The following is a 70,729-nucleotide window of genomic DNA, read 5'->3' as shown; positions in this document are numbered from 1 at the left end:
TTATAAAAAAAATTTAACAAAATTAATAAAAGCAATAAAGTGGATGGCCTTGTAAAATGTTACGATTATTAATGATTGGAAAAATATAAGTACACTTAACTCATAATTTATTGTTAAAAAAATATTTGTAACTGCTAATTATAGTTTATAGGAAAAATAATATAAAAAGGAAATTTTATAAACTCATTATATTTAACAAATAAAGAAAACTAACTTTTCAACATTATTTAGTGATTTTACATATTATATAATTGAATTACAGAGATTTAATAATTAGTAAAGGGATAGTGGCAACCACTTTGAAATTATAAACAAAATTGAAACAATATAATTGAATATACAAGAATATTAGAACCATAAACAAAGTAATTATAATAGTTTATAGTTTTTAAACTGAAATTAAAATATAATATACCTAATCGTAAGATTTTATACTAGTAAAAATAGGAATTACCACTACTTTAAAAGTTTAAATACTGACATTAAAAAATGTATATTTTCAAAATTTGATAAATTAATAATTAATGATTAGAACCAAATTTTTAAATTTTATGCAGCGGATTTGAAAGTAATAAAAACACGGAAATTTAATTTCGTAAAATATTGATTTTTTATAAAATGATTGTGACTAACTTTTAATTTCTACCAACGAAATTAATGAATAATAAAATAATAAATATATATATTCTTAAAAATAGTAATAAACGAAATAAAAACTATTTTTTATAAACAGTGAAATGAAAAAGTAAAAAAAATATGAAAAAAATTTAACTAAATTTTGGTTTTTTTTTTTTTTTAGAATAATTAATAAATATATTACGACATTTTAAATTTATACTTTGGAATAAAAATTAAAAATATTGAATATTCAGTTCCTAATAAATTAAAGTTAATAACCTTTTTTTAAAAATTTAAGCTATTAAGTAAATAGTAAAATAATTAAATTCTAAAAATTTAAACAAGCCTTGAAAAGTATTTGTAATTAATCTATATCTTATAAAAATGAAATTAAATAATCATAAAATTTACAAAATAAAAATAAGTTAAAAAAAATTAATAAAAAGGCGCATCGTGTCAGGCAGACTCTTCCTACAGTTTGCGTTAAAACGTGGCACACTTTCGAAGTTCATTATAGATATTACTACCAGTGTGTTAACGAACTTTGCAAAGAACGGTAACTTTTTTTTAATTAAGAATGCTAATAGACTTTTACTTATTTAAATAATTATACGAAAATATGCGAAAAGTAGCAAAAATATAACTTAATCTACTATATATTGAAAAAATAATATTTGGAGTGTTTTTCAAAAAAATAGTATAAAGTAAATTATAACAAGTTCCGAAGTTTATTAGACTTTCTTTTTTTTTTCAATCGTAAAATGTATATGATTTTAACCTCAAAATCAGATTGTACATTAAAAAACAACGATTAATTTATAATAAAGGTTTGGATTTCAGAAAAAACTTGCGGGCAACTCGCAGCGTCTTTCTGTAGGGTTTGTGGCAGGTGAAAAATATGTTCGTGGTTACTCTTTATTTTCTAATTTTATTACGATCAGCTCAATAGAAGCAGATTTTTGAAGAAAAAAAATTTCTTTTTGCAAGAAATCTTAAGTGAGACTATAAATTTCTACTCTTGAGCGGGCTCTTACCAAAAATTATTTAGTTTAGCAGTTTTCAAAAATAATACTTTCATACTGAATAAAATATAATTTTATATTAACGGCAGCAATCTTAAATTTTTATCTGCAAAAAAAATTTATAAATTTAGATTTGTTGTACCCCTTTTTTTCACTAAAAAATTTTACAAGTTTTTACTCAAATTTACCTTTAGGGAAAGTCTTTTAAAAATTTACAACGCTTAAAGTTCTGGGAAACTAATAACTTTTTTTTTGCGTAAAATATCAGACTTGCACAGGTTAAATTATAGCGCAGTCGTTGTAAGAGTTAGTCTACTATAAATTAATAGAATAGTAAAAGAAGTTAATAAAATTTGTTTGAATGCATATACAGTTACCGCTAGGCCAAGATTAAGTGGGAAAAATTAAAGTTAAAAAAAAAAGTATTTGACTTTATCCTTACAATAGCTTAATTTTAATTAGAATACTAAAGTGTAATAGAAATTGAACACGTTGTTAACCTTTTATTCTTAATTTACATTTAGAAAATGCCTTAAAAATTATTAAAAGATTAATATTTTAGAAAAATTAGCACATTTCGCTAACTATTTCTTTGTTTGCCTTCTTTAAAAAGTCAATGAATTAAAATAGTTGAAGTTGATAATTTAATAAAAGAAACTTATGAATATGTTAAGGTGTATATACTTCTGCCTCTGTACCATAAGCATTGTTTAGCCCCTTTGCTGTCTCCTAATATTGCAGTCTCGCGGGTCTGTACGCTTCATTACACTTGTAATCTGTAATACATTCGTAAAATTATGCGAACGTAGTCAGGCAATTTTATCTTTAATTAGAATCAGCCCTGTTTTATGTAGTGCTACAAACAAAAAAATATATGCAGTTGTATTGCGCCGGTTCTCTGAACTGTCTCGAGGGAGAGTAGAAATGATTTTAAAATTATATTTATGCACGTCTACCTTAGTTCTACTGTTGCTATCTTCAGTTTGAAGCAGTATCCCTTAAAATATTGTAATAAATATATTATTATTTTTCTCCTCCACTCAAGTACCTTTTAGTAACTAAATATATTTTAAAGAATTGTAATAACGGGTTAAATGAGTTTATATAAATACCTACACAGCTTTTTGCGGCAAGCAGTATCATAAATAAACTTTACAATATCAGCTTTTATTTAGCCTGCAACCCCATCCCATTATATCCAAAAAACCTAATCAGAAAACTTTATATTCTTTTATTTTGATATTAGAAGACATGTTAGCAATAGTTTATTACTTTTAGCGCTGTATAGAATTTTTGTAGACTATTTATTAAACGCTTTATTTTTTAACCGGAAGTTGGCGTGACAAATCACTTGTGCCTCATTTATAAAGTTTAAGCTTTATATAGGTGTGGTGCAGAAATTGTTATAGGGTAAACACATTGTTTAATATATGATACTAGCTTTATATATAACAACTAATATAATGTTTAAACTCCTTACACTAAGAACAATAAATTGTCTATAAAGAAAAAGGGAAAAATAAAGGTAAGGGCCGAGATAAATTAAATATTTAACTCATTGTTAATTATAATATTTAAAACTGGCCAAAAAAAGGTGGCAACATTGCACAGTATTATGGACTTTCACATTTCACTTCTTCGCAGGCTAACACTATTTGTGATTAGCTGCACAGTTGTTTCTTACGTTTTTTTACAGCGTTACCACTTAAAAAAAATCTTATAACTTTCAGAAGTTTTTTCATAGTAAAAACTTTTCATGTAAGAGTTTAGAATCAGTATTGCGGTAGCAGTACAAAAATATTCAAAATTTCTAAAGATTATTATCTTTATTAAGAAGTGTTATATAGTAAGTTATTAAAGCCTCATAATTAAAACCATAAAAACTTCGTTTTAAATTTTCCTACTTACTATTTATAGTTACCCAAAGGATTATTTTTATCTTTTTGCTTATTATAGCACTGGTTTACTACAGTGTTCTTCATAACCAATTGCTGCTTAATCTCATTTCCTCTAATGATTTGAAGGTGCAGAATCCAGAACTTTCCTTACGACTTATTGCGCCTTCAACGAGAAGAACGAATGCGCTTTAGCTACATTAATAAAGACGTAACAGCAAAATAATAACAATATTACATCTAATAAAATAGTTAAGCTTCATACCGTAATATTATTAGAAATATATATATATTAATATATATTAATAGCTTGATAAAATATTCTATACTCCCCCTCTAGTAAATCTAGGAAATGTTTTGGCCATAGGTACTTGGTGTACCAACTAGGGTTATAGTCAAGTGCCTGCTGCCTAACTGGTGTGTTGTGGTGATACTGGCTCTAGTAGCCAGTTCCGTCGAATTTTATTAAATTTTTCTTGAAAACAACTCGAATTTACGATATGTAGTTGGCTGTTGCGCACTAACTAACCGAGAGGCGTCCTCCACCACCTTCAGAATGCGATTTTGTCATATTTGTAAAAAATATATTTGCTTGAGGAATAGGCCTAGGGGGGGGGAAAAGAGTATAGACCATCAGCGGACGCATAACCGATTTAAATAAGAGCTTTTTTTTTAAACCTAATTTTCTTTTCCTGCATGGTAAGAATATAAAAACGGCTATAGCTTGTTTAAAAAAAGGGGTCCAGCTTGTCTGTCGCCAAGCATACCTTAGTATACTTAACCTTCTTTTTCGAGAAATGACAGTTTAACTTGTGAAAAATTAGGGATCTGGGGGATCAAACCTCTTTCTGGGTATAATTATAAAGCTATTTTTCGACGCGTTAATTGTTAATTTACATGTTGAAAACCGTGCCTCAATGTTTTTAAACACCAGCTTAGCGAATTTTGAACAATAATACAAGACTGTGTTATCAGCGTACTGGGCTGAGTTTATTATTGACGATTGTGGCGTATCGTAGATATAGATAGAAAAAAGTTAACAGGATAGTAGGGAATCTACCAGGGCATCCATCTTTATTTTTCTAATAGCGGACATCGATGAACTTAATAAAGGTTCTGTCCGTTGCACCGCTGCAATTAAGTAAAGAGGGAAGCTGGCTGTAAACATTTTAAAGACTAGACGTATATTACATATTTAGCCTGTAGAACAACGTTTTATTATATTTTTATAAGCAATTGTTAATTTAATTATCTTTTTATTTAATTCGTTTTTACTATGCGGGGTTAGTCTTGTATTATTTTTATTAATGGATCACTCGCTTAAGTGATTCTCACATTTATTGAACTTAGCGCCGAAGTTATTAATGTTAGTTAACTGCATTAATTTTCACACATCTGAAGACACTGAGCTCTCTTAACAACTTTAAGCCATCATACCTTGACCACAAGAATTATTTTAAAGACTCGCTTATTAAGGCTAAGGTTAAAAATAAATATTTTTTATTGATGAATAAGTTTATCCATCTTTTATCATTAGTTTCCTGGATCGCATCGTTAACAAATACAGAATAAAAGTAATAGTAAAGTAAATAAATTCCAGCCACTGTAAATATTAACCTCGCATTTTCCTTAAGCTCTTTGTTTCCTGGGCTAATGAAAGAGTAAACGGGGCCTCACAATCGTTTAATTAAATGTGCAGATTTGTACTGTTTTTTTGTTTGTCCATAAAGCGTTTAATAAAATGCAATATAAAAACCTTTTATCGCTGACGTTTTCGTATCCATTTTTTTTTTGAGATCTCTTCATTTTTTCAGAGTAGCTTTGACAAACTTAAGAAATTAATATAATTGTATAAGACCATAGTTTAGTTGTGATGACTACTGCAACTCTTGTTTTACAAGAGTATGTTATTCCTAGCCTTGGTGGTGCTATATCGGTTTTGGTATTTATTTCTTCTGTTCCGGCCCTTTACAAAGCAAGAAAAAGAAAGGATTTGGGGGAAATTAATCCCATTCCCTTTGTCGGCATCTTGGTAAAATTCTATCGCACTGTTTTTATATTGTGAATATTAGTGAAGTTTTTGTGGTAAGTACTTGTGCTACAAACTCATTATAGTATACCATTTAAGTTATATATATATTTACGTTGAAAAGATTTAGAATTTTAAGTACGGTAGACCACCCATTTTGTTAAAAAAATGTTATTAATAATTTATATATACTTACTGAAATTTACACCTCTTTTTCGATCTTAATTTAGTTTTTTTAATTTTTCATTCTTGAAATTAATAATTCTACAGGGTAACACAGTTTGTCAAGTAATATATGCTATTATCAGTGACAGCAACCCGTATTTATTTTTTCCAAACTTTGTGGGCTTATTAATTTCTTCATGGTTCATCTCTATATAATAATGGCTGGCTTTCTGTTTATATTTTTGTAATATAGGCTAACAATAATAGCGTACGGAATAGTAAAAAGAGAAAAATTAAAATTATTTATGGAAATTTTGCTGGAATTAGAACTTTTGGTTGCTGGTTTGTCCGCCTTCATTGCTTCCAAAATTACTGATTTTTCAGTAAGAAAAACTTTTTACGGGTATGCATATATATTTTTTTAATTTCTTTTTAGGAATAATAAATATTTTATTTGCTTTCCATTCTGGTTACTACTTTATTATAACGTCATGAATTGAATAGCTGGTCTTAAAAATTTTTATGTTCGAAAAAAACTTTGCCTACTTAATTTTTTATCAAAAGTTTTTATTTATAGATTTTAATTAATTTTTAGAATTGTATGCATCGTCATTCTGTGCCTTTTTTATTTTTCTCCTTTGACCACTTTGTATGAAGTAAGTAATGAATTTTTTTTATAAATATGGGTTAAGTGAGCTATATTTCTATATATATATATATAAATTAGGAATTATCGAGATTTATTTCCAAGTTCTAAAACTCTTTTTGTTTTAACTTTTGATATAAATAATTTCTTTGAAATTTATTTAATTAAACAAATTCAGTTTATTTAGTTTAGTTATTTTTAAAAATATTGACTTAATTATTAAATTTTTTATGTTTTTACTTTAAGTAAAAATAATTTAAATTTTAAATTTATATCGAAAAACTATATTCACTTAAATAATAACAACTATTATAAATGAAATTAAAAAATAGAATTTAATATATTGAACTTGTAATTAATAATAAAAAGATTTAAAAATTATATTAAATATTAAATTAAACATTTTTAAACTAATTGAATTTAAACAATTTTTTTAAGTAAACTTAAATATTTAATTAAACAGTAATTTAGAATCATAATAAAACATTTAAAAAATTAAGATAATTATATATATATTCTACTATTAAAAATATTTCCTTCTTTATATTTACTTAAAGATTATTTATTAGTTATATTTTTTAAATTATGTTTACTTCTAATAATTTATTAAGAAAAGATTAAATAATGTTTAAATCTTATATGAATTTAATTGGTAAATAATTTATATAGAATTTTTTTGTTGGTTTAAGAAAATTATTGATTTGCATTTTTTGCTTTTATAAGAAATTTCTTTAAAGACTTTAAATATATTATTCCTTTTATTTTTATTATTAATTTATAAGCATTTTAATAAGATTTTAAAAAATGTCTCGATAATTTTTAGTAACTTGACTACTACATTAGAGTTAAAAAAATGTTTTTCGTAAATTTCAGTATAATTTACTTTAATATTTCAAATTTAAACTTTTTAATTACGAATTAAAAAAAATTAAATTGGTTTTTTTTTAACGATTTTTAGGTTATCAAAAAAAAGGATGCAAGCACCCTTTCCACGCCGCTGACTGTCACATTAACGGTTAACTGTTGTCTTTGGCTCAGCTACGGCTTCTATTTAGCGTATTACATTTTTTTTTTGACCTTAATTGAGTAATTCTTTAGCATAATCGTCTATAAATTAATCCTTTATTAAATTTAAAAAGATGATTTACGGATTTTCTTAAGCGTAATACATATTTTATTTTTGTTTATATTTTTAAAAAAATATTATTAATATTCTAATTATTTTATTATTAAAATTATTTTTTAAAAAATAATAAATTTGTACAAACTAGTTTGGCCGGTTTACTAGTGGTTTGATTAATTAGTTCCATATTAATTCATTTTTTAAAATTTTAAAAAAAATTTAATTGATATTTTTTATTGTATCTAACTTGTACTATCTTTAATTTGTTTATTTCTTATAAATTTATTAATTTCGTTTTTTTTTTAGTTTGGCTGTTATAATTGTAAATTTTTTTATTAGTAAACTAACGTGAACACGTTTTTTAAGTATCGCAATTATTTTATTTTTTTGAATTTTTAAATTAATTTTATTTGTAGTTTTTATTTTTACTTGATTATTTTATATATATATATATTTGTGCAACTTTTTGTTTATTTTTTCTCTCTTATAAAATTTATATTCATTCTAATTTACGATTTAATAATTAAAAAAAATTACTATAAAAAAATTTTTTTAACGCAATTATTTTAATTAAAAAAAAAGAGTCTTAGCTTTGTAGCTGATTTTAATTTCTAATAAAAGTGATCGAGCAATTTACATTCCGAATGTTTTGGGTCTTCTTTTTTGTGTAATTCAAATTATTGCAATTCTGCTTTACAAAAGGTTAAAGACTTTCTTTTTATAATTTTTTTTTCCATAAAATTTCGGTTTTTAATTTTATAATAATTATAAAAAAAATAGAAATTAAATTAATATCAATTAATTATTTTTTTGCTCTGAAAATTTAATACCAATTAATACATATGTAATATTATTGCCTTCATTTATTTTTTATACTATAATATTATAATATTTAAGTAAATTATATATTTTATAAAATGATTTTGCTGTTTATTAAAAGTTTTTTTTAACAAGTTAGAATTTTGTTTAAAAATTTTTTTTTAATTTTATCAAGTTTCAAAATCCATTTTTAATTCTCTAGAAAATTCGTTTTTCATTTTTGAATTATTTCGTTTTAAATTATTTATTATTATAAAAATATAATTATTTATTAAATTAATTATATAATTTTAATTTACTATAAATAATATTATATAAAACTTTTTTTTTCGGCTTAATTATTTATATTATATTTTAAATTTTTATTATAATAAATTCATTATACTTTTAATGGTTTATTACTATTATTTTTTCAAATACAATTTTGGTTTTCTTTGGCTTTTCAATTCCTTATTATAAAACATTATACATTTGTATTTTATGAGTAACTTATTTAGTGTAGGCTTTATAAACGCATTTAATTGTTTTTTGTGCTTTGTGCAATTTGACTAAATGCGCGTCCATTTAAAATTTAGATGTAATGATTGCGTGTACATAGCAGGGACGTTATGTATAAACATGCTTATATGCGCGAGCGCGCTTTTTCAAGAACCACACGAAGTAGATTTACGTTAACTTAGAAATAAATTTGTTATTGAAATTTATTATATTTTAATTTTTTAATTTATTACTAATTGGATTTATGATTATTATAATATTTAACTTTAATTTTAAAAGTAACTTTACTTTATAGAACAGTTTTTTGAGGTGAATCAAAATATTTGGTAAAATAATTTTACTTTTCATATTGATTTTCTAAAAATTCAACTTTTTTAGTTACCCAGCGTTTAAAAATTTTTATCAGCTGAAGTTTTTAAATTTTTTTTTCAATATTTTTTATTATATTTTTTTAATAACTGTTATATATTATTTAAACGGTTTATAAAGATTATTTAATATAAATAAATCTTGATGAAAGTGATTTATAAATTTTTATTTTAAATTTTTTAAATTTATAAGAAAAAATAGACCTTCCAGTATCTTTAAAAAGGAAGTTAGTGGAAAAGATCCCGAAAATATTGATTTAAGGTTTAATTATATTTACATTTGAGGATTTATTTATTTTATTAAATTCTCTTTTTGTTAAATGTTATATCAATTTACTATTTTCGATATTTTTTTAAGATTGTTTATTTGAAATTTTATTTAATTTTTTTTAATTATTTTTTGTAGTCGCTAACTTTTTAACTGCTAAATTTCTAATCATTTTAATTACTATAAAAGATAAACTCATTTTTTTTTAGAACTTTTTGTGAACTAAATAATTTCCACGATCCATAATGTTTTATTGATTTAGCGCAGTCGACTCTAATAAAGCTAAATTAGAACATTCAGGAAATTTGAGTCCTTCAAGTTGAATATTTTACAAGTCAAGAAAAGTTTATAAAGAAATTTAAATTAATTCGATTTTCTGTATGAAAAATCTAAAAAAAAAAGTTTTTTATGTGGATTTAAAATTTTATTACATTAAAATTTTTAAATTATAATTTTTTTTTTTATAAATTTAGTATATAATAATAAAAAATATATAATTTACATAGTTTGGTTTTTTTTTGAACACAAAAAGTTAATTTTATTTTGTAAACTATAAATTTAATATGGAAATTAGCAAGATTTGGAAAAGCTTTACTGTAATCTCGTATTTTATGATTTTGTATTTCATAATTAATTTAAATTTAGTAGTTGAAAAAATTGTTTACTTTTTATTATTATAAAATTACTGAAAATATTTTAATAATTTTTTTTTGGTTTTTATGAAACGATTACATAATTTTACTTTTAAAGAGATTTCGCAGAAATTTAATTTTTCATAAATTTTTTTTTAAATTTTGCTTTTTATTTTTAAAGTATATAACTGTAAAGAAGATTTTATTTAATAAAAATTGGAAAATAACTTTAATAAATGTTTTAAGATTTACATGGAATTATAGGTTTAATAAGGAATTATTTTTTATAAAGTTTTTGTTATACATTAAAAAAAACGTTTAATTATTATAGAAGTTAAATTATTTTGATTATAAATAATTTTTTTATGATAACAGAAATTGATTTTAATTTTATATATAAATTTTAAATGAAAACGTTTTTATAATATAATAAATTTTACTATAAAAATATTACTTGTAATTAATTTAATTAATACGAAATAATTATAAACAGAATAACATTTTAGAAATTTATTTAGAATTTTAGTTTACTTGCTTAAAATCCTTTTTTAAACTTGAAAAAGATTTTTTATAAAAAAGTTTTTTCGATTAAATAAAAAAAAATTGTTTTTTTTCAAAATTTTAGAATATTTAATAAGTATTAAGTCCTAAACAAATCAATAGAATTGTTTTTTATTGTTTAAGAAAATGGTAATAACCTTTACATGAAGATGATTTATAGAAGGTAATACTTTAGCGCTCAAAAGTTTTTTTAATTAAAGAATTGCTTTTGTGAAAGGAAATTATTTACTAGCTAACTTTTAAGATTAATACTGTAAAGTAAAAATGTTAACAGAAAAGTTAGAGTTCTTTATATCTTGTAACTACTATATATATAATTAAATTAAATAACTTTTTAAGTCTGAAATTTTTTAATAAATTAAAAAATTTAATTATAATAACATTTATACTGTTTAAGTTATATTAGATTTAGTTTAGATATTACTGAAACTTTAATAGTTAAAAAGGAATTACAGAAACGAATTTATAATAATTTTTGATTATTCTAGACATTTGAAATATTTTGCTTTTTCAATTATTAATTTATAAAATAAGATTTAGAGTTCTTTACAATTTTACAATCTTTTTTGAGAGAGTAAAAATATGTACAAGAAAGTGTTTTTTATTTTTAAATATTATAAAAAGAAGATAAGGATTCTATTAATCTTAAATTTTGGAAAAAAATGAAGTATAATAAATTTTATTAAATTTGAAATTTTTTTTAATAAATTTATATAATTTACATAATTTTTTTTTATAATGATAATTTTTATATTGTTTATTTATATATTTTAATTTAGTTTTGATTTTCTGAAAAGTTTACTATTTTATAAAGTGAAGTATAAAAAGTATTTATACAAATTTTTGGAAAATTATTTCGTTTTCATTCTCATTAATTCATAACTGGAGTTTTGAGTTGATTATTTAATATATATTTTTTTATCAAGAGTTAAAAAAGTTTTTGTTAAGTAAATAATTTGAAAATAATATAAATTTATATTAATTAAAAAAGTATATAATATTTTTATTTATAATACGAATTTTTTTAATATTTTAAATTCGTTTGCATAAAAGATATTAAGTTAACCTATTTTTTATTACTCTTAAAAAAATTGATATTATAATTTGAAATTGAGAATATATAAAAATAAATGAAAATAGACTGATTGATTAAAATAATATTAACAAGTAGTATTTTAAAATTTCTCTTATTATAATTCTAATAAAATACTTTATAAATCAACTAAATTATAAGAAGTTTATTTTGTTATTATTTATTTAAAAGCTTAAAATTTTATTTATTTGTAAATTAATTTAGTTAAGAGTAATAATTTTTCATTTATTTATTCAATTTAGAATAATATTTTTTTGTTTCGAATTTTTAATTCATGTTTTTTAAATTTTTTTTTTATTTATAATTTTTTATTTTAAGCACAAATTGTTTATTGTTTAAGCTTTAAAGAGTTTTTTCTAGACTTTAAAACTTCTTTTCAGTGCCTTCTTTAAACCATAAATTTCAATTAATTGTAATAGGTATAAAAGATTAACTGAATTTAATAATTTACTTTAAATTATAATTCCGTAGAAATTTAAAAAGTTTGTGGAAAATTTGTTTTAAATATATTTTAATAAAATTATCCTTTTTTTTTAATAATTTAAAAAATATATATATAGTAAAAAAATGTCCTTTTAAATTTTTAATAATAACCATAATTCAAATATTGTTTATTTTTTAATTATTTAGTTTGGAGGTCAACTTTTACTGTTTAGAGAATATGTATAAACTAATTAATTTGTAGTAAAAAGGAATTTCGTTTAAACTTGAAGATTTCAATTCCTATAACAAGTTTTTTAAATTGTTCCAAAATTTAATTATCTTACAGCTTTTTTTCCCCTTAAAAGTTAAGAATAACTCTTGCAAACTATATAATTTGAAATAAATTATTATAAATCGTTAAAAAATTTTAAATTCTTTAGAAATTTTTAATATTAATTCTTTAATTTATATAACTTCCAGCTTTTTTCCTATAAAATTTACATAAAAATTGACTTAGAAGCTGCTTATAAATTTTGTAGTTTTGTTAAGCTTTAGATTGTTAAAACAAAAGTATTTTTTTGAATAGCTAAAAGGCCTTCAAAAATTGTTTTTGTTAAACTTTATTTATTGCTTACCTTATGTTATTTTTTATAAGTTTTTGTTGTTTTTTTTATAAAATCATTTGTATAACTTATTAGGTGGCTTATTAAAAAAAAGAATATTTAAATTAGGGAAGTAGTACTCATATAAAATATCCAGTTGACTATTAATTTATTTTTAAAGAAAATCTGTTATGATTTAAAGTTTCAATTTTTTTAAAAAATCTAAATTAAAATTGAGAACGGATTTTTTTAACTTTGGCTTAAAAAAATTATTGTTATGAATTATAAAAGTAATGCTTGTTTAAAATAGTCGACTTCATAAACGGGTCGGCTAAAAAATTTCAATTATTTATTGTGCGGTTAGAACGGTTGGTATCAAGTTATAAACTGCCGATACCAGGATAAAGGCACGCGTGCTTCCGGAACTAAATAAGATTATTAGGCATATAAGCCCTCTCAAAGGGGCCAGAAGCAGACCTTATTGGCCTGAACCGCGTTCCATCTTTGAACCTTTTCTTCATCACTAAGTCTTAAAATATACCAATTGTGAGGGTACATATATTATTGAAATTTTAAAAATTGAAGAAGTCGTATCATCTATTATTTACAAAAACTAAAAACAATATATTTAAGAAAAGAATCTAAATATCAAGTTTAAATAATTTAATTGACGTTGTAAAAAAAAAATTAGCTTTAATTTAAAAATTTTTTATTCACTGTAAAATTATATATTATATAAGTTTCCGTTAAATTACTCAAATTATTTTATAAAATTTTAATAAAAATGTTTTTTTTCTAGAAAAAAACTAAATTTAAATTTCTTTTAAAATGTTTTTAAGCTTGTTTAAAAAAATCTCCGATAGGGCATTATTTTAATTTTACTATTATAAATGTGTTATAGAAATTCAGAGGACGTACGCTTACTGGAGTGAAATAAAAATTTTGATATCAATATTTTTATTTATTGATAGTAAATTTACTTCAGTGAACCTCACTATGTATTGTAAAGTTTATAAAAAAGTTGTTACTTTAAGTCCTTTAAAAGGTTTAAAAATAATTTCGTTAAAGCATAATTAGATTAATTGCGTTGTAAAAAATTTAGAGGGTATATGCTTTGCGGATTTTATTATATTTATCGTTTCTATTTCTTTTTTTTAGATCGCAAATTCCCTTAAATAAGCATTACTTGTAATTAAAATTTAAATAGTAAAATTTTATGAGCTACATTTGGGTCTTTTCAAAAGGTTAAAAGATTTGATAAAAACCGTAATAAAATCAAAGTTAGTTTTATAACTGCGTAATAAAGATCGAAAGACGTTTGCTTGCTAGAGTGAAATGATAATTTTTAAATTGAATCAATATTCTTATTTTATTTAAAACCGTAAATTACTTTTACTATTACGTTATTGTAAAATTAAACTAACTTTATAAAGGAATGAAAAGTAATTTGGGCACATTTAGTCCTTAATAGGATTAACGAGGGCTTCACTAAAGGCGTTCTTAAACTAATGCAATCCCATAATTTCCGCCTCTTCATTTAGGTCGTATCCATTTTTTTCAAGGTAAAGATTTGCCGCACCGTCAAAGCAGTGTTTTACATGTCCACATAATTCTTTCAAGTCTTCTAATCCTTTTTTAAAAACTTCAACTGCAGGAATATAATCTAAATTATAACAATAAAAGTTATAGAAAAGTTTAGTATATTGAGAGTCGGTTGCCTCGGGTTTGAATGCGTAACTTAATGCGATTTTCAGAGGGATGAGGGACAGTATAACCGCAAAACTCGGTGTCAGGACTGAAAGAAAAATAATTATAACTCATCTAATTTCTTTACTCTTTCTCATTATAGCATAACGTAAAGTAATTACTGAAGATATAAGGTCATATATAACAAAAAGATACTAGTTTTTTCTTTACTTTTTCACTGCAATCCTTAAGGATGCGAAGTCTTAACTTATACTACGTATTTCTTAACGTAAACCATTCTCTTAAGTATGTAAGTCATAGATAACAACTTATACTGCTAATTTCTTTACTTTTTCATTATAATATAACGTAAAGCATTCCCTAAAGTATGATCTTCGCCGTTCAGCACAAAAGTCGCGCATTCAGGACCATCACAGGGGGAAGAAATCTAATTAGTTTTTATATAATTCTTAAAAAACTAAAAAACGTAAAAAATTGTTTTAAAGTAAGTTATAAAGAAAAACCAATAATTACAATTTCAAGCCTGCTCATAATAATATAAAGACGGCGTCCTTTATTTGTTTCGAGATAGTATTGCCTCCGGTTTTATCACGTGCAACTTATCGAAAAGCTACGTGAAAATTTCGTGTGACGGTGCGCTGCGCATGACCTAACCTCACCCTAACTCTAACCTATCTTTTAGGAGGGCTTAACCTGCCTGTGTTTGGTGGCAAACATATATATACATGTAGTTAAGAAAACGGAGCTTTGTGCGTTAGGTCACTTTTATTATTACAAAAAGGGCGCCTGCCGTCAGTGAGTATAACTTCTTTTTTAATTTCTGGTAAAAAAGTCTTCGTATCGGTTAGATCAATTTTTTTAAAAACATGGTATAGTCAATTTAGATGTTGACCTGATTTTAAAATGAATTATAGCTAAAAAAGTTAATTTTTTTACATATATTAAATAAACTAAATATAGGGACAGTTAATATGCTATGGTGCACAGCACTTAATAGGAATTTTAATATATTTGGTTAGAAGCAATTGCGCTTGGCTAAACAGGCGGAAACGATTATATACGCTTCCTTTATAACGTTCATTTCGCAGTTTGGTTAAAAAGTTAATTAAAAAGGAAGTTTAGGAAACAAGTGTTTAATTTTTAGGAAGGGTGTGGTATACCTCTTTGAGCCCTTTGCAGAATTTAAAAGGAAGTATGTTTGTACCTGTCGCAGCAAGAAAAAATTGTTCGAGGCGCTATAATTCTTTATAATTGAAAAGTAAAGCTTTAATTTTCAAATAGTTAACTATTATGTAATGCAGCAACTGATATTTTAAAAGGCTTATAAACAGGTTTGCTTTAGAGCAGTTTGTTTATTTCAGGTTTAAGTTAGGACCGAAGTTATTTATATAACCAGCTGCATTTATGTACACTTTTTCATTTTGAAAGGTGACAGCCAAATTTTTGAAACAAATTCTCAGAACACTTTACAGAAGTCTAGTTTTCATAGTTTTATTATAGCTTAGTGACTGATAAACACTAAAGTAAGTCGAAGAATTTTATTGTGGCAGGGTTCATCTTGATAACTTAGAGTGGATAAAAGCTATATAGTTAGCTAAATTACTAACTATAACCAGCTTATAAGTTGTATTTAGTTTTATAGGATAGTTTACTACACTTTTGCTGCTGTTGGTTACTACTATTAGATACTCCGCAAAACTCGAGTATCATTTATTCGTGTAAAAAGTTTTATAAGATTAGTAAAGGTTTTATGTTAGCTAGAGATTTCGTCAATACATAGCTTAACAAGGTTATTTATAAAAGTTATAGATCTTAAATATTAGTCTTAACTTTCTTTTGGTTATTAAAAAGTTGAAAAAAACATTCTTTTTAATGTAGTTAATATCAACCTTTAAATTTTTTTCTTTATTATTATTTATAAATTTACTGTTTTGGTGACTTTAAGGAATTTTTTTTTTATAAGGTTTTTAAACTAGAGTTTGAATTGAAAACTCATTTACTTCAACATTACAGTTTATAGATTGTACTTTTATACATATGATGGCTATTACATATAATTTTTTTTTTCCAAGTAATTGGTGTTTCAATAACTTTTTTAAAAAGTTTTATAGTTATAGATTTCAATTTTTACCCTTAAATTTTGTTCATAATAAATGGAAAAAAATAAAGAACCCTTAAAAAATTCGAAAGGGAAAACGGATTATGAAGAATGTGAATTTTTATCAGCTACTGTATTCAAGAAAAGACTTGAACTTAATGAATACTGTGCGAGGCAATTCTTTTCGTTTAATCACTTTTTAATGCTCTATAACTTAGTCTTTAGTAAATCTTAGAATTTTTTTTTTTTATATTACCAAATTTTATACAAGACAATGATTGGCATGGTTTAAGGATTGGTTGAAATGTTATGTAATTAATTAAAATGAGTTTAGTAATATTTTTAGTTATTTGGTAGTTAAACATTTCTCATTTATATTGTTAGGCGTTACCTTCGTTTTACACGATTTTGGCCATCTTCACAACTTTATACCGGCCATCACACAGCACCTTCCTCGCTTCTTCCTCCTGAAGAGCGAACGTATTCGCAATCAGTCAGACAAAGGTTAATTAAAAAAAGGGATTATTTTTGGGTATTTTTTAGCTCCTTATTTTTTACTCTGTTTTACAAATTATTATGTATTTTATTATCATTACAAACAGAATTGACACGCACTATGAAGATGACTACTTTAAACTTTTTGATAGTAACAATGAAATAAATTTTGAAGATTGGCATGACCCTGATGCTGTATATTCCTTAAAAAGCGGAAAAAGAATAGATGCTTCTTCTCAAAATCATAATGAAGGTTTTGTACTGTTTTTAATTTGACAACTACGAATTTCAATTCTTAATCTATTTATTATTATATATCCCGTCTACTATTAATAAAGTATTTGTGAATTTAGTTTATATTTCTATAACTGTTATAATTAATGAATTGTAATAATTCCTTTATTCCTTTATACCTCATTTATTAATTGATTAAATTTTTTAAGTTTTTTATTATTTTTAATCAATTTAAAAATATTTTACCTAAGCACTCTTCACTTTTAGGTAATTCTAATTTTGATTTGGAGAACAATTTTTATGAATCCATGTTAAGATTGCACTTTAATGAAGTTATTGAACTTGAAGATGAAATTACTAAGATTGTTGCGGATCTTAAAAAGCAGAACTTCCCCGTATAAATGATATATTATTCTTATTAACTTATTTTATAGTTTAATATTAAGTAATAAAGTTTCATCTGAATTATAAATTCTTTTTTATAATTTTTAAAATTATTTCTTCATTTCAAGTGGTAAGTATACAAAGAGAAATAATAATTTAAGAATTTGTTTAACTTTTTTATAAAATTAGTAACAATATTAGTTTATAATAACTTTTTAAGTAATTTTTTTAAAATATTTTTTCTATATAATAAAATTTAATCAAAATTATAACGTATAATATTAAAGTTAATTTATTATCACCATTATTCTCTATAACATTTTATCTGAATAACAAATTCATTTCATAATTTTTCAATTTATTTTTGTTTAATAATATTATCTAAAATCTTTTTTCCAAATTTTTTATATTTTTTACCGTATGATTATTAATCTTTATATTGAATTAGTAATTGGTACTTTCATTCTTTTTTCTGTAATTTTATTTTTCTATTGAAAAATAAGGAAAAATCATTTTATAATTTTTTAACAATATTTTGATTTCGTAATCAATTCATTTTAATTTTTTTTAATTTATAATTTTTTTTCGGTACAACTATTATAATTCGTAAAGTATATAATCTCAATTTTTTAATTTAATTATAATTAATTTTATTATAAAACTTAATTTTTTTTACAATAAACATATTAAATTTAATTTTTTTTTTAAAATTTCGAAAACTGTAAAACTATTAGTATAAATATTTATAACTTAATTTTTAAAAATATATATTTTTTTTAATACTTTTCCCCCTTTAATCTAATTTATATGTGTTATTTATACAAAAATGTCTATTAACTTATATGAAAAGTTTTCTCTACAAAAATTATAATTAAAAATTTAATAATTTTTATATTTATAAATTAAGAACAAAAAATTATGATTAATATTAAATTTTAACTTCAACAAAAACTTATAGTATGTTATTTCTTTTTTTCTATTTTCTTGAAATTTTTTTTGCTTTCATAATTTATTAATTTTTTTATTATGTATATATAATTAATATATATAAAAACTTTTATTTTATATATTAAAAATTATTATGAACATGAAAATAAAATAAATTAAAAAATGTTTGATAACAAAATTGAGATAATATATTAATATAAATTGTATTTTTTTTTAATGGGCTTTATTATTAATAATGAATTTATAATTTATAATCTTAAAGTTTATATAATTTTTATTAAAATATATAAAAATTTTTATTTTTTATTAGATTACATCTCAAGTGCTTTAGTTGATTTCTCTTTTCGTTTAAGTTTTTTTAAAAAAAAACATCAAAGTTAACAAGAAATTCATGCGCAAATTTTATATTTAAAACTTTTTAATTTGAAGTAAATCTTGTTACTTTTAATTCAAATTACTAAATTCTATTTTTCTTCACATCGCTATACATGTAAAAAAAGGATTATATCTAAATTAAGTTTCGAATTAAGTTAATTTTTATTATCCTTTTTATTATTAAAATTTTTTTGCTATTATTTTTTTCAGAATTTACATTATATATATAAATATATTAGCAGTTGCATTTATATTATTTGATTTACTTTTCTAACTTTTCGTTTTGTATTTGTAATTTTTTTTTCTTTTTAATTGTAACTTTTTTGGTGTTTTTTTCTTAATTAAAAATAACCTTCCAATCAGAATTTATTTAATTTTTCTTTTAACTTTTTCAGTTTATATAAATATTTTTATTTTTTATATATTTTTTTATGATCCTTATACACACTTTTTGCGTTGTTTATAATAATTTATAGTTTAGTAAACTGTAATTGTTTAATATTATAATTTTTGCTATGTTGGTATTTAATTAGATTGAAATTTTTATTTTGATAATAATATTTAATTTATTTAGTTGAATAAAGTTTTAATATTTATTTATTGTACTGTTTTTTTTCCCGCAAAGGTCCTGCAATGATAGTAATTTCTACATATTCAGTAGATTTGTTCAGATTAAGTCTCTTAAAATTTTTTTTTTAACGAAATTATTTCCTGATAAGAAAAAAACTGTGTCAAAAGTGTTGAACTTTTAGCAAAATTCCAATTTATTTTGCTGGTAAAATTGAAATTTATAACAAATTCTTCTATCTTAAGAAAAAAAATTGCAAATTTGCTTGCGCGCTTATATTTATTTCGTATTTCTATTTGATCATCTTTTTTTTTCTCTGAAATAATTTTTTTTATTATGTATATTTACGAGCTAATTAATTTCGATTTAATTTACTTACTATTTTTATTCTGTTAATATTTTTTTTATAATTTTTTATATTTTTTTATAAGCACTCTCCGAAAAGTTAACTTTTTACCTGATTTGCAGTTCTTAAAATTTAGTATTAAAATTCGCGCTCGCATTTTTTTGATTGAGCAGCTTATCATTTTTTTTTATTGTAAAGAATTGATTAGAAAATTTAAAGCAGTATAGGTTTTTTAATTTTTAATAAATCTACTATAGTATAATATATTGTTTTTGTCTTGAGCTTAAAAATTAGTATAACTTTTTGTAATTCTCTTTATTATTTATATTATTTTGTAAAGAATAGAGTTAGTGTAGCATTTTTTAATTTTGATGTGAATATTAAAAAAAATTTATTTATTATTAAATAATATAAAAATAATTATTTTTAATTTTACTTTTTTGATTAAACTATTTTAATTATTTTAATTATTTTTCTTAATTATTATGTTAATTGTTATTTGTATATTAGAGATTTATAATTTTACGATTTTCAGATAATTTATTATAATTATTTAATTTTTTCAAGTTATTGTAATATATATTATTTATTTTATAAAAACAATAATTTTAAATTTTACTTATTTTGTTTACTTTTTTTAATTAGAATATTAATTATTATTTATAATATAAAATTAATTTATTTTAAAATTCGACTTTTTTAAATAAATTATTTTAATTATTTTTTATTTATTTATAACATTTATAATTAATTATTATATAAAATTTATTATAAATTTACCTTTTTAATTGAATTATCATTAAATTATATTTTTTAATATAAAATTAATTATTATTTAAATTAATTTTAACTTTTAAAGAAGCTTGCCGCTGTGGACAGCGAAATTTCAAAAGAAGTTCTTTCTGATTTTTTAGACATTTTTGATTTGTTTTTTGAATCTTCTTCAACGCAGAGCGGCCAACTTTTCTTCTTTTCGTATATTTTGTCCCACGCGTAAGTAATTTTTTTTTTTAAACTTTTATTCTTTCTGTAATTACAATTTGAAATTTTATAAAGTTTATAACAAATTAATAAAAATGTAATATATTTTTTAAAAATTTATAATTCTTATTAACTCTATATTTAATTCATTTATTATTAAAATTATTTTTTACTACTTTTGTTTTTTTTTTATAATTTATATTTTACTTGTTTTTCATTTATAATAAAAAAAACCTTTAAAAAATAAACTAATGTTAAATAAAAATTAAATATTTTTTATTCTACAAATTATTGTTAGTTCTTCTATTTTAGAAAAATTTTAATTTTATTGATTATCCCATTTTTACTTAAATTTTATTTAAAAGATTATTATATTATTTATGATAAAGTGTTCGCGGTTTATTTAATTTCACGGTAAATTTCAATAAAGCATAAAGCATTTATATTTGTTAGTTGACTATTTTTAATCAAAGTATAAGGATAGGAATTTTATAATATTTATTTTGAATTGTAATCAAAGTTAAAAAAAGATTTAATTTAGATTTAAACTTAAATATATTATAAAGTTTACCGAATAAAGTTCAATAAAATTTTTATTATAACTTAAATCTTAATATGATACAAAGTTTAGCTAATTTTATAATATCTTTATAGATAGTAATTAAAGAAATTAAAATTTAATTCTAATTTAAATTTTTATTATCTTTTTTATAAAAGTGATAAAAGCTGAAAAAATTTTATTTCAAATAGCGAATTTTGTATTTCCCTTTTATAAAAGTATTTAGAGATGATTTAAATTTCAATATTAATTTAGATCCAAATATGTTATAGTTTAGCGAACTTTATAGTTTTTTCTATAAAAGTAATTAATTAAATAAAATTTTACTTCCAATACTAATTCGAATTACAAATTATTTTAATTATTTTAAATTTATTATATTCGATTTTTTTAAAATTCATTGAATTTTAATAACATTTTACTTTTCGGCTTTTTGGAGCAATAACATATATTTTAAGTCCGTTATAGCCAAATGTTTTTTCCTTTCTATAAAATATTAATCCTGTATTGTTAGGATTTTTAATAATAAATTATAAAACATTTACTTAATTTTTATAATACTATTTTTGTACACTAATTTTCTTTCATAACAAATTTTAATTAAATTTTAAATTTATTTTCAAAGCGTTAAAAAGGATGTAAAAAGAGCAGTGAAAAGGGCGAGAGACAGATGGAAGAATTTTGGATTCTCAGAAAAAGACGTTAAAGATGCTCTTAAGCGTGGTTTATATTAATGTAAAAATGAAAAAAGATCTATATTTATGGTTAATAATTTAGTAAGAAAATTCAATCTTGTATAAATTTTAAAATTACATAAATTTTGATATTTTAAAAATTTGTCTGAGAAGTTTAATTTTTTTTGTATAGTATTGATTTTACAGGCCGGAAGCCCTCAAGAATAAATATAAATACGATATATAATATAATATTAAGATATATTATAGACTTACGTATTAAAATTATGAGGTTGAAGAACTAAAAGCACTAAAAATTTATATGATAATACTGGGCTCTCTAGGAGTACCAAACAACCTAACGGAAAACAAGAACAAAAAAAAAATAGCCATGCATGCATAACCATATTTATAGATGCCCACGCAGACCTCGATTCCTCTTATTATAAACAGTTAAAATTTAAAAAATAAGTAGTGAAGATATTATAACACATGGCTTTGGCCTCCATGACATTTTATAAAAGAAACTCCTCGATGATAAAAAAATATGCAGATTTATGCCATTTTGAAAAAACTTTCATATGCCATTATGTTTAAGTAAATTTAAATTAATTGGACTTCTCTCATTTATATCCGCGCAGAAATTTTAGCACTACTTTTTATTATTTCTTTATTTTCTAAGTAGTTCGTTAGAGATTTGACTTACATTTTTATTTACGTATATCAGATTTTTTTTTTAATTAGTTTTATTATAGATAAACATAAAGTATAAGAAGACGCTTTATAAATGCGACAAGCTTGCATTTGGCCAAAATTTTGTCAGCAATTTAGACAAGAGCGCAGTCAATTTTTTAAAGAAAATCAGATCCGCCTCATATATATAGTACTAGTAGCCAGCACTATTCAGAACGTTCATTTTAATCACACATTATTAAGGCGGATTGAATGAGTACGATTTCAATACAAGTCCACCGGTTAATTAGTTGATTTGCTTGTAGGTTGGATAACCAAAGTGCTAAACAAATATCACTCATTCTACAGACCTTGCTCCAAACGCTTTCGACCGCACCTAATTGCTACTTTAGAGTAGTGTCTGTAGAACTTAGCACTTTTCGCTAAATTTTTCATTTAAGGTTCAGCATGAACTGTTTGGTCACCTAATCTATATATAAAATCTACAGGCGATGCTAGTATTCAACGTGAGACTTTCACTTCAAATAAATAGTTGTTCTATTTGCGTTTTATTTTTATGTTTAAGCTATAAAATCATCAGAGAATGAACCAAGTTTAGTCAGGGAGTTAGTTATGTAGGTTGGGGACGCCACAAGGTTTGCATCCAAAGATGCAGGGAATTTATAACCTGCCAGAGGACTTTATCTAACTAGGAGTTTTTGCAGTTTTAAATAGTTCTTTCGAAACGCTCGTCACACGACATTGAGATTATCCTAAGTAACGTTCAGTTCACAACTCAGAGCTTTAATTAGGAAGGTACCATAATCACATCGATAAGGTTTGGAAATAATTAAAGTGTATGTGTTTTTTTCGATCAAATTAATGTCTGTTTTTCCATTGAGAGCGACATGACCCGAAAAAGATGAGTTAACTTCAAACGTTATTCCACCTTAGAATGGCAACCTGTTGAGCACCATAGACCGTAGCGTACCCGGCACTCGAGAGGAATAACGCCCGGATGAAACATAAATTTTGTATATATGCTGTCCTGTTACAGGACACTTGTCCGATATGCACCTGAAGGCAAAAAGCAAAGTTACTTGCAAAAAGAATGTACATTGCAATCGCGAAGGCTCATAAGTTAGTTAACGGTCCAAGGCACAGAATGCGCCTAGCCCTGCCATTAACGGCCAACCTGCCTTGCTACCCAAACGGGATCTTTAAATGATGGCAGCCGCCAACAAAGGATTCCTCGCACGTTCCGCGCTAAAAAGTGAAGATACAAAAGAGGTTGAAGATAAAAAGGCTCGCACAGGACGTGCGAGAGCAACGAGAGACGAAAAAAAAAAACTAGCCTCTCTTAGTACATAGTGATCTTGTTCTAAAATATTGTAGTAAAATACACTAAATTAAAATAAACGAAAATGACCCTCAAAAGGTCAGAAATGCGTTTCTACCAAGATAACCGTAGCATATTTAATAATTTATGAGTAGAATGCACCAAATCATCATTAATGAAAAATTCTCCCAATGGGTTAAAATAGTGTATAAACCCAGTTATTTTAATTATTTAAATGGGTTATTTCCTTGATTTGTTGATTAGATTGTAGCCACTTTAATTAATATACAGTAGTTACCAAATGTGCAAAGATATTTCGGTAGTAAATTTTAAAGCATTTTTAATGAGTTTGTATTTGTTAAGCATATTAATTTCTCAAGAAAATAGATTTTCTCTAAACCTTAAGATTCTGCTAATTTCTTGTGAATAACTCGTGAGTAGGGTGCCTTTATATAAAGTTAGAAGTAGACCATGATTTATGGTGCCTTTGAAGACCAAGTTATGTAGAGTCAAAGTAAACTTTTTATTTTTCTATTTACATAGGTTTAAACCAGCTTTAGGAAACTTATTTAATTTAATTAAGAATATGGTACCTTCCGTAAAAACGAACTAAAAAGCCCCATATTTATTAGCAAAGTTAGCTAAATAAAAGTTTCACGCTGTTTCAGCTGTTTACTTCTATAGAACTTTATACTCTGTTTAAGCAAATTTTAGTTAAATTAGGTACTTTCTTAGATTTGATATCTAAATTTTTCATAATTTTGTTATTAATTTGAGCGTTAGACGATTGTAATAACTTTAGCTAATTATGCTATCTTTTTTAATCCAGGTTAATTGTTAACTTCTAGTTAAGTATCATTCAAGGTTACTGAGCCTATTCCTTAGCTAGTATTGTTAGTTAATTTAAGTTAATTTTATTGAATTTTATCTAATTTAATTATGTTTAATTTTAATTATATTAGTTTGAATTATATTTCATTATTACGTAATTTCATTATAGTATTAAGTTCATTTCTACTTTATTATTTTAAGTTTTAGGTTATTTTTAACTCTAGCTAAAAGATAGGACTTTATTAAGTTGTTAACAAACCAGGTGTAAATTTTATTTGATAGTTAGCCTAGCTAGTGTCTTTGCGGAAGTTAGTAAATAGCTGTGTTAAAGCGCATAAACGCATAAAAGTATGCCAGCTAAAAGCAAGATTGTCATTTTCTTTCTTGCTAGAAATTCTTGAGGTAGGGTTTGACTTTAGTCAGTAGTCTATTTATTTCTGCAGCTTCTCCCTCGAGGAATTAATCTGTTTTCAGCCTTCAAGTTAGTACATTTTGGTTTTCTTTCCTAAGGTTATGTGTAAAAAAATTGTCATTTTAAAGGTAGCCCGTTACTTATACAAGACTGACTAGACTCGAACTAGTTTCTTCCAAACCGATCGACTCCAGTAAGGCGTTTTACTTTAGCAGAACAAAACTAACTATCGCTCTAGAAAGAATAGTCTGCCGTCCCTTTTTATTAAAAGTTTCTAAAAGTAGTAAGTGATAGTAACCTCTCACCCCATTAGCCATTTTTGCTGAGGTGTAGGTGCAGAAAGATTTATTGTGTACTTATTTTCGTGGCAGTCTTGGCATACGCGCTACAACCAGCCTAATAAAGTCTTAAAGTAAAAGTATTCATTGTTAAAGATAAGAAGCAAAAAAAAGTTAAAAAAATTGTAATTCGAGTGTACTTTTCTACTAGTTGCGTACTTAAAACTTTAATGAAAAGGAAGAAAACTTTTATCCGTCAAGGGTTTGACAAGTGGCTTTTTGGCTATAATAAAAACTGCCAAAAGTGCTTACATCGCTAAATTGATTAGGTTGCTGTTAAAAAAAATATCAATTAAAGATTTTATAGATTTTTACAGCTTGGGACTAAACAAGGACTAGCAAATTTTTAATTTCTAGATGTCTCTGAATGGTGAAGTTACCTAATTTAAAACTCGTTTTTATTAAAGATGTTTACGTACTCCGCCAAGCTATTCCTGTAAAGATAAAAAAAACTAGCTCTGGCCAGAGCGAAGTAACGATACTTATAGAAAAGAGCAGTGTATTTTATTATCTTGAATAACAAAATATTTGTTTTTAAAGCTGTAGTAAGCTAAACTTAATAGAACGAAAAGCTGTCTCAGCTTATAAATCTAATAATGAATTAAAAAATAGATTGACTATTAAGCGGTAGGAAATTTAAGTTGTTGTAAAAATTAAAGTGGAATATCTTTAGAAGAACTTTCAAAAGAAGGTCTTCACGCCCTGGGGCTCTCTCATCTTACTAAAGCAATAATAATTTTAAAAGTGAAATTCTAAAAATAATATTGTTTAATCTATGTACCTTTCTTACTATAACAAACTTTGAACTTGAACACTACCCTGTTCTACTCACTTTAAGGACAGCTCTTAAGAACTTCAGGAAATTGTAATGAACATTACAAACTGGGCTTGCCTTAGAGCTAAAGCGGTCATTCTATTATAAATCTAATGCCATACTTTTAATATATTGATAGTTGTGCTTATATACTACTTTCCTATCACCTCACCAGAATCAGGTAGAGAAAAAGAAATATATAGTTTTTAAACTTTTTCAAATATAAATTTATTTGTCAATAATTCTATTACAAACAATACAATATGCAATTCTTGCTATTCAAAATAATTTTTTAAATGGAATACTACTGGTTAACAAAACTTCTTAAAAAAATACAAATCACTTTATTCTGTATTTAATATTAATCGTAAAACTCGCAATTATACTTTATCAGTGCTTCACAGAAACTGCGAAATTTACAAAGAGATATCTTAATAATAAGAAATTGTACAGACATTATGGGGACCCTTTTATTCGCTTCGACTGCGCTATTTGAGACGCCAAAAAAGGTTGAGTTTTCTTGTTTAATACTGCGCAATTATAACCATCAGAGTTAATAAAATTTGCTCACGAATATACCAAGTTAAATCTGCTAGAATAAAGGAGAGCAAAATTATTTAAATTTGAAAAAAAAAAATTGACTTAAAAGAGAAAAACTCTTGATTCCAAGGGAATCAAGAGTTTTTAAATATATATTTTCTCTCAACGTGGCCTAATTTATTACCTAAGAACTGGTTGAACAGCAAATTTGTTAATGGCCAAAAAAAGGGTGAATAGTAAATATCCTCACGTACTTAACATCCTATGTAATATCTGTGGTCTTTCTTCAAAGGAACGTTTCAAAGTAAATTTTTTTTAATAAATACCTCGCAGTTTTGATTGTTTGTTTCTCCCATACGTTTTTTACATTTAAACAAAAGATGTATCTTTAGATTTAAAGAATAAACAAAACCAATTAACATTGAAGAAAAAAGGCCTTGCAAGCGCTGGTTCTAATTAAAAGTTTGGTTAAATCCTCAAAACTGCCACAAATACCAAGACCTCCAGATTATTCCTGAAAAGTGAGCCTTGAAAGGAGAGTAAATCACTCAAGATATCCTAAAACTAAGTTCCTTAAATTTCAAAAAAATTTTCAAGGGCTTTTCCTCGAGATAGGTTTGAACAAAGCATTGCAGTTCTAATTCACGCTGCTCTTTTCTTTTATTGAAAAAAGTGAGATAAAAAAAATGAAAAAATTCCTTTTTAAAAAGAGCCCTATTACGAATTGTTAATACAGTGTAGCTTCATGGTAAATAAAGGCGTTGGTAATTACGAACTTCGCAAAGTAAACATTCTTCTAACAAACTTAAAAAACCTTTTACTCTCAGTCACTGCCCGTACAAACGCCATCCAATTATCTCGCATTGATAACTGATTATAAAATACTTCTTTAACTTATGCAGAACGTCTTCTTCCCATGTGAACATTAGCTGCTGCATACCTAAAGGTTCTTCTGTTACTTTCATATGTGTATAGGCACAATGCATATAAGTACACAGTTAAGCATTATCAGTCGCAACGTAGCTTTCGATCAAAGGGAAAAGTAGATGCGCGCAGTCTTCATATATATGTGTTTGTTTACCAACTTCATCTGCCTTCTTCCTTGAAAAAGGCAATATCAACTACCATATTAATAAATTAGATCTGCTACGGCTTTAGCTAATGTTTCGAGATATGGTATCCTATTTTCTCAGCTGTAGGATAAACTTTTTTTCTTCTTCTTTCAACAGTTAATTCATAAAGAAAATAGTGTTGAAAGCAAAACGAACTTGGCTGATGTACCTTTCTAAATTAATATTAACTAACACGGCTACATAAGTAATACAAAAGAGATATAAAGAGCTGTAATGAGGTACTATAGATACTAGACATCGAAGCATGTACTGAGTTGCATAAAAGTTAAAAGTCCGTGTTCTTTTGCAAAAAAGAGCTTATAGATGTTCTTTAGTATAAAGGAGCTATAATCCTTTCATTTTTGCCAGTTTCTTGTTTGGCCTGTTAGTTTCTTAATTAAATTTCATAAAAGTAATTAAGCTTTTAATCCCCGCTTTTCCCACTAAGTAGACGGCTTAATAAGTCTCATTGTTGAAAAAAAACAGTTGTGTAGTCATGGACTAATCTACAACTGTGTATACGGGTGACAAAAGAGTGAGCAGCGGTGAAGTTTTTCTCAGAAATCCAATCTTCAACTCAAGTTTATTCGCGGTTATTGGCTAATTTATAAAATTTCACTATTACAATCGTGGGTTCACATAAACATTTTAGCTTAATTTTTTGTCAATTATGGCTTCCAGGGGATGAGTGTAAAAAAGCATATATAATTAGACGTAACTTAAAATTTCTATAATTAAGGTTTGCTACTCGTAGGAATGACTAATATATCTTTTTTAAATACATCCATATTAATTTTAACTATAGAACAAATATTTATTGGTGTCAGTGTAGTTTTTACCATGCTTTATGCCAAAATCTAAAATATTAACTTCGAGAGGTAGAAGTTGCTAAAATTGAGCAAATACTACTGATATTATTGTCGACCTAATGACTTTAATTTTTAAAGTATAAAGGAGAAAGCGGGTTCCTGTGAATCCGTACGTGATGTATAAAGGGGCGTAATCTGCCTCATGCCAAAATTACGAATTTTTAACGATAGGAAAAAGTTCGTTTAAGAGGAAAGATTTAATTTTACAGGCTTATATATAATCTCAAGCGTCGTACTCTGTAACTAGCCTTCACGTTAAGGAGACAACACTTTTTAACGAAGGCCTGATCTGGAAAACGTAAAGACAACCAAAATTTTAGGTAGTTAGCAACGATTTCTTCTTGCAATTTATTGAATCTATCATTTTATACGGCACGATAAAAGGAGGCTATACTCGTCAAGTTTGCCACATTACCTAAAGTATCGAGGAATATACGCTACACCTGAAATCTTTTAGACTACAATTTATATATTTATAACGCAGCTATACTAATTTGGAGCCCCCACGATTTTGTAGTCATAAGTTGCTTAACCTTAATAATTCCATCATGGCACAAACATAACCTAAATGATTTATTTTATTTTTTTAATCTGGCCCTTCCTTTACTCTCTAATGCTTATTTATTATTAGGTTAACACGCTACAAACAAGAAACGTATGTCTATTTTACTGCTTAACTCTTATTCTATTATAAAAAGGTGGAGAGAGTAGACTCTGCAGCAGAGGGGGACCTTACAGTAACTAGGTAGTAAAAAGCAAAATTAATTAGATATATAATAAATTAGTAAAACTAAGTAATTATCAAAGTATTATACAAAAGGTGTTAAAAATATTTTCAATCTTTATCATTATATTTATTATCGTTACTAATGCTAACATTAGTAATAGTAGTGCTATTACTAGTGTTCAGTTTATCGTCGTAATTGGGTAAGCTCGACGGGTGCGTATTGACGGTTTTTATTTAAAAATTGCTCGATAACCTCCTTTGTAAAGATCAGGCTCTAAAGATTTTTTAAGTATTAACATGTTTTAGTTTTTCTGAAACTATAGTACATAACACCCCCAAGTGCGTGCTGACTGTTACACAACTTCGCTATGAACATAAAAAAATTTCCAACGAGCCAAAAATAAACATTGACTAATGCAATATAAATTCTTGATGAATAAAGTTTATAACTATTTATTACTATTATAAAGATATATTAAGCTATCATATCTTTTTGGTTTTAGAAGAATAAGCAGTAAATTTTAATTTTTAAAAAGATAATTTAACTGTTCTTACTAAAGATGCAACATGAAGAAGGAACTCACTTAGAAGCGCCTGTCAAAGTTTAAAGCAATTAATATAACTGTGCTATTTATTAAATCAGCTTAAGCATAATAATTTATTAAAAAATCTTTATTTATACTTAAAATATAAAAATCATAATAACTTTTTTAATGGTAATCTTAAAGGTCCAACCGAAAAATAAACTAGTCTGCAAGGTTTTTAAAAAACCGTTCGCCCCAACTTTTTAATCTTTTTTATAAAAGCAAACACTTTTTCTTTTGGGAAATTTTTGGACGGGCCAAGGCACAGCGTGTGGCTTCTATAAAAACTTTTTCGACATTTATGTTCTGTTTAGCTGAACACTCGATGTAGTCGTGAGCTTTAATGACATCCGCCACTTGGCGTCCCTGCTCCGGAGTGATAACTTTCTGATTTGTTTTTGCTAGTTCCGCACTGACTTTTTCATCTTCTCGAACATCCATCTTTAAACCAAGCAGCAGGACGGGAACGTTAGGGCAAAAATGCCTCACCTCAGGGACCCACTTGTCTGTGATGTTATCCAAACTATCGGGACTATCCATGCTAAAGCACATTAAGACAACATCTAGAGGAAAGTTAATATCATAAACTTACTATAACGAAAATAGAAAAAAAATAGAGTTAGAACGTGATTGAACAGTCTCATTACTTAGTGTAAAATAGAAGTGGATGCTACAAGTTTAACCCCATAAAAAATGTGTGAATTAACAAAATTATATAAAGTAATTTTTTTTGTAAAGGAGAAGTATACACGACCAGTATCAGGGTAAGACAATGGACGAAGTCGATCATAATCTTCTTGCCCAGCCGTGTCCCATAAAGCAAGTTCTACTTTCCGATTATCAACTTCTATATCCGCAACGTAATTCTCAAAAACGGTAGGGACGTACTCCTCAGGAAACTAACACAAAGTTATAGTTATACGTCATGCAACTTTAACTTTCTTGTAATAAGTTTATTTTTAAACTTTAAAGAAAACCCTTTTAACAATTTTCTACAGTAAAAAAATGGAGCAGAAGTAAAAAACCTGTTTTTTTGAAAAAACAAAAAGAAGACAAGTTTTTCCACAGGCACCATCACCAACAATGACAATTTTTTTTCTAATGGTGGCCGCCATTTTTAATGAACTAATAAGTTATATTAAGTTAAACAAGTCATTAATTCCATTAAGTTCAAAGAACACAATAATGTGGGAGTAAAATGCCCTTAAAAAAAAATAAAATTTAAAGTTTTATACTACGGCAGTCTTCAACGATTTACATATAATTGTATACATATAACACGTAACACACCTTATAAAACAATAAGCAAGCAGTAAGAAGCCAAAAGAAAAAATGGCAACGCGAAATGACAAGTGGAAAGTTTTTAAGTTTTATTCACTAATGACAGCCGATTAATTAAAAGATGCAATTAAACGTATGATACAGCCTTTTACCTTCTATACTGGCTAAAAAGTTACCCATCAAATTTATTTGGTATGGACTCTATAAACCCCCAGCATGGCTTCTCCACAAATCACTTGACAGATTGTTGCTTAAAAGTAGTACAATTTTTTCTAAAAAAAAAATAATTACTTATTGATAAGTATTTAGTTTATTATTATTTAATATGCCAACATAATATTTTTAAATTAAAGTATTTAGTTAAAAATATGGGGAAAGGCTAATTAAGACTACATCTTTAGTAAACAATGCTTTTAATGTATTAAGGCTAAACTATTAAATTAGCTCTCGGCAGTGCACCAATGATGAAATTTAATAACACAATTCAACTTTACTGTTAGTGCCAGTTAGTTAGCGCTATTTAATTAGAGCGTCAATTGTCGGGCTATTAAATAAAATTACTGAAAGAAACTTTAGTAATTTTTTTTTAAGAAATAGTGGAAGCTTGATCTCGATTATCGAGCTCATTTTTAACATAGTAATATAAAAGAGCGGTTTTCTTTATTCACCAGCCAAAAAAAAAAAATTATGAATGCAAACAAGACTTCATACGACTACGACTCAAGACTTTTATCACCAACCTGCTAAAATTTAAATAAATAATAAACCTTGTACAATAAAATGTAGCCCAAATTCTATTATACAATATGAGTTAGTTTAATATTTATCGGCTTTTCTTTTCTTTTAACTTTGGAGTATAGATGCATTTTATTGGGTAATAACTTGTCTTACTTTTAATATATTTTATCTTAATAACTTTAATTTCTTGGCTTAACCCGGTAATAAAAGATTCCTTTAAGATGTAAGCTCACAAAATATTAAAAATTCTTTCCTTGATTTTTTTTTTTTTTAGAACCAATAACAGTCGGCTCTGAAATTACTTTTCAAGATTTTTTAGGTTATTATGGATTGCCTGAAACGAAGTGATTTTTTTACGCAGTAAGATTACAGTAATTACCGTTCCAATGAATATAATAAAGCAAATTATCCTCCAATTAAAGCTTTGTCTAACTTAAGAAATATTCTTTTAAAAACTGCCCTAGAAGTTTAGTTACGAAGAACTGAAGGTGAACGCTATAATTTCTTTTAATAATGATACAAACTAATAGACTTGCTACTTAGAACAAACGGACCATTTTTACAATTTTTAAAATAGTTCTTATTCGAGAGAACTAACTTCTGCGTTTTAAATCGTTTTTAGCTTGTTTTTTCAAACGAAATGTATATTTTCTTTTAACTAAAAATTTTTTTCACAATCCTTCAAACTGTTTGTGTTCTATGGTTAATGAATTAATATCTTCAATTAAAGTGAATAATGCTTTGCCACAAACAAATTACATTCTTTAAAACTGTACATAAATAACTTACTGAATTATTCTTTAAAACTGTACATAAATAACTTACTGAATTAGTGACATGATCTATTCATCATAATTGGCTAAATTATATAGCTACTTTTTTTTTTAGCACTCTGCGAATTGTGTTGTTACTTTTATATGCATCATACTGTTATTACAGTTATTTAATTAGTAAAATTAAAGGAAACCGTTCGAATTTCCCTAACGATAGGAGTGATTAAACATCGTCCTTCTTCCAATATCCCCCGTATTTGAAACCTAGAAACCACAGGTGTGCTTACACCGGCTAACTTAAGTCAGTCTACTTGGAGAGAGGTTTAAGCAAGAATGCACAAATGTATAGTAGCTGTTTCAAGGGTTAAACAGCGACAAATAAAAGGCTTAAACGTGACCGTCTTCAGCACCGAGGCCTCCAGAAGGCAGTGGCCTCGTAGTACTTCTAGCCAGGCCTTACTAACTACCTGCTATAACGGAAACTGGCCACAAATACTTCACAATCTTAGCTTCGTGCATTTGTATTTAAAATTTCCAATTACGGATTCAGTTAAAGGATAAAACACAGCAGAATATGGTAATTCGTTTTAAACCTGTGATATTTAACCAATCAGCTATTTAAATAGTTTTGTTTACGGAGAGATTAATTTACTTATAAACCCTAATTTATTAAACATTAAATATTTGTAAAATAAATTTTTTAAAAGTTCTTTTAACTAGTATTGAAGTTAAAATTTTTTAAAAATAAGTGACAAAAGTAATAAGTAAAGAGAAGCTTAATTCTAGAAATTTATGCACTATAATGCTGAATATAAATGTCTCTTGCAAGATACCACTGCCTCCCTCAGTTTATTGGAAAATCAGGTGCCCTACTTCGCTTGTACCCATACGTATATAACGTCGACATTATATTTACCTTATTATTAATAGAGCTACACCAGAATTTTATAAATTAGAAAGTAAAATTGCCAATAATAGAAAAGTTCTAGTAGAGAGTAAAACTACTCCTAACGGAAAGCTAATTTTTCAGAAAGTTGAAACACATCTTGATCTTTCAAACTTTCCGAAATTTCTTCTAAGTATATATAATTAATAGATTTTCATTAAGCTTTTATAAAAGAAAATAGCTAAAAAATATTATTAATAAAATATTTTTTCTTGACAAATAAAAGATGACTTGGAAAAATTGCATTTCACAGATTATATTTCCTATTCACCAAGTAGTTATGAATTTAATTGCGTGACGGAGCCTTCCGTATTCTCCGACAAAGTTGAAATACAAACAAGAACGTTTTTAGAAACTAATATCGAAAAGGATGGATGCTCTTGTTCACAAGTTATCTTTAAAATTTCTTTTAATTCAAATTACTTATAAAAACTTTTATATAATTCTTTTAACGATATACTTTCCCTATGAAATAATAAGGTTTGCCATGCAAGAGTTGCAATACATATTATTGGAGTTGGTAAAGTTGTGGAAAAACTTATTAAAGGAGGTTTAGAAGATGCCTACTCAAAACTTGGTTCTCTATGCCTAGACTTTATGGAACTGTACCCAGAGTATTAATATTTTACTTTATAAAATTAATGAGATAACGTCGAACTTGAGCAAGAAAGCACCATTAACTAGCTTGTTATTTCTTTATACTTGTAATTGAATAAATTCTACGTGAAATCCAAGGAGCAATATAACACTTAAGACCTCCTTATAAAAGATTTATAACCTCTAGTCTTAATAATAGTTTTTCCAAAATTTCTAGCTTTAGTAAAAATTTTTATTTATAGGTTGTGCAAAGCTTAACGGCAAATATTCGTGTCTCATATAACAATATCGGTGAAGTCTACTTTTTTGTAATAGCTATGTATTTAACGGAACGTAATTTCAAAATAATAAAAGTTTTTTTCAACTAGACCATAGTAGCTTTCGTAGGTACAAAGTATAAGCTTAACTGTCAATTGCTAATCAAGGTTTTAAAGAACTTCAGTATTTTATTCTTAAATATTTTATAGCCTGATGTTGGTTTTTAGCTAATAGTTCACTAGCTGCGCAGTTTATTAAGTTAGGAAGTTTTTTCTCCACAAGATCAGCAAGACTAAAGAGAGCCTTTTCTTAAACGTTGGTTGCATCACTACAATGCTATTCATGATACTGTTGTGCTAAAAAGTCTTAACCTTCTTTACTTAATATTATTAATAATTCGTGCAAAGCTAATTCTTGAAGGCTTTTAAAATTTATCTTACTAATGGTAAACAATTTTATTTTTAGGCGGCATTTAGTAAGTTTTCAGGAGCTTATGCACAGCGTAAGACTTTAATTTCATAGCTGCAAGAGAATTATTATATTTAATAAGAGATTAGTAAATAGTTTTCCGAGAGTGGGCTACAGTAGTGTAAGTTCATATTCTTAAGTTCTTTTTCAATAGTTTACTATCATAAAGCATATAACATAAACTCTTTTTTTTAAGCCCTTACCCAATGTGCCTTTGGATTAAAAGAATTTTACTGATATAACTCTCTTTTCACTGGAGAATTAGATAGGCTTTTAGTACATGATAATACTGTCGCTGTCGAAATAGTCCTAGCACTACAACATTGTATAATTTTTTATAACAAAGAAAATATGTATTTTTTTTAATGGGTATAAGTTGGAGGCCTGTAAGTTTATAGGTATTGTATGGATTGGTGTGAATGCTTATAAGATAAAAAAACGGTTTTATTGAATTGCTAGACTGGGCTCACGTCTGAAGTAGTTGGTTTCCATGGAACAGCATTGTTACAAATATAGAGCGTTAAAGTACCACATAACGCGCAAACAGCAGTTATTTTGTTAACCTTAATAACTTTTCTTTTTTATCTTCTACTATTTTATATTTATTGACCTTATTCCTATATGTCTTGTTATACGGTTCCTTCCGTGTCTTTAGCCGACAGTTTAATAGAAAGAAACATATAATTAACCTAATTTCTTTCTATGCGTGCAAGTCCTTTTTAGAATTGTTGACTGATATAGTCAAATATAGTAAATAAATTAGTTTAAAAACAAAGGAAGTAGTAATTGACAAACTCCATGTTGAGAGGCTACGTGCCGACGAAGCGTGCCGTCTGTGCAATTTACATACACACGTACACACGCAAAATATTAAAAAAAAAGTATAATCATACATATATATACTGTTCTGAATAATACGCCGCCAACCTTTTTTTTTTTCTAGGTAGAATTGCTATGTAATTGGGCTCATCTTGTTAACTGAGGCATACAGTTATGATAGTTTGCTTAAGCTCAGCTTTTTTTTTCAACAGTGATTTTCTGTTAATATAAAAAGTTATTATTAATTTATTTTAGTCGGGTATATATTATCTTGACTAGAAAAGTTCCAATAATTTTGATCATAACCCTCTTGCACGTGCCCGAGTAAAATATCACACCTCCGATTGCACAGATTACTCTTATCCAGAACATTTTTTTTAAAATCCGAATAATAGGCGGTGTAAGGCGGCCCGTCCTCGCCTTCTAAGCAATGTTCCTTTTCTAGTAAAAAAGAAAGCTCTTCTGTGGCTACTTCTAAATCTCTCTGATTGTCTTCAAAAATAATTGTTTGATTTGATGAGATCAAATAATAGGCAAAAACATAAGTAAAAGTCAGTGTTTTGCGGCACTTTATAAGAATTTCGACAGCTTTTTGAATACATTGAACTTCAATCCAACTCATCTGCTGGTGTTGCATCGCCAGCATTAAATCGCCAACACTTTTTTGTAAAGTTTCTTCTTTTTTAAGGCTATTTTCGTGGTTTGTATAACGTTGGAAATAATGAAGATATCGTCTAAGTAGTTCCCGGGACTGATCTTGCCGAGATCGCGCCTCGCAACTTTCGCTTTCAACGTAGCGGTTGCATTTATACCACTGCGTGCCGTGTTCTTTCCAAGGACCCAAGCAGACCCAGCAGTATTCATAACTGCCGTGTAATAGAAAATTCTTACCTTACGATTGGATATATACTTATTTTATAAAAGTTAGTTGACGGACCTACAATTAGAATTTCTGCACACCATATGGTTGCAGCCTCCATTCTTTTCTACTACAGCTTTACAATTTGGACATTCTTTGGTGTACGCGTTGATCCAGTTGGCAGTTTCACTATCGTCTGCACACTTCTTTAGCCAGCGTTTAAGCAAATCACAAGTCAAAGGTCGGTGATCTCCCTCTCCACAGCTGAAGCAAAAAGTATGCCCGCAGGTGCAGGTTACACACTGGGGCTCCACTATAGTAACCTTAAATAAAGAAAGATTCATAGACGCAATATGCTTAACTTAAAAAAAGTAAAATTAAAGCTTAAAAATTTATTTAATTTTTACGAAGTAATAAGATTAACTTAAGAAAGTAGAAATTAAGATCAAAAAAAATATTTTTTTAATTTTTACAGTTAACAAGAACATATAATAAGAGTCAAATAACTCGAGAGGTAATTTAAGATAAAAATAATTTTGAATTTTTACAATTTAGGACAAACAAATTTAGAAAGAGGATAGTAAACTCAAGGTTATATCCCTTATTTAAAAAAACACAAGTCAACCTTTATAACATTGTCACATTTCTGAGCAGGGCACCAACGGAGATGCCTGCTTTCTGAAACGTAACTATTAGCTATAAACATTTCATACTTTTTCTTGACTTCTTCGGATAAAAGTAATTTAAAAACAGTTTTTTCGTCGACTATTATAGAACAAGAAGATTGCGGGCAACGAATTAGTTGGGAGACGCCTTCTTCAACAATCTTAACTTCAAGATAAGCATTCCAACAGTCAACACAAAAGTAGTGACCACAGCCCAGAAAGTACAAAGATTTTCTTACCACTAAAGAAAAGCAAATACCACATTCTAAAGATTCAAATTGAGTAATAAAGGTGTTTGTTGTTTTTTCAACGAGAGAAGAACTACTTTGGTCGTCTTGAACAATATTATTGTTGCGAGAAAAAGGATTAACGACGCCTGCCTCCAAGAACGTTGCCTCAGGATTGTCATAATATTTTTCTAAAAGCAACTCTTTTTCCCACTTAAAATGTTGTAAAAGTGTTTTTGCAGAATAAAATGGTATTTGAAATATATTGTTGACTTCTTCAATGATTTTAGCTTGAGCAGAAATCAAATCAGCTGAAGACAAAACTTCATAGCCTAAATCCCTTTTTTTCTGAAAAAACTCGAAGTCGTCAAATGAATCTTTAATGGAGTAATCAAGGAGAGAATCTAAAAGGTAGGTAATGTACAGAAAAAAAAGATAAATAATAAAAGATAAAAAATTAAACTTATACCATCTAAAGGATCCTCAGAAGTACTTACACTTATTTCTTCTTCGGAAGAAATAGAAAAAGAGGCATTCATTATTATTACTTTTAAAAACTTTAAAACTTAAAAAAAAGTTATTTCAACTTCTTATTGCCCTAACAAAATGCATCAGCATGTCAATATAAAGGTTTCATATATGTTTAACAACTCCACACTCCACGAGTTAAATAACTTAAAACACCAAAAAAAAAGTATATTATTAATAAAAAGCTTACAAAATAGCAGTACAGAAAATATTGCACAACTTTATTTAAAATGACTTTATAAGAGCGGCTAAAAGCAGAAGCCCATGCTCTTAAATTTTTGACAAAAATAAGGCTCTACTAAACTTATTACAATTGGCAATTTCCAGAGGGTCGAGCAACTCAACAAACTTCAATTTCGACCCTTCTATAAATAGGGAGTGCGAACACATTTTCCAAAAGTAGTCGCATTTCAGGTACAGCGTGATGATTCCCTCGCGGTATTACCGCTCTTCTAGCAATTTGACTTTAAATCAGACGGAACGAATTGCTTACGCTAACAGTGGGAAGCGCTCCATATGTAAGTTTTTGAGACAATTGTTGACACAGAAGCATTAATGGGTATTTTATCAAAAGAACAAGTTAGGTCCCCAGTCGTATGCCGCGGAAGCTTGTTTTCCCGGGGTTTAAGGAGCAGTACTATAAATGGTTTGTCGTGTGCTTAAGCAATCAAGTACTTAAGTCATAATATAGTGAGAACACATCATTTATATAAGAGCAGTTTATTTCGCAGAAGCAGCGCTTTTTGCATACAGCAGAGGGAAGGGTGCGTAGGTTATCGCATTGGTTTGGGCGCAACGTATTTGACGTGTCATCGCTAAGTTAGCGGACTAACAATGATAACGCACTATATTATTACTGAGGTGCGCCTTCTTAAAAAGCATTTGCTCTCTTTTCTCTGCATTAATAGTTACCCCTTCACCGCTGGCATCAGTTAGCAAGTGCTTTTATAATAGCATTGTAGTTGTTGCTGTAATAATGAAGGTCTTTTGAAGACTCGTAGCTGAATGTGGTGTATTCGGCGTCCCGCTTGCATAGCACGACGAGCAAAGGCGATAGCGGAGGGTAATAAAAGGCAAAAGAAGTATAAAAGAAAAGAAATAAATGAGTAAAAACCTGTTACCCATTTATTTATTTATAAATACAGTTCCTGGTACTCAATTGAGTCAAAAAACTTCGAATACTCGAGCTCTCAATCAGGAGTTATCGCAGACATGTTACAAAGTAGCTTTTAATCAAAAAGGTGTCATTATTTTTTTGATATTAACAAAAAAAAAATAGTGCTTACGCGCGTCACGTAGGCGGCGATAACGTGCCCGTCCCATGATTGGTAAATAGTTCACTCACCCTCTGGCGATTAGTGTGACTGATTAACCTGTCGATAAAGGGCATTGGCATTACGTTGGAAGACGAAGTCTAAAGGGCCCCATTGAAGGGCCCTGTGAAGAGCTTCATTTCGAACAAACCAAGGCGTTTGTCATCACGCGAAACATTGTGTCATATGGCACTTGAAGTGCCCACGCTATTGCAGTGGAATCATAGACCCGGGCAGCAGATACGTATGTCATTTATGGCTGGATGTAAGATAAATACAATCTGTCTCGCAGAAAAAGCTCGCTCTTGCTGCATAGTAAAGGGTAAAGAGCTTTAGTTGTTGCCTTGACCCTAGCCACTGGGTAGTCTACGCGCGGCTGCCAAGAAAGTTTGTTGTCAATGATGATTCCCATGTACTTCGCTGTTGAAAACACCACGGACTCTTCACCCCATCAGAGGTTAAGGGGACCAACAAGGGAACGGGTATCTTAGTACTAAACGCGCTTTGCTCTTCACCGTATTTATAGAAACTTTCCAATTACGGCACCAGTCAGCAAGGGCGTTAGGACAGCGCTGTAGATGCTTGCGTAGAAAGGTGGGAGACTTCGACGAATAGTAAATGACCGTATCATTGGTGTAGAGGGCGATACGTGTACACGAATTTCTTGCAAGCGCGCTTCGCTCATATAAATTGCAAAATTAAAGGGGCGAAAGAGACCCCCGAGGGCCCCTGCTGTCGGGGAGCGCAGAGGCGACTGTGTACCTCACACGGGCACGCTGAAGGCGCGGCCATTTATTTATAACTTCAGCACGTTGCAAAGTCCATGAGGAACGGATAACAAGCGCAGTTAGCGCAGCAGACCTTCATGCTAAACTTGTTCAAATGCTTTTTCAACCTCAAGCAAGAGAGCTACTGTTACCTTCTTAAAGTTAAAAGCGAGAATGTTCCATTCAGTTAAACGGAGGGGCTGCTGGATTGTTGAGTGCCTTGCCGAAACTCAAACTGAAACTCTGGCAAGGTGTTCAGAGCGTCAACGACGGCCTCTTTTAAACGGCACAGTAAAATGGTCTCACCCAACTTGCCGAACGCTGACAGGAGGCTGACGGGTCGGTACTTACTAGTTGCTGATTTTCCAGTTCAAGTGTCTATGGCTGCGTCGCAACGGCCACCGTCTTCCCTCGGGCTGGAAAGGCGCCAAGAACCATCGCAGATTTAACTAGGAAGCACAGATAATGCATCCCTGTTAATGTCAATTTCTTCAGCATCTCCTTAGTGATGCCGTCGGGACCAGGCGCTTTTCGTTTGGGTAGTTCTTCGACAATTGCATGAACCTCGCTAACATTAACCAGCTCTAGGGGTTCGTGGGCAACGGGGAGGGGGTAAGCTCAGCTGAGGGCGCGCATCCTTAGCAGTAAGCGGTCAGCTTTTGGATAGCAAGGAGATTAGAAAAAAGCGTGCCTTTGTCTTCATCACTCCCTCTCGACCACTATGTTACCTCCACGAAGAGGTGGTAGTGATGCAAGTCCCCAATTCTTGATCGGTTGCTGCTGCCTGATTCGAACATATGGTGCAGCTTGACCTCCTCCCATTTATTATTAAAATGGGTCAGCTTCTTTCTTATGCACCTGTACAGTCGATTAAGCGCAAGTTTGTCTTAGGCACTCTGCGACAAAATGACCACTCGAATAAGACGGCAACGTAGGCAAGTAATTGCCTTTAGTTCTTCAGGCAGGTGATTGGGACGGTAAGTTACTCCATGACTTGTCGCGGCAGTAATGCGGGCCATGCTTAGTACGCTTTCGGGTAAAGCGACAGTACCATACAGCAGGGGGGGGGGGTAAACGGTAGGGAAGGACACGGCAGGAGAGATGGTCTCTAAAAACTCAGTATATCTGTCCCATTTGGTTGGTAAAAGGGCGGGTGGTGTAGCGACGCGTCTTTGGTTTAGAAACCATTGCAAATAGATTCTAATCCTTTTACAGTTTCAAGAATGCTGCATAAATTCGTCGTTAAATTACTAACAGCTGCCGTAAAGTCGGCTGGGGTCGTTGCTGTTGCTGATCAGTTTTCGCAGTAGAAGCGTAGCCCGGAGCTTTAGAAACTGACGGAATAGTGGGCGAGTTTTGATGAGTTTTTGTCCTCACACGGGGCGCACCTCCGGAGTAACGGAATGAGCACCGAGGGAGTGGACTTTGCGGGTAACCTGACTGGACACCGCGGATGGTATTGCAGCCTTGATAATTAGCGGTGTGCGCTTCACCGCAATTTGCACAAGCAGCAGGAATATCTCGTGCTTTCGTGCATAAGGGTGTCAAGTGGCCCTTGCCACATTTAACGCATCGGGGATCCGAAGTGCAAAAGCTTGCAGTGTGCCCAAAGATCTGACAACGATGACACTGGTCAACGCAAATACTTTTTCGAAGTTTCATCACTCGATTTTGAAGATAAGAGAGAGTCTTCAGTTCTAAAAACTTTTGGACTCTCAATCCTGGGTATATGTACTAAAACTGATGGTAACGAAGGCTTCTTACGTTCGCCATTTAAAATGTCCTCCGTGTGAATTCGCGCAACTCGAAGGGGTGTGACGCCCTGAGCGCGCAAATCCTCCTCAACGGTCGAAAGATAGGGTTCACAGTAAACCCCACGGAGGACAAATTTCAAAGGCCTTTCTTCAGGTAGTTGATATGTAATGAATTGAAATTCCTGAGCTCGCATGATCTCTGTTACAGAGCGGTAGTCGTTAGCTGTCATGAGAAATGGCTTGATTCCAAAAAGATATCTCTTGATTGGGGGATATTTACGCCGGAGGTTTGCAAAAGTTGAACTACTAAGGGTCACTTTTGTTCATCGCATAGAGTAACAGTGATATCTTTCCTTTGGGAGATCGTTTCAATAGATTGTTCATTTTTTTTTAGGAGCAGTGCCAGAGGCGCTACCCATCTCAACGTTAACGCTGTGCTGTAAAGCTTTTACGGGCTTTTCCAAGTTTCCGTAGATTTCACCATGCCCACTAACTCTATTTAAGCTATTATAAATTATATTACCACCATGATTATTACTAATATATTTTTACCTCTACTTAATTTATTATTACTAATAGTGTGGTCGCTCTCAGCTATATAGTTAATAGGAACGCTATTATGAGAAGTAATAATATTACTACCACTACTACTACTATCACTACCAAAACCTAGTTTACCGTTAAGCGTTTCGTTTTTAGTTTGCTGTAAGTTCTCGCTTTTCTCTAATATTTCAAAAGTCTGTGGCTGACCTAGAATTCGTAAAGTCGGGTAAAAAATATTATTAGTCAACATATCAAAAAGCTCCTTTCGCCTTTTAAACTTTAGAGTTTCTCCAGAGTAGTTTTTATGTGCTCAATAAATTTAGCTTTCGTTGGGTCTAACTCTTCTGAGTTCTTCGTTAACAGCTAATAAGTTAGCAATCCAAGGTTCGCAGCTCTTCTTCAGTGGTGGGACTCATTTTTAAAACAGATAAAACGTAGATAAATAAGATAAATGAAGAGAAAAGAGGTTATAACGAAAAAATTACTATTATTATTATGAGTAATAATAAAAAATAATATTATATAAGCTCTAACAAGACTGTCAACCGTAAGTAAAAAGCACTCAAGGTGCACAGTTTACATCCAAAAACGGCAAGAGGACTGTGCGAGACCAAAGGCTTTACCCATTTATTTTTTTCCTTTTTTCTTCACTGGCATAACCGGTCTTCTTCAGACCTTAAATCGCTGAATTCCCTTTACTGCAGGGATTGTGGCATGAGTGCCCACCAATGTACGCTATTTAGTGGGCTAAAAGGACTGTCCCGAAGAACCGAAAGAGCGAAAAACATCGGGCCCGGTCACCCGCCAGCCAGGCCTTCCCGACGATGAGCACTTCACCAAGAGGGGAGCCCTCACCTATTCACTACTATTAGTCTTTCTATATACTTTACGAAATTAAACAAAAAATAACAAATGCAAATTCCAAGTTTAACCACTCACTTAGATATCCCTATGTTTATGTTTCAAAGAAGATGCTGATTGAGTAAATTTTAAACCTTAAAAAATAATTGGATGGTGAGATTAATTTGTTGAAATTTTTAGAAAGGGCCTCCTTTATATTTATTTTATTTACTATACTTTATTTTTTTATATTCATTGATAAAAGAAATTCTACTGCTGTGACAATAGCTACACGCAAGGTTAGTAACCTATTAGTTGTCACTTGCTATAAAGAAATAAGAGAAATATATGTGGCTTGGACGCTAAGTAAAAGATAATTAAAGTTATACAGTTATTAAAACCAGCTTCCATTTGGTAATGAATTTATATAAGCTCTTCTTTAACTGTTAAAAAAGTCGCTGTAAATAATTATGGGTTAATAAAGTAAAATCTTCGCTCTATAATATATTAATTTCATATTTAAAATCGCCTTTGTAACTAACAGTAACAATTTACATATGTGAGCGTAGCCTCATCAAAAAGGGGTATATTCGACTGTTTTAACGAATTAAAAAGTGGAATGCACTTAATTTACAGGAAGGTTAATTACTTTAATGATAGAAGGAAACAATACTTTTGCACAAACGTCTATCCTGAAGTGTTAAGAATTGAGCGTATAATACTATTTCTAAAAGTCTAAGAATTGGTTGGAGTTAAGCACAACTAAAACTGCAAAAAAATTTGAAAACTAAAATAAAAGAAGTTATTCTTTATTGCCTTAAATCTTCAGTGGTTGACTTGAATGCACTCGCTTAAACTGATTAAAGAAAGTATTAAAAAGATTGAGGGAGAGAAAGATTGGCTGTATAAATTCTTGAATATATGCGACCTTAAAAGTAAAAGACAGCCGGCTCAGTGAGTTATTTTAAATATTTGAAAATAAATACGTAAATATATCCACAACTGTTCTAAATTTCGTTAATGGTTGTTCAGTGAGTTATAGAGAAGAACTCAAGCTAAAACCGGTGTAATTTCACTACTGCATTTAGAGTTGGTAAGTGATTACTAATAATAATCAGGCTTTATAAGTTTTTGAAGATGAATTGAAACTACCGAAATTTTTTTTAAAACTGTACTCGAAGTTTGTAAGTCGTTACTGTTGAGCAACAGTGCAGTAAGTTTTTAAAGAAGAACAAAAACTAATACTGGTAACATTTTCACAGCTGTACTCGAAGTGCTGGAAAATTCTTACTGCTGATTAGCACGCAAATCTCGTATGCTAAAAAATTTCTAAAAGAGATTTATTGTAAGTTAAGCTAAATCCGCAAGTTAAAAGCCTTTTAGCATTTTTATTCATTTCACTTTCTTTCTACAATTTTTCAGTTATTACATAATAAATGCGACTTCCTCATACAGCTTCCACTAAAGCTCTTTTTTACATTTTACTTGCTTCTAGCAAGAAAACTGAAAAGAGTGTGCATTTCGCTTCGTAACATATAAACTGTTATTTTTGCAATCCTAAAGTGATCGGATTTATTGCTTTTATTTGAAATTAAAATGAAATTTTTTAGTATATTTTATTTAAAGAAATATTATAATCGTATTCTACACTATCAAAATTTAGAATTGTTTTTAACTAAAACTAAATTTAATATGTATTAAACACTCCTGACATAATAAGCCGAGGCATATACAGAATTATTTTTTAAGGAGCCTTAAAAATAGAAAAATACTACTAAATTTAAGATATTGTGAATAAACTAAAAAAATTTTTATACATTTAAGCAAAGTGGAAACCGGCATCGTTTAAACATTTCAGCAGTCTGTAAAAAAAAATTATAATTTTTTTAAAAAAATTATTACATATATATAAATAAGCGCCTTAAAAAATCATCCACGTCAAGATTTCGAGCTCGTTTTTCAGAAAAAAGGTTCTTTTCTAAAACTTTTAGTAGCTCTTCTTTTACATTAAAATCAACAGGCAGTTCCTAAAACAAAAAAAATTTGAAAAGATTCAAAAAGCCTAAAATTGCTAACACCTTTTCTTGTAGGGATAATAGAATCTTATAATTTTTTTCAATGAGCGCAACAACAGGATTTAATTTAAACAAAGCAGACAAAGTTTTACTTTTCCTCAAAAAAGCAATTCGTAAAAGGCCGTCCCATTCCTTTGAATTATAAAAATAAACTTTTTTAGATATAAAAAAAAATTAAATGAAATTTATAAAAATTAATTATTGCTAAAAAATAAATTCAAATTTTTTAGTTTCTAAAAAGTAACAGGAAATCAAAAACAACGTGCCCAACAAACAAGCGCTGTACGCAGATATATATTCACTCAAGGTACAAAAATTATAAGGTAAATTAAAAAAGAATTAAATTAATTATTAAATGCGTAAACAATTAAAATAACTGCAATTTACGTACTAAAAATTAGTAATTAAACATAAATTAAAAATAATTCTATAATAATATTAAAATTTTAAAAATTTATAAGGACTACTTGGAAATTAATAGGTGGAGGTGGATAGCGAGGCTCGAGTCTAACCACGCTGGACTCGACGCGCGGGGGGGGACGGAAATTATTTTTACCAACCTGTAAAAAAATTATTTTTTCACGGTAAAAATTTTTAATTAATAAATTTTTAAAACACGAAACATAAAAAAGTTAAGTTAGAATTTTAAATAGAAGATAATTTCAAGAATAAATTACTTGTAAAAAATATAAATAGACTAAAGTTATAAAATTATAAAATTATGAAAAAAAATTCCAATTTTTATAAAAATAATACTAAAGAGTTTTTATACATAAATAATGTTTAAATATATAATAACAAAAAAAAGGTAAAAAAAAAAGTAAAAAAAGTTTTATTACTTTTACTTCCAACATAATATTTGTATTTTTTTTATTTCTTCTATTTTTTTAATCCTTCTTTATTACTGCGTATAACTATTTTTATTAAAAACTTAAAAAAATATTCAGTATAGTAATAAAAAATAATAATAATTTTGGATAATAATATTTTTAATAAATAAAATCAATTAAAAAAAATTTTCTTTTTAATTTTGAAAAATAAAAAACTATTTTATAAAATAGTAAACAAAAGTTAATTTTATAAAATTTATAATAAATTTTAAATCAGAAAAATAAAAAGTTTATATAAACTATAAACTTGAAAAACTTATAAAATTATAGAGAAAAATTCATTAATGTATAATAACATAAGTAAAATTTAACATCAAATTAAAAATAAAAAAGAACCAAGAAGTTTATCTATACTTTTTCTACACAAACAAATATATAAATTAATTTTTAAAAATTTGCAAAAAAATTAATATTAATTTATAAAAATTAAATTCACATAAATTTTACGGAAACAAACTTTATTTATAATATCAATATTATTTTTTGGAGAACACAAAAAATAAAAAATGAAACTTTAGAATTAATTTTAAATCTAAATACTAAGTTAATAATACCTTCAAATAAAAACTAAATCTTACAAATATTTTTTTCAATCAACAAAAAATAATAAATATAAACTTTTTAATTAATCTAAAACTAAATAAAAATCTTTAAGCAATAATATAAAGCAAAAGTGCACTTGATAAGACTTTCTTATAAAAACTAAATCTTGCTGGGATTGAATTTACTAAATTAAAACCTTTAAGCCAATATAATTTAATAATAACTTTATATAAACTAAATGTAACCAATACTAAATAAAAAATCTTTAAGCAAAATAAAATTTAATAATATCTTTAAATCAAACTAAATCTTACAAATAAAAATGAAAAATTTCTTTTTATATGTTAATAAATAAAAGTAATTTTCTTTAATTAATGTTTTAATAAACTTTACTTTTAAAACGTGCTCGACTTTCGAGAGCAGCTGAGTATTCACAGACAATCGGCAGTAAAGAGCATCGCCGGGCCGCGCGACTAACCGAAGTGCAAATTCTCTCTGAAACATAAGAACTGCGCATCTTACAGAAATTAAAAATTGAGAATAATTATAATTAAAAAAAATTTCAAGTAAAATATAATAAAAATCGGTTTTACAAATAAATTACAAATTAAAAATAATTATAGTTTACAAAAATTATAATTTAAAGAGATTAAATTGGAAACCACCATGTTTAAAAATATTTTTAAAAAAATTATAACTTTAATAAATTTTATAGAAATTCCGTGCAAATACCCTGTTTAAAATAATTAGAAACTATAAAGAAAAGTAATTTAAAAAAATTTAAAATAAAAAAATAAAAAAAACGAGTTTGATATTTACAATTTAAAAAGCCAACGCGTTTAAAAAATAAAACGTATAAAAAATTAAAAATTATAAATAAAAAATAAAAAATAAAATAGAAGCCAAAGAGTAATTTAAAATATTTCAATAAAAAAATTAAGGAAAACCTAAAAACTGGCCGATGCAGAAGAAGTTTAAAAATTAAAGGAGAAGAGATCTACGCAAAAAGAAAATTTTACAAATTCATAAGAAAATTATACTAAAGCGAGCAAGACGAACTTGATAAGGCACGTTAGCAACGCAAACATCGAATGGAGGAAATTCAATTTTAACGGCATCGCCGACGAGGATTTCAAGCTTTCTTGCGTGAGGACTTCTCAAAAGTCAAAAATGAATTTATTAAGAAAAACACAAAGTATAAAGTCATAAAAAATTCGCTTTAAAAATATATTTAATGAAACATAATTAGCAGATGTTGGCTATATATTTTTCTTAATTAGGCAAAAAAATTAAATTATAAAAAAGTAAGATAAAAAATAGGTTTTTAAAAAATGGAAACGTGAATAAACATGTTTCTAATTGTACGCAAAAAAAGACACAAATTATGAAAATCATAAAAAAATTAAAATTATATTAAATTATTAATAAAATGCAAACGTTGAAAGAACACGTTTTTGAATTTCAGCAACCATTCGAGGATCAACCTCACAAGCGATTAACTTTTTATAAAAAGTTAATTTATAAAAGTTACATAATGATTTAGATTGAAACTTTTTTAGCGGACTCCAGTAATAAAATTGTCATATTTCCAGTGCCAGCACCAATTTCTAAAACTGTATCGGAAGAGCGAATCCCTGCTTTCTCGCAAATACCTATAAAATAGAATCTTAAATCTAAAAGAAATTAAATTTTGCTTCCCTATTTTAGTGCTACAAATTATTTGTTATAAAGTTTGATATAGATAAGAAAAACAACCGAAAAAAAAGTTATTAGCAAATTATATATAAAACTAAATTAAAGATCAAATAAAAATTAAAAAATATAAAGAACTTAAATATATTAATAACAAGATTTTAACAATCAAAAAAAAGTAAAAAAATAATAAATAAAAGAAATGAAAATTTGGCAAAAAAACTACGAGAAGAAAATTATACTATAGCGTTGGAATTTTACAAGTTAACAGTTAAATTAAATCATAAAATAAAATAATTTAACAATATATATAAGTGAAAAATAAATTATTACAGATAATAACTTTAATAATTTAGTTAAGATGGCATAAAGAAAATATTTATATATAAATTCCTCTTCTATACCAATTTCAAAAGGAGTTAAAAGAAATTTAATCAATTTGACTACCTCTCGCCACTAAAGGATTCTTTAAAACGTGTTGTCCCAAATCTTTGTTAAGCTGAACTCCTAGAAATAGCGTTATATTTTTTAAAAATATCTTAAAATAATAATAATAAAAATAAGTCAAGCACCCCTTGAACGAAGTTGTGAAAGCGATTTCTCACGCTTAACTTTAGGCATTATTTAAATTATTTATATAAAAATCACAATATTAATTCTTTAGTATTTTATAAGCTTTAATAAATAATTCAACTTTGATTTTAAAAAAAATAACGGTGAGAAAATTAAAGAAAGAAATAAAAAACTAACAAAATGATAGAGTGAGTTAAAGGATCCTTAAGTGTAACCACGTGAGCTTTTGTTTTTGTGAATATATTATCGCGTTATTAAACGTTGTACTAGATTTACCCTGACCTTTTCGCAGTGTGAGTTTTTTTATAGAAACTTCCCTTTAGTATTTAGCTCATTTTTAATTTTAAATAAAGTGTAATTATTTTTATTTTTAAAAAAAAGGTTATACATAATAGTTTTTTAACTTTTTACTTGTTATATATTCTATTGACCGTGTATTTAAGCAGTTAAGATTTCCTCTACATAAATTTTCTTTGTTATCTAAATTTATAAACATTTTGACTTTAGGATTAATTTTGTTTGCATAGTTCAATAACCTTTTACTGTAATTATATCTTTATTTTAACGTGTATTTAAGCAGTTGAAGTATTTTATAAAAACGTACTCTTTAGTTATTTAAATATAGAAAACTTTTGACTTTCTAAGTAGTTTGCATAAAACAGTTGAGAAGTTTTCTTTAATAAGAAGACGTACTCCTTTACTTTTTTGAATAAACCTCTTGACTTTCGGTTAAATTATGTTTGGGTAGCTTTATATCTTTAGTTATTAATTATTTTATTCGCTATGTAAATGAGCATTTGAGAAGTTTTTTTTCGATAAATATCTGTAGTTCAAATATTTAATTTTCTGTTTGTTCTAATTTTTATTTTAACTTTTTGTATAGTTATAAAGATGGTGTCTGGGTATGATAGCGCGATAACGATTTTCTCGCCTGATGGGCATTTATTTCAGGTTGAATATGCGTTGGAGGCCGTTCGTAAAGGAAATAATGCTGTTCGTATATATTTTTTTATTAATAATATTGCATGTTTTGTCACAGTTTTAAATTAAATTTTACTCGTACAGGTCGCTGTTCGTGGAAATAATCTTTGTGCTCTTGGAATTGAAAAGAAAGCTCTTGCAAAACTACAGGATTCCCGAACAGTGCGGAAGATTTGTTTACTTGATGATCACATTTGTATGACTTTTGCTGGTAATTTTTTTTTTTACTTAAAATTATTTTTAAATTCAAGTAGCTTTAGTTATTATAGATTATTTAAATTTAGTTTTAATTAAAGATATTAAAGAATACATAAACTTTAAAATTAATTTTTAATTTTTTATTTTCATTAAGAACAATAATAAAGCAAAAAAAACTTTTTAAGTTGTATTTTCATCAAATTTTATGTTTTAATTCGTTTTTTATATTTTTATACTTATAGTAGACTAATTACAAATTTAAAGAAAACTTTTATATATATTTGAAACCAAAATTTTAAAGTTAATTTATAATTTTAAAAGTTTTATTTAAAAAAAAGTTATATTTTTTTTACATATTTTTAATAAATTTAAATTTTTTTTAACAAACATAAAAGTATATATATTAGTATAATATGAAATTTTAAAGTTCGCATTGATTAAATAATTAAATTACATTAAAATTAAATATTATTTTAGATTAACAATTTAAATAAATTTATTAGATCTTGATATTAACTGGACTTACTAAATATCGATAATTATTATTAAGAATTACTTTTAATTGTTGAATTGGATTAATTTTTTTTTATTTTATAATTTGTTCTTTTGAAATATAATATTTATACCTTCAAATAATAAAAAAATATTTATTATGAATTTTAGTTTAATTTTTTTCAATTTATTTAAAAAAGATATTCTTTACGCAATTTGTAAAGCAAAAGAAGATCAAAAAAGTTTTTTGAATTTAAAGATTTTACAATCAATTTTTTTATTTTACAAAAACTTTTATTTTTAAAATTTTATGTACAATTAGAATAATATCAATAAATTTGATTTTAAAATTTTTTTTGTTCTTTTTAAAATATAAAATTTATGTACAATCAGTAAATTAAAATTATTATTGGTTTTTTAAAAACTTTCAAGGATTATATTTATTATATTTGAAGTTACAACTTAATAATATTTTTAAAAAAATTGAGTTAATTTTTATTTCAATTTTCAGTGAAATTAAGTAAAATTTAATTTTAACTTCCTTAATTAAAAAAATAAACACTTTTAAGGCCTCACGGCGGACGGGCGGATATTAGCCAATAAGGCTCGACTCGAGTGCCAGAATCACAAACTTACTTTGGAAGATTCCGCTTCAGTGGAGTATATAGCTCGTCATATTTCAGGAATCCAACAAGTTTGTATTACTATTTATTAATATTTTATTTTTTTTATCACCGATATTTGTTAATTACTATTTTTTTTGAAGGTTGTTTATGAAATTATTTATATAATTTATAAAAAATTTAAAGGATTTTCCATTAAAATAGAAATAATTAGTATTTTATTATCCATATCGCTATTACTTAATAAGTAGTTCTTTTCTTGAAGTTTAATTATAGTTTTATATATTTTTCAAGTTTCTTACTTTCTTACTAATAATTACTTTAATTGAAATTGTTAATCTAATTTATAAATCTTTTTTTTTTCATATTTATTTATTACATTTTTATAATATATCTATAATTATGTTACTATCATATCTTTTAACTTGTTGCTATTATATATTTTCATTTTTATCATTTTTATCAATGTCACTTATATTTTATATTTTTTTTTACTTACTACTATATATTTTCATTATTATTTATATTTTTTGTCACTATTTTGCGTTTTAACTAGAGTTACACCCAAAGCGGTGGCGTCCGGCCGTTTGGCGTCTCCACGTTGATTGTAGGATTCGATTCGGACGGGCGATCTCGATTGTTTACCACTGAGCCTTCGGGCTCTCACTCTGAATGGAAGGTTTTTATATTTAATATGTATTTATTGACCAATAATAAAAGAATAAGGAGATCTATTAACCAATTAGATTCATTAATCTAAATATTGATAATGGAGGATTTTATTTTTAATGCTAAGCGAAACGGAAATGAAATTACTTACTATTATTATATTAAATATTTGTTTATTTTATTATATTTTCATGATATTTTTTATTATTATCACAACAGTAATTATAATATTTTCTTTGTAACAAACGGATAAATTTTTTGAGAGTAAAACTTTTTTTAGTTGTTATGGTAATAATAAGTGAATGACTATATTAATATATAAGAATATATAACAATAAATTATATAATATATTAACAACTTATTGTTTTTCTAATAATAATAAAAAATGAAAAAAGTTATTTTATAGTTTATCTATAATTATTATTATTATAAAAATAATGCAAATTTTATATTATTATCTCGTAAAAGTTTTGGTTAACTTTTTATAAAAATTATGTTCTAAAAATTCGTCATCAATTATTCACTATTACCATTTAAGCGAAATTTTCTTTTTACTTTCTTTAATTTTGTATATAATAATTATTATTATATATTTTGTAAACAGCAAAAGTATTTTTATTATTATTAAAAAAAAATAAACTTCATTAAGTAAAATTTGTAAAAATGTTTATAATAAAAATTTGTAAAAGTTTTGTTCAGTAATTTATAAGAATTATATTATTCGGAAAAATAATCATTTATTATATTATTATGTCAAATTTATTATGAGAAATAATAAAAACTTATAAGTATTTGTTATATTTTTTCAAAAATGTAGTGAAATATTTATAAGAAAATTTTTTGAGTTATTATCAAAAAGTTTAAAATATATTATTATTATAAAAGTTTTATTATTTATTAAAAAATATCTTCTTATAAGTAATACATTATTAATGTTATTTTCTTTAATGTATAATAATTTGATTTAGAGTAGTTTTTTTTACTTCTAGTGCTCATATATTTTTGTACTTATTAAAATTTTATTTGTGGGTTTATATTATTTAAAATCAATAGGCGATCCTCTTTTCCCCGCGTGGTTTTATTTTTTGCCTCGTGTCGTTGTTACTCATAAGTGGTGTACAAAAAACCATCTAATAACAAACTTGCTCATTCGTCCACGTGTGAATTTTGGACCTTTAATTAGAGCTTTTTGATTTTTTTATAATTTTTTGTGAAGTTTTGAAAAGGCCCTCAGAAAATTTTTGGAAGAGGCAAACGTGTGCGTCTTCACATTTGAGTTTGTGTTTGCATGCAAAAGTACCGCTTTCATTGGTCGTTTATTATAAGCATCATTGTCAATATGGAAAATAATACAACCTTTTATATATTCGCCCGGCAGAGTATCCACGTGGTTTCCCTCTTTCATATATTTAGTCTTTACAAAGGGGCCCCATTTATTTACAGTATGTATAAAGTAGTATTAAAAAGACTATCGCTTATCACACGCACCAATAGCATTGCCTCTTAAGAATTAAATGTTTTCCGATTGGTTTCTATTATATTATATTTTTCTACTTGGAAAAATGAGCGGAGTGATAATTTTCTCGTAAGCATTTGAAATGTCATTATATAATATTGAGCTTATTAAAAGTATTATAATAAAAATATTACTAAGATTTATTACAAATATTTTAGCCAATTTTTTTTTAATATTATTTAGTTTATATTTATTTTAATAATACTATATATTATAATGAATGATAATATTTTTTTTAAGTTTTTATATATTATGTAATATAACTATTCTAATATATAAATAAATATAAAGTAAAATTACATTTTTTTATAATTCATTATTTTTCTATCAACTTTTACAGGCGAATGCTATTGGTCCGAACTCATCTACGATTCGCGAGTTTTTGGAGAAAAATTATAATGAAAAAGTTTCTGCTAGCGATCAGGAAGTCGTTAAACTTACAATAAAGTCTTTATTGGAAGTTAATAATACTTTTTATATAAAGTTTTATTTATTTTTTAAACGTAATAAAGTAATCAAAAAAATCTTTTGTATAAAAATAATGGTAAATAAGAAAATATAATATAAATTAAGAAATAAGTTTATTAATATTATTAGTTTAATATTTTTTATAATAACGATATTTATATTTATATATTATTTATTCTTATTATCATAACTATTTTTATTTATACCTTTTTATATATATTTAAAAATTATTAATAAGCTTTTCTTATATTTTATATTATTTGAAAATAAACATTAATAATAGTTTATTTAAACAGAAGTAAGTTATTTAAAAAGTTAAAATGCAAAAAAAGTTTAATGTTATAATAAATTTATAAATAAAAAGTTTTTAAAAATTTACTTTAATAATAGGGAAATATTTAAAAAGTTAATCTAAATAAAAAATTTTTAAAAATATAAATAAAGTCACCATAATAAAGTTATCTGGAATACAATAAATAGTAGGTATACATTAACGTTGGTACCACAAATAAAAATAATTTTGTTACTACAATTTATTTATATTTAAAAAGTATATAAGAATATAACTGTGTTATTTATATTTTTATGGAATTCATTTAAAAGTTTTTTTAATATTTATTATTATGAAAACTAAAAGATAATTAAAAAATAAAAACTGAATTTGAAAATTTTATTATGTGTTATTGGTTCATATTTTGCTTTCTTTTTTCAACAAATAGCTTTTGAGATAATTTTTCTTGGGCGATTTTATGACTTCTTATAATTATTAACGAAAATATAATGATTTTTTTATTGACTCGTGTTTTAAACATGAATATTGAGCGGTTTAATAATAATTTTCAGAACAAATTAAAGTACTCTGCTCGTTAGTTATCATTTTCCTTAGATTTTTAGTCATATTTCTTTCAGTTCTTAGAAATATAAACTCTAACACTTTTTGTAGGTCGTCCAGTCGAACAGTAAAAATATTGAAGTTGCTGGGATTTCTCGAACTGATGGGTTCAAAATAGTGGAAGCGGACATCGTTGAGGGTATTATTAAAGAAATTGAATCCGAAAGGGAAGCGGAGGTAACAAAATATCGAATACAATTAGTTTTTATATGAACTTAATATTAAGACTTTTTTATACATTTATTTTCGTGACAATTATTAAAGTTTGTCGATATAAAAATTTTTTTATCACCAATTTTTACTACCTTATACTGCCAATCACATTTATTGTTAAAATTACTCATTACTATTGGCAGAATAATAACTAACTATTTACCTTATCCAATGGCAAATGAGCTAGTTATACAAATATAAATTTGTATTTATTATAATAAAAAGTTTATTCTTTTAATTAAATTTATATAACCATTAGTTTTGCTTCAAATAAAATAATATTTATATTGAAATTATTATAAAATAATTAATAAAAAATATATATAAAAGGTAATGAATATAATAAATATAGAATGTAAAACAAATCATTGATAAAAGTAGTATTAATAATAACACATGTTTTAAAGTTGAGCGGAATTTCAAAATTCTAATAAATCCGTTACATTTTTATAGTGTATAGGGATTCTTTTTTGAGGCTTAATGGCAATATAATAAAATAATTATATGAAAAAAAATGCTAAAAAGTTTAAAAAAAAAAATTAAATAAAAAAAATACTAACAAGAATATGAAACTATTTGTGGTCTGTTTTTCTACAAAAGAATTCATTATTTACTAGAAAAACGATTTTTTACTAATTGGGAAATGCGTATAGTTGTTTTTATTGGTTAAGACATATGACATATTCATTTTGGTCTTTTGCGATTATTTTAGTTTTAGTTACGGATCTATATAATTTTTTTTTAACTTTTCCTCTTTTTCTATACTTTTTAAGGCCGCTAAAAAGAAACTGAGAAGACCAACAGATGGAAGCTAAAACTTTATATTTATTATAAATAATGTTAATGACTATTATTTAAATTAGTTATATATACATTAATTCAAAACAATTATATATTAATACATTTTTACATTTGCTAATCTTTTTGCTTTTCTTTTTGTTGTTATTTACTAAAAAAGTTAAATTTATTAAGTAGTTTAAGTATTTGTATTTTCCTTTAAGGAAAATCGAGGAGATTTTTGAAAAATTGTAAATTATTATACTTATAACTGGTTTTCGTTTTCAGTAAAAGCTAACAGGGTACTAACTAATAATTCCACTAAAAATATATATATAAATTTACAAAAGTTACTTTGTAAGTTTCTAATTTTATCAACAGGTATTACTAGAAACAAAAAACTGTAGACAGTTGTTAAATTTAATAAATTTCTATATAAATGTTACTGTTACGCTGGTTCGTGTAAACACCATCTTGTGATAATTTTTATTTTATGAAATTTAATAATAAAGACTTCTGTAGTTTTGGATGGAGAGGAAGGAAAGTGGTCTTTTTATTATTTTAATGGTATTTCCTAGCGCTGATTAGGCCAAAAAGAAAACATTGAATTACCTGATTTTAACGGGACAATAGCCTCACAAATTAGGTTTAATCTTGTGTTAAAGCAATTTCATACAAATATGAATTTTATTTCTTTAATTCTAGCCCTATCTCTATGTTATTACTAAGTAGCCCGTTGCGCCGTCGGCGCTAGCGTGCACTGTCCTATGAGCAGTAACTTAACTCTTTTGCCTGTAATCGATTAATGTGCTAAGTAAGCCGTTCTTAATTGGTATTAGCAGGCTAGACACATCATCAGGAGGTCTTGATGTAAACACCGTTTCGAGAAAACTTCGGTGCCCATGTTATAATGTGTAACGCCTTGTTTTGTTCATTTTAAGCGAAAAAGCTATTGCCGGTGGGTCATAGGTCCGGGCAGTAGATGCGTATGTCATATGGGCCGAATATAACTTATATAAGCGTCGCTTGTTGTGCAACGACTGTTTGCCTTTGGCACAAAGTAGATGGTAAAGAGTTTTGACCGCCTTGACCTTCTCCACGATATAGTTTACGTGCGGCCGTCACGAGTGCTTATTATCAATGAAGACCACATGTATAATGCCTAGGAACACCAATATATTATTTTGTCTACAAAGCACCTTCGTTATAGAATAAATTTCGCTTTCTTCGGGTTAATAGTAGTCCCTAGGAGGACTCCAGTTGACTGCAAAGAGTAGGGGTGATAGGAGGATCTATGTGGGACACCAGCTATTAATAGTTTGAGAATTGATGGCTTCGCCTACACACGTATCTAGCAAGGCTTAGCTTTAAGTAGTTTTAAAGCAAGCTATGGCAACAAAAAAATTTGTATCAAGGAATTTGTTAGCACTCTCAAGTACAACTTTGTCTTTGCTGAAGCCCAAGAGGCTAGAAACAACCATCAATTAGATTCATTGACCGATTATGATATTACCTTTAGTTTATCCGAAATTTTTCTAGACTTAACGAAGTTGCCTTGAGGCAACAATTTATATTTGGCCTTAAAGAAGGCAAATAGTATCAGGCAACCTGCCTACTTGGTTAGTTGCAACAACCAGTCGTCTAAGAATGTATCAGAAAAAAGCTTGATTTCTAATAGTAACAGAACATGAAAAACATGTTTAAATTATGTTAGTGGTAAGCTCAAGGAGTCGTAAAAAAATCCTTTCGGGGTTCTTTATCGCCTAAGGGGAAGTCCCCCTAGAGCAGTGAAAATTTCTGCGCATGCCCATAAAGTGGTTGCCTGCCCTGTTAATGAGCGAAATCGTTTAAAGTCAATGGTGTACTAATTAAAAAATTTTGGTAGCAATATTAAAATACAGGCTTTAAGCTATTTCACCTTAAATAAATACATTAATACTGGCACGGACAATTTTTTTAAGAAAAACGTAGACTAATATTAACTTGTAATGATTTCGACCGTGGATGTGTCGCTTACGCAGTCGTTATACCTAATTTGCTAGAAGTAAATTTGAGGTATCATAACTTAAATGTCCATTTTAAGTTTTCTTATCAGATAATTCTGTTGCCAAGGAACCCACTAACTATATGACGAAGACAACTCTTTCACATATAGAGTACGTTCCACGCTACGTAACTAAACTAAATAAAAATCTCTGGTGCTAGAAGTTCCTTGGCTTTGTAAGCGTAATTCCTCGACTAATTGAAGGACTATGTCTAACTTTTCAACATAATTATTGCGGGCTCACATAACAAGACTGAATTTACTATAAACAAAGTAAGTCCAATAAACTTATAAGGGACTACAATTAAAAAGTGTGTATCGCAGAGAGTAACCTCGAGCCTAATAATAAAAGTCTAAAATTTCCCGGAACTGACCTTTTATAGGACCAGCGGTCGCCACAATATATAAGTAGAGACAGGTTCTGATTAAGACTCACGTTGGTACACCAAGTATTTGCGGTCAAAATATTTCTTAGATCTGTTAGAGAAATGGCTGAGATTATGGTTTAATTTGTTAACTTATTTATATATATACTTTTAATAACATAATGGTATTGATACTTAACTTAGCGTTATGTGTAATATTTTATTACTTTGCTATTACGTTTTAAATTACGTACTATTTAGCGGGGATGGCAACGCGCATCCGTTCTTCTCGTTGAAGGCGCAATAAATCGTCAGGGAAATTGTGGATTCTTTAAACATCATAACATTGGACTGACACCCAACACACTAGAAAATTCTGTTATGTCTATAGGTGTGATAATCTAATAAAGTATCTCATTCTACTCAAATTATATTTCCAAAAAGCTTTTTAAATAGTTCGCATTTTTCGTTCACGCAGACCACTAGACTGATGGTAATCAGTAGTAATAAATGATCCTTAACCCCGTACCTGTTAAACAGTGCTATTAAATCTTTACTTTTATAGACAGATTGTCGATATAAAGTTGATCCGTTTGAATATTTGCTATTAAAAGATTTTTTTGAAACATTCTATAATGGACCGTGTTTTTACTTTTTATATTGCTTAGGACTAAACATACGTGTGTCTATCAAGTATAACAAAAACGCTATTAAGACCCTCTGTGGTTCTAAGCATTACCATTTATATCAACGGATGAGTGGTTTTACAAACATTGTTAACATACGGAGTTCTTAAGAGGGCTTACGCCTTTTTTCCCAGATCTTTGACAGAATTCGCATTCATCGACAGCCTTACCTATAAACTTTTTAAAACTTCTATATAGTCGAACTATCTAATGACTTGTAATTACTATTCTTCCAGTAATTATTTTTATTACATTTATTATTATAACTCAATCTTTAACACCATCATAAACTATATTACTATAATTGATATCCAATATTAAAAAAAAAATTTATTATAACTAGTGCTGTAATTACAACTATTTTTTTATAAAATTGCCATTACTACTATTATTCAGCTTATTATACACATATCTACGGCTATCAAAAGTGCTTACTACTGCACTACTTTATTATAAATTCTTTTACCTCTAAAAAATTTGTCTACTATCATACTTGTCTTGGTTAGGGCGGCTTTAAGGAACACAACGTTATCAAAATCAGGCAAAAATTCTAGCGAAAATATAGTTGCCACTACCTCTTTAACCCTACAATAGTTGCACATCTTAATTTAGACAATAGTAGTCGCAGAAGGCCTCTCAGATCACTGGGTTTTTAAATTTTTTACTTTTAAATTAAATAAAAATCGTTATTTTTGAACTTTTGTTGTTTATCGAGATATTAAGGTCAGGTCACACTAAATTTTAACTTCCATCTAATTTGAAAGTTTAAACAAATCAGAATGCAACGAATACATTTCATAACATAGTCTTACATTTTTATTTTAATTTTTTCAAATATTGAATATTAAACGGCGTATGTTACTGCTGAAAGAATAAAAAGAAAGTTCAGTTAGTGTAAAAAAAAAAAAAATTATCAAAAACAGTTTGTTTGGAGGGGCATCTCACTCGACTAAATATTACCTATTTTTTTCGCAACAATCTTTACAAATAACAAAGGAATGTTCTAAACACAAGTATATTTTACATTTTGCGCAATAATATCTTGTTTTTCGCTTTTTACCCTTACACTTAGAGCAGTTTCCTCTAGGGTTATCTCTTTCTTGAATCTCTTCCGGGTCTTGAATACCTACAATTCCCTTTATTCTAGCAGTTTTGTTTCGCGGAAAATTTTTGTTTATCGCACGCTCTCTCAAATATTCGTCATAAGTGCAAATGATAGATTTCCAAAAAAAAATTTCGTTTCCAAATTTACTTTGGTAACCGTTTCCTACATTTATAACTTGAGAGTTTATACCAACCAACGTAGAGCATACTGAAGAATTACCATTGGTCACCGGTTTTTGTTGCGGTGCGATAATACAAAACTCACAATTCGTCGACCATATATACACATCCTTGGGTTGATTGTAGCTTGTTACTAATCTAAGGTTACTTTTTTCTTAAGTATTCTTATCAATACTGTCAATTCATACAAACTTGATAATAAAAGCACAACTTTGCCTTTTTTTGGGATATACGGAAGTAGTGTGGATTTATTTCGAATTCAAACATACTTGAAAACTGTGAACGGATTTTACCAGAGAATTAGGGCGGTATTTAACGTTTCTACTTTCTATTTGTACCTAGGATGGTTACTCGGTACTTCAGTAGCATGACATCACTAATTTAAAACTAATAAACCAATTATCTATGGTAATGTTTCTTCGTCTGTCTAAACTTCATTATACAAACGTAAAAGTCAAGATTGTTCTGGATTGTTTTGCTTTATAATCCCAAATAAAATTGCCTGCCTACGTCCGCATAACTTTACGATCGTATTACAGATTACAAGTGTAATGAAGCGTACAGACCCGCGAGACTGCAATATTAGGAGACAGCAAAGGGGCTAAACAATGCTTATGGAACAGAGGCAGGAGTATATACACCTTAACATATTCATAAGTTTCTTTTATTAAATTGTCAACTTCAACTATTTTAATTCATTGACTTTTTAAAGAAGGCAAACAAAAGAAATAGTTAGCGAAATGTGCTAATTTTTCTAAAATATTAAACTTTTAATAATTTTTAAGACATTTTCTAAATGTAAATTAAGAATAAAAGGTTAACGTGTTCAATTTTTATTACACTTTAGTATTCTAATTAAAATTAAGCAATTGTAAGGATAAAGTCAAATACTTTTTTTTTTAACTTTAATTTTTCCCACTTAATCTGGGCCTAGCGGTAACTGTATATGCATTCAAACAAATTTTATTAACTTCTTTTACTATTCTATTAATTTATAGTAGACTAACTCTTACAACGACTGCGCTATAATTTAACCTGTGCAAGTCTGATATTTTACGCAAAAAAAAAGTTATTAGTTTCCCAGAACTTTAAGCGTTGTAAATTTTTAAAAAACTTTCCCTAAAGGTAAATTGGAGTAAAAACTTGTAAAATTTCTTAGTAAAAAAAAGGGGAACAACAAATCTAAATTTATAAATTTTTTTCGCAGATAAAAATTTAATGTTGCTGCCGTTAATATAAAATTATATTTTATTCAGTATGAAAGTATTATTTTTGAAAACTGCTAAACTAAATAATTTTTGGTAAGAGCCCGCTCAAGAGTAGAAATTTATAGTCTCACTTAAGATTTCTTGCAAAAAGAAATTTTTTTTCTTCAAAAATCTGCTTCTAATGAACTGATCGTAATAAAATTAGAAAATAAAGAGTAACCACGAACATATTTTTCACCTGCCACAAACCCTACAGGAAGACCGCTGCGAGTTGCCCGCAAGTTTTTTCTGAAATCCAAATCTTTATTATACATTAAGTCGTTGTTTTTTAATGTACAATCTGATTTTGAGGTTAAAATCATATACATTTTAGGATTGAAAAAAAAAGAAAGTCTAATAAACTTCGGAACTTGTTATAATTTACTTTATACTATTTTTTTGAAAAACACTCCAAATATTATTTTTTCAATATATAGTAGATTAAGTTATATTTTTGCTACTTTTCGCGTATTTTCGTATAATTATTTAAATAAGTAAAAGTCTTTTAGCATTCTTAATTAAAAAAAAGTTACCGTTCTTTGCAAAGTTCGTTAACACACTGGTAGTAATATCTATAATGAACTTCGAAAGTGTGCCACGTTTTAACGCAAACTGTAGGAAGAGTCTGCCTGACACGATGCGCCCTTTTATTAATTTTTTTTAACTTATTTTTATTTTGTAAATTTTATGATTATTTAATTTCATTTTTATAAGATATAGATTAATTACAAATACTTTTCAAGGCTTGTTTAAATTTTTAGAATTTAATTATTTTACTATTTACTTAATAGCTTAAATTTTTAAAAAAAAGTTATTAACTTTAATTTATTAGGAACTGAATATTCAATATTTTTAATTTTTATTCCAAAGTATAAATTTAAAATGTCGTAATATATTTATTAATTATTCTAAAAAAAAAAAAAAAAAACCAAAATTTAGTTAAATTTTTTTCATATTTTTTTTACTTTTTCATTTCACTGTTTATAAAAAATAGTTTTTATTTCGTTTATTACTATTTTTAAGAATATATATTTATTATTTTATTATTCTTTAATTTCGTTGGTAGAAATTAAAAGTTAGTCACAATCATTTTATAAAAAATCAATATTTTACGAAATTAAATTCCCGTGTTTTTATTACTTTCAAATCCGCTGCATAAAATTTAAAAATTTGGTTCTAATTATTAATTATTAATTTATCAAATTTTGAAAATATACATTTTTTAATGTCAGTATTTAAACTTTTAAAGTAGTGGTATTCCTATTTTTACTAGTATAAAATCTTACGATTAGGTATATTATATTTTAATTTCAGTTTAAAAACTATAAACTATTATAATTACTTTGTTTATGGTTCTAATATTCTTGTATATTCAATTATATTGTTTCAATTTTGTTTATAATTTCAAAGTGGTTGCCACTATCCCTTTACTAATTATTAAATCTCTGTAATTCAATTATATAATATGTAAAATCACTAAATAATGTTGAAAAGTTAGTTTTCTTTATTTGTTAAATATAATGAGTTTATAAAATTTCCTTTTTATATTATTTTTCCTATAAACTATAATTAGCAGTTACAAATATATTTTTTAACAATAAATTATGAGTTAAGTGTACTTATATTTTTCCAATCATTAATAATCGTAACATTTTACAAGGCCATCCACTTTATTGCTTTTATTAATTTTGTTAAATTTTTTTTATAATAATTTATTTCTAATAAATTTCTCTTATAAATATTTCTTATTCATAATTTCTTATAGATGATAATTCTTTAGTAAGAAAATAGTAGAAATAAAAAGTAGAAGCGACCATTTTTTAAAGGCTTGGCCGTGAGGCGGCTTGGAGACGCCGTCAAATTGCCACGCTATAGAGGGCGAGAATAATAGAAAATATCATTGAAAAATAAAGTAATTAAAATTAGTTATAACCAAAATTATAAAAATTCAAAGTTAACAGTTAAGTATAAGAAAGGTTGCTTAATAAAAATATAACTAAAAAGGAGTTCACTACAACAAAAAATAAATTCCGCTGAAGAATTAAATTAATACCAGCTAGAGACTACATATATATAAATAACTTAGTAACCAACATGAGAATAAATAACATTAATGCTATGAATAAGAGACCAGCCGCATGGCAAAGTTCGTGAGCTAGAGTTTCCATTAACTTTTCTTTTTTTTATTTTTTTTCGAATTCATAATAAAAAGTTAAAAGGAAAAATCACGACCTTCTGAACCAATAACGCGAGGATTCAACTGAATAGTAGAAGTTCTGACTCCTTCTTCGGTCCTGTAATAACAAAGTAGCAATATAATGAAAAAATAAGAGTAATAATAAGGAAAAGAAAAAAAATAATAAAATAACAGACCACTTATTCAGCGTAGTTCCAGCCGTTGATCGAAGTTTTTTATCCCAAGTGATGGATAGATCGCTAGGAAGCTGAAAAATCTTAGCAGCGTTAAAAGTTAAAACATGGGGCCAGTGAGAAAGTAGCCACGGAATACCTGGTTGAGTTCCGAAAATGTTGTTTTCACCAGCCCATTTATAGCCTAAAAAATTTATTGGGGGCAATATGGGTGGCTCAATGGGCTTTACTACCCAATCAAAAGATACCATTTGACGTTTTTGAGTCATTCTGGTCCCCTGAAACGGCGCTACGTGAATAAACTTATATTTTTGGACGAATCAAAAAAGATCATAAATATGACATTTCGATAGGCGAGCTTGAGAAGGAACAACAGCGCCGGTAGTGGGTGGATCTCCCACGTGACTGGCGTCCTTAAAACTTACTTGTGCTAGCGTGGGCAGCAGATCCTCCACGCGCTCGTCTACGGTAACAGTAATAGTAGCGTAATTGTTACTCCGATTAGTTAGTGGTGTCATAAAAAGCGGGTTCTCGTTATTAATATACACCAGCAAATCCGCTACAGTGGCCATTGGTCCGGCCAATAGCAGTACTGCCAGACGCCTCATAGCTGGCATCCTAAATGCTCATTGAGGATATTTGAAGTCTCCGCTAAAAAAATTTAAAGGCTGATTGAAACCACGTGCTTCTCCTCCTCGACGCCCAATCGATTTTCCAAAAGAACCGAGGTGCTGCTGTTTAGCTTTTCCACGCATCGCACAGAAAAAGAGGAAAGCGCCGCAATACGTTGAGTGACTTGAAAACGGCTTGTCGGCCCCTCCTGATCGAGCTGCACAACTTAAAGAGTTAGCCTCGTGGTCCATTAACGAAGCTAAGCCGCTACGCAGGCCACCGCCACCTTCACGGCAATGCTCTGCAGCTTCGACAAGTCGACCTCATCAAGGAGCCGCGTGCGGTCAACCAGGCCGCAAACGCCTATTGGTGTTCTTGACCGGTTAGTACAAAAAAAAAGTTGAGAGCAGGAAAAACAAAGGCCGCGCCTTCAAGTGCCTCCAACGTTTTGACGCAATCCCGCTCGTCCGGGAGAAAAGAAAGCTCAGCGTTGAGAGCCGCCAGCGTCGTAGAAGTTTCGGGATCTTCAAGCCGAAAATGTATATTCAGGTCTTCCTCAGAAAAGTACCTAGAATAATAATAATAATAATATCCACCCGCAAACTTCATGGCGTGCGCTAAAAAAAACACAAAAAAAAACCTTTTGGGCACCGTCGAGGCCGACTTTATAAGCGTTGCAGCTGACAGACCCGCTTTAATTATTTGAACCTATTGGTACCGAAACTTTCTTAATAATACTACACGTCTCGGCCACGAGGTTATGTATGAGCCCTGCATATTTTTTCTTCTATGGAACCGCATGACACCAGTCGGCAAATCAGCACTTCTCGCTGCTGGCCGTAGCGGTAAACCCGGTCGGCCGCCTGGTCGTCTTCTGCAGGGTTCCAGGATAAATCGCCTAACCAATTGAGCACGTCATAAAAAAAAGTTAAAAAAAAAGTTCGGACAAATCTGCTTAACATACACAGAATAACGGTATCGGCGCCTACTAAGTTAAGGCCGTACCCACACAGCTTTGTAGTGGCCAGAAGCGCAAAAAGTTTCCGTTGGGAATTATAGGTACTAATAAGCCTGCCAAAAAAAGAAAGGTTTGTAACAGTAAGAAAAATGCTTCAAAGCCAATGTATGTATATTAGAGAACTTTTCCCGTTGCTTGGTGGGCAGGTCCCCCTGAAGTGATACGTGCCTCAGATGCTAAAGAAAATTAAGTCTACGCGATTCAATAATAGTCGTGCGGAGAAGCCAACCAGCTTTCTCAGTAACACACTGACTAACTTCAAGCCAATGAGTGTGTCGCAGAATATAAGAGGTCGGCGTTTCTCCCGAGCTAACAGTGGTAAAAACTGGCTAAGAAAATGCAACTTTCCGCTCGACCGGAGCAGTTCATCCCTTTCAGGGCGTGTAGACATGAGCGACTGTAAGAAGTCAAGGCCTTCAGGCACTTGGGACACCAGTCGTCCAGAATAGTGTTCTCCAAAGACACGTGAGGGCCGGTGTGGTAGGACGATAGCAGAGGATGGAACGCAGCAAATTTGAGTTTTTGTATATGAGCCAACGGACATCCCGATAGGTTCTATAAATAAAAGTCTTTGTACCTTCTTTTATAAAGAAATTAAGCAAATCTGCGGTCCCTCATGGACTTCGGTGAGCAACTTTTTATAATAAAGCGTCTGCTGAGAAGTCATCCGGATCCAGACAAACAGATCATGTTTGGCTGGCAAGTAACTGCTGGAGGGGCCGCTATTAAAAATAATATAAATTAAAATTTGAACCAAAAAAAAGTTTATTTTTTTATTTTTTTATATATTAATTATTAAAAAACACAAATTAAAAGTTATAAAAAAACAACGTTAAGAAAGAACCTCGGAAGAGTCTCATTTTTAGTACGGCGTAGAAGTCGATGTTGAATGAGGTCGGAAAGAACCCTCAACTGCGTATCCCCGAGTAACTTTTCCCCTTCGGAGGCGCTTTTTTCTCTTCCCTTTCTTAGCATAAAACAAATATCAATAAACACTCCCTCTTTTAAATTAAAATCTTTTTTTTTTTCGTTAAACTTTTATCAATGCAAAAAGGAATTAGTAAAGAAAGCGTAAGAGACCAGAAACCAAAATACAAAAATAATAACTTTATTTATAGGAGTTGAAAATTCTTTACGGAAGTCTGTTCTTATGGATGATAAATTTCCGGGGCTAAAAAAATTAAAAAGCTCCCAGAATTCCTGAGAAAAATATTGCTATCACACACATAGTTTACAACTACTATAATAAATCTAATTATGCCATCAAGTTGTTTTGTATAGGAGTTCCGGTAAGACCAATGCGACACAAGGATGGTATTTTACACAATGTCTGATGCACTTTAGAAGGAGCATTTTTTAATTTTGTCGCCTCATCGCAAATAAGAATGTCATATATAAAATCAGAAGGACAAAAGTCTTCTAATCTACTGCATAATAACCCTAAAATAAATTATTAAAGTTGATCATTCGATGGTATACATTTAGTTTATTAAAACCGTATGTAACCAGAACAATAGCATATTCGTTACTAGAAAGGAAAAGTGAGATGGACACGTTGGGCTGAGTAGCATCGAAAATACATAATTTTGATTGCCACTTATAAAACTCTCTATATGATATTAAAAACCTGAATTTTAATTTAAAAAAAAGGAGGAAAAAAAAACACTTCTTCCATTGAGGAAGAACCATTTTTGGCAACGTAAGTAAAAAATACTTAGCTTTCTTATATTTAATTAAAGCCCCAATAAAATTTACTACTTGAACCGTTTTTCCCAAACTAATATACAATAGAAGGTTTGTAAGATGTATATAGCATCTTAGGATAGTATATACATAACCCCATCTCATCTGCTAGAATCCCTCCTGCAGGGCGTGAGTTGTACAACTTAAATAGAAATTGGATCCCCTCAATCTGGTGAGGTAAAAGTTTTTGTAAACGATTCGCATCGATAGGTAATACTGTCGAGCCATCAGGATAATCTTTTATATAAAGTACTTTTCAGGCAACCATACATTTGTAATTATACAAAATTTACCTTTTTCACCTAATAATAAAATAAATTTTTTCGAAGATATAAGTTAAAAGTTTAACAACAGGCAATTGAAAAAAAAAACAAAGAAACTACCTTTAAATTTTTTTAGGGCTTTTTTAAATTTGGCTTCACATTTGTGTAATAAATTAGTTAAAAAAAGTTTGTTTGCATAACTAATTAGTTTCATATATAAAATAATCAAGTCTTCGTATTTTTCATCTAATTCAGCTTTTTTGGACATGTTGATTAAATTGTTAATTAAGACTTTGTCTTCTCTTTTAATGGCGTGGTGATAGTTAGCTCCATGCTCCATTCTCAGGATTAGAACAAAATTAGTGCAAGCACACCAAAGGGGGGAACCAAAAGAGCGCAGAAGCTTTTATACTCTCACTTAAATCAATCTTATATATAGCCCTAAAATATACATGTGCAAAGATAACAGATTAAAATTCAACAGAAGTAAACCACTAAACTTGTAATGCGCTGCATGTGCGTTAATTTTTTTTTTGGTAGTTAAAAAAAATTTGGTCCTTACGTTACGCAAGATTAGCTAAAATAAAAAAGCTAAAGTTTGCGTTTCTTTTTACTTATCATGAGCCTCTTTCTAACTTTCATGGTAATGTACTCTTTCTTTAGAAAGCTGGAATATTTGCTTTACAAATAGATGTAATGCCGACTTATTAATAGTTGAGTATAAAATATTCAGAAGTCCTTTAAGACCTCTCACCACCCATGATTTTCTGTTTTGTTTTACGTTTGTTTTGAGTATGTCATTTTTTATCAAACCTTTGCAAATACATTAACAATATAGTTAATATAAATTAAATTTATATTGAGCGGTGGCCAATAACTGTGCAACATATTTGCCGAAGTCTTACTTCTTTTAACAAACTTTTGGAGATAGCAATTGGTAACTCCAAGGTATGAAATTTGTAAAATAAAAGTTGTACTAGGCAATCGATCTAAAAGGAACCAAATTTACCGGCAACTAGAAAGGCACGGTCAAAAAGGTATGCCAGTATTACTAATTTGGTTTAAAAAGATTCAAATCTTAAATTAGAGCGCTGAAAGAGAAGCTCAGCTCAACTCTGCATCCATTAAGTTCGTTTTATAGAAACTTAGATATATCGCCTTAGAAAATCAATACGTTACGCCTAATTATTCGGCAGGGCACAAGGAGGGCCTTAAGTTTTGTTATATTCAGTTTTATCCATAATCTTTCTTTTTAAATTATTTACTTATCTTTTGTTTAAAGTGTTCTTATTTTGCTTTATTTATTATTATTAAATCCTTATATATATTACGGTAATTTCGGTTAGCCTAGCGCTTTTCATCATAATAGAACGTTATAGCCTTTGCTTGGGTTATAACAATATGTAGTTGCCATGAGGTGTTCACGGGTAACTAACAAGGTAACTAAAGCGGTGTTGCAGTCTAAGGGGGGGTGGGGGAGGATAAGAGAATGTAGTTACAAACTTTGCTTCTGAACATTCGCTGAGCAATATTCTTTAGTTTACTTTAGAAACATAAATACTAAACAAGATTACTAATACCATGGAATAGTGGTGGTGATAGTTTACATTTAGTATATATAATCCATCTTTTGTTATCAAAAAGTTTTATAGTCAATACGGCTGACCAACCCAAAAATAAAGTCTTTCGCGCTTAAATGAAAGGGTGGTAAAGGTTAAATGTAAACTACTCCAACCACTACACAATACATGCGCTCCATAATTTTAAAAATCCTATGTTATTGGTTTACTAATGTTTTTTAAAAATAAAGGTATTGATCAGGTTAATATTATAAAGAAACGTTTGTATTTTTGTTACAATCGGGACAGCTCTAAAGTTTAAAAATCTAGATTTTTACAATTAGTTTATAGATAACACTCATTAGGCTGGTATTTCTACATCTTAGTTAACAGAAGAGACGGACCTTTCATGAAGTTGTGGTATTTTCGGCGCATTGTTTAGAACTTGGAACCTTAATAAACTGATTTCCTACGTTTTTTCAATATACTCGCCTACTTTTGACCTGACTAAAATACCTACTTGTGTGTGTATACATATGTAAAAAAACCTTTTGAGGTGTTTACTTTCGGCTGGGCACCAACCGCAACATTTGGGCACTTTCAGTTATCAAATCAACACTCTGCAATGTTCTTGTCCGCTCGCCCAGAAAAATTAATTTATCACTAGATATTAAATAATATACAAATAAAATACATAAAACCAATGAAATTAAAGTAATATGAAATTTTTTAACAAAAAAAAATATACAAAGATCGCGCTCTCTTTTAGCTTCCTCACAATACTATAAGAAAATTACTATATTTTCCTTCTATAAACTCTCGTTATTAATAAAAAATTGCGGCCAAGATTTTTTCGACACATATGTTATGAAACATATAATAGTTAGTCAACTGAATTTTTTGACTTCTAAAGCAGGGCTCTAAAATTACTGTTGAGCTTCAGTAAATCTGCTTTATTGTGAGCTTTGTCGGTAAATGATTCAAATTTGCTTATTCTTAATTCAAGGAGGTTATGTACAGTAGTCAGAGAATAAGTAACCCCTCCAAGCAAACCAAGCAAGTGCTCACCAGAAATTGGTCTGGTCAGAAGGAAAAAAAGTGTTAATATTTTTTTTAAAGCACTGGTATACTACGCCCGGTCTTCTTAAGACCTTACTTAACTCACTTAACCTGAATCCCCTCTTCTGCAG

At 27.7% G+C, this 70,729-nt stretch overlaps 5 protein-coding genes and 3 long non-coding RNA genes across 16 annotated transcripts in view; 4 read left to right on the top strand and 4 right to left on the bottom strand.

Moving 5' to 3' along the window:
- LOC135145449 (uncharacterized) overlaps positions 1-1,666 on the top strand; it is a 1,828-nt gene extending 162 nt beyond the window's left edge. The window contains exons 2-4 of the long non-coding RNA XR_010283452.1: positions 1,065-1,174; positions 1,446-1,507; positions 1,560-1,666. This is a non-coding gene — a long non-coding RNA (uncharacterized LOC135145449). The remainder of the gene's footprint in view (positions 1-1,064; positions 1,175-1,445; positions 1,508-1,559) is intronic.
- A 3,711-nt stretch (positions 1,667-5,377) lies between these two features.
- On the top strand, positions 5,378-9,467 carry LOC135145415 (uncharacterized). The gene is made up of 7 exons (XM_064077510.1): positions 5,378-5,567; positions 5,835-5,929; positions 5,983-6,132; positions 6,325-6,385; positions 7,334-7,431; positions 8,120-8,200; positions 9,377-9,467. The coding sequence occupies exons 1-7, from the start codon at positions 5,409-5,411 to the stop codon at positions 9,465-9,467; spliced, it is 735 nt and encodes a 244-aa protein (XP_063933580.1). The 5' UTR covers positions 5,378-5,408.
- A 21,039-nt stretch (positions 9,468-30,506) lies between these two features.
- Positions 30,507-31,700, bottom strand: LOC135145405 (rho-related GTP-binding protein RhoA-C-like). 2 transcript variants are annotated; one of them, XM_064077502.1, is made up of 5 exons: positions 31,660-31,700; positions 31,395-31,494; positions 31,124-31,268; positions 30,859-30,932; positions 30,507-30,810 (listed from the first exon to the last, which is right to left on the bottom strand). In XM_064077502.1, the coding sequence occupies exons 2-5, from the start codon at positions 31,482-31,484 to the stop codon at positions 30,583-30,585; spliced, it is 537 nt and encodes a 178-aa protein (XP_063933572.1). In that variant the 5' UTR covers positions 31,485-31,494; positions 31,660-31,700; the 3' UTR covers positions 30,507-30,582. The 2 variants fall into 2 exon arrangements, with proteins under 2 accessions (XP_063933572.1, XP_063933571.1); XM_064077501.1 differs by having other exon boundaries at positions 30,507-30,932.
- A 2,639-nt stretch (positions 31,701-34,339) lies between these two features.
- On the top strand, positions 34,340-35,034 carry LOC135145399 (uncharacterized). The gene is made up of 3 exons (XR_010283439.1): positions 34,340-34,497; positions 34,588-34,721; positions 34,947-35,034. It is a non-coding gene; the product is annotated as an uncharacterized LOC135145399 (long non-coding RNA).
- Positions 35,035-39,635: 4,601 nt separating this feature from the next.
- LOC135145436 (uncharacterized) lies at positions 39,636-43,735 on the bottom strand. 4 transcript variants are annotated; one of them, XR_010283450.1, is made up of 3 exons: positions 40,761-43,735; positions 39,815-40,709; positions 39,636-39,754 (listed from the first exon to the last, which is right to left on the bottom strand). It is a non-coding gene; the product is annotated as an uncharacterized LOC135145436 (long non-coding RNA). The 4 variants fall into 4 exon arrangements; XR_010283449.1 differs by having other exon boundaries at positions 39,815-40,851; positions 40,915-43,735; XR_010283448.1 differs by having other exon boundaries at positions 39,815-43,112; positions 43,175-43,735.
- Positions 43,736-45,564: 1,829 nt separating this feature from the next.
- LOC135145414 (probable dimethyladenosine transferase) lies at positions 45,565-49,607 on the bottom strand. Its single transcript, XM_064077509.1, has 11 exons — positions 49,518-49,607; positions 49,393-49,452; positions 48,805-48,905; positions 48,691-48,752; positions 48,313-48,406; positions 48,201-48,250; positions 47,647-47,770; positions 46,288-46,380; positions 45,824-45,952; positions 45,666-45,772; positions 45,565-45,607 (listed from the first exon to the last, which is right to left on the bottom strand). Exons 1-11 carry the CDS (start codon positions 49,564-49,566, stop codon positions 45,565-45,567), a joined length of 912 nt encoding a protein of 303 aa, XP_063933579.1. The 5' UTR covers positions 49,567-49,607.
- An 800-nt stretch (positions 49,608-50,407) lies between these two features.
- LOC135145430 (proteasome subunit alpha type-7-like) lies at positions 50,408-56,421 on the top strand. The gene is made up of 7 exons (XM_064077529.1): positions 50,408-50,511; positions 50,584-50,710; positions 51,759-51,883; positions 52,369-52,491; positions 54,339-54,458; positions 55,410-55,535; positions 56,345-56,421. The coding sequence occupies exons 1-7, from the start codon at positions 50,410-50,412 to the stop codon at positions 56,384-56,386; spliced, it is 765 nt and encodes a 254-aa protein (XP_063933599.1). The 5' UTR covers positions 50,408-50,409; the 3' UTR covers positions 56,387-56,421.
- Positions 56,422-61,957: 5,536 nt separating this feature from the next.
- LOC135145438 (DNA excision repair protein ERCC-6-like) lies at positions 61,958-70,350 on the bottom strand. 5 transcript variants are annotated; one of them, XM_064077549.1, is made up of 30 exons: positions 70,288-70,350; positions 70,088-70,202; positions 68,101-68,421; positions 67,813-67,954; positions 67,641-67,751; positions 67,471-67,583; positions 67,236-67,414; positions 67,082-67,174; positions 66,819-66,937; positions 66,590-66,696; positions 66,408-66,531; positions 66,204-66,345; positions 66,098-66,150; positions 65,921-66,027; positions 65,727-65,854; positions 65,597-65,664; positions 65,385-65,524; positions 65,243-65,319; positions 65,024-65,173; positions 64,893-64,962; positions 64,688-64,807; positions 64,578-64,633; positions 64,484-64,528; positions 64,348-64,427; positions 64,207-64,268; positions 64,106-64,150; positions 63,789-63,843; positions 62,508-62,618; positions 62,174-62,236; positions 61,958-62,121 (listed from the first exon to the last, which is right to left on the bottom strand). In XM_064077549.1, exons 3-30 carry the CDS (start codon positions 68,318-68,320, stop codon positions 62,100-62,102), a joined length of 2,802 nt encoding a protein of 933 aa, XP_063933619.1. In that variant the 5' UTR covers positions 68,321-68,421; positions 70,088-70,202; positions 70,288-70,350; the 3' UTR covers positions 61,958-62,099. The 5 variants fall into 5 exon arrangements, 4 of the variants coding, with proteins under 4 accessions (XP_063933619.1, XP_063933617.1, XP_063933618.1 ...); XM_064077547.1 differs by having other exon boundaries at positions 67,471-67,751; XM_064077548.1 differs by having other exon boundaries at positions 64,593-64,633; positions 67,471-67,751.
- Positions 70,351-70,729: the final 379 nt, after the last annotated feature.

The sequence above is a fragment of the Zophobas morio genome, unplaced genomic scaffold (assembly GCF_036711695.1).
Source record: "Zophobas morio isolate AGI-343-1 ecotype UQ-CSIRO unplaced genomic scaffold, CSIRO_AGI_Zmor_V1 ptg000148l, whole genome shotgun sequence".
Taxonomy (NCBI): Eukaryota; Metazoa; Arthropoda; class Insecta; order Coleoptera; family Tenebrionidae; genus Zophobas; species Zophobas morio.
Note: the sequence above shows the minus strand (reverse complement) of the source record. Positions and strands in the feature narration are given on the sequence as shown.

Coding starts and splice junctions, on each gene's coding strand:
- LOC135145415 (XM_064077510.1), top strand. CDS start 5,409: ATGACTACTGCAACTCTTGTTTTACAAGAGTATGTTATTCCTAGCCTT. Junction 5,568..5,834: donor TTCCCTTTGTCGGCATCTTG/GTAAAATTCTAT, acceptor ATAATTCTACAG/GGTAACACAGTTTGTCAAGT. Junction 7,432..8,119: donor AGCTACGGCTTCTATTTAGC/GTATTACATTTT, acceptor TTCTAATAAAAG/TGATCGAGCAATTTACATTC.
- LOC135145405 (XM_064077501.1), bottom strand. CDS start 31,484: ATGGCGGCCACCATTAGAAAAAAAATTGTCATTGTTGGTGATGGTGCC. Junction 31,269..31,394: donor TTGTTTTTTCAAAAAAACAG/GTTTTTTACTTC, acceptor ACTTTGTGTTAG/TTTCCTGAGGAGTACGTCCC. Junction 30,933..31,123: donor ATTGTCTTACCCTGATACTG/GTCGTGTATACT, acceptor ACTTTCCTCTAG/ATGTTGTCTTAATGTGCTTT.
- LOC135145414 (XM_064077509.1), bottom strand. CDS start 49,566: ATGCCTAAAGTTAAGCGTGAGAAATCGCTTTCACAACTTCGTTCAAGG. Junction 48,906..49,392: donor GAATCCTTTAGTGGCGAGAG/GTAGTCAAATTG, acceptor TCTATTTTATAG/GTATTTGCGAGAAAGCAGGG. Junction 45,953..46,287: donor CTCCACCTATTAATTTCCAA/GTAGTCCTTATA, acceptor TATAATTCAAAG/GAATGGGACGGCCTTTTACG.
- LOC135145430 (XM_064077529.1), top strand. CDS start 50,410: ATGGTGTCTGGGTATGATAGCGCGATAACGATTTTCTCGCCTGATGGG. Junction 52,492..54,338: donor GCTCTCACTCTGAATGGAAG/GTTTTTATATTT, acceptor CAACTTTTACAG/GCGAATGCTATTGGTCCGAA. Junction 55,536..56,344: donor AATCCGAAAGGGAAGCGGAG/GTAACAAAATAT, acceptor ATACTTTTTAAG/GCCGCTAAAAAGAAACTGAG.
- LOC135145438 (XM_064077547.1), bottom strand. CDS start 68,320: ATGGAGCATGGAGCTAACTATCACCACGCCATTAAAAGAGAAGACAAA. Junction 65,525..65,596: donor GCCTCGACGGTGCCCAAAAG/GTTTTTTTTTGT, acceptor TTATTATTCTAG/GTACTTTTCTGAGGAAGACC. Junction 64,529..64,577: donor AAATGGTATCTTTTGATTGG/GTAGTAAAGCCC, acceptor TAAATTTTTTAG/GCTATAAATGGGCTGGTGAA.